Source organism: Hemicordylus capensis, chromosome 6, assembly GCF_027244095.1.
Source record: "Hemicordylus capensis ecotype Gifberg chromosome 6, rHemCap1.1.pri, whole genome shotgun sequence".
In the NCBI taxonomy this organism is placed as follows: domain Eukaryota; kingdom Metazoa; phylum Chordata; class Lepidosauria; order Squamata; family Cordylidae; genus Hemicordylus; species Hemicordylus capensis.
In genome coordinates this window covers 28,552,027-28,624,115 of record NC_069662.1, presented here as the reverse complement: position 1 = coordinate 28,624,115, position 72,089 = coordinate 28,552,027, and the positions used below count along the sequence as shown (strand labels likewise).

Here is a 72,089-nt window from a genome sequence, read left to right as displayed (position 1 = left end):
ATTTGATTTCTATACCGCCCTTCCAAAAATGGAATTTTTATTTCTTTCCCCTCTCTCCACTCTGATGTGCAGAGAGTTTTGTCAGCAGTTGCACTCTGCACATGCTCAAGAGCACTTTCATGGATTCTTGCTTCATAAATTCCAAGCCTTGGTTCTGATAAGCTGAAACCACATGCTCAGGGACACTTCATGAATCCCATGGCTGAACCAGTTCTGCTGCCCAAACTGGTGATCCTCGGTCACCACCAGTGTTGCACAGAAGATGCAACTGGATGTAACCCAAGTGCCAGATAGCATGCAGGGAAGCACAATTTGCAGACTGTTCAAACTGATTCAATACTGGGGAAGCCATGGAATTTTAAGCAACAAGTTATAATACATTATAATTGGGCACAAGAGAGGTCAGGGGGAAGGAAGAAGGCTCTTGGAACATTTCCTAAAGCTAGGCAGGGGTGCACTCAATCAATGCCTTGGATGGGAGGCCAATGGGAGAGGGAAAGGCCCCCCTCCCCAAAATAAAGAAGCCATAGAAAAAAGGGTAACCCAACAATAGCAGACTACAGAAGGAGAAGGAGGAGGAAGAGAAACTGAGTACATTTTATACATATGCTAAAAGAGAACAATATATTACTTGCACTGCAAACAGATAATAATGGAAAGGACCGAACTCCAGAAGTCCTTAAACAGCAGAATACAAAAGCTCCTCTGTGACCAATAGGTAATATTATCCTCTAGCATACATCTAATACCTTGGAGTATATTGGGGAGTGTTGGACTACGACCAGGAAGACCCAAGTTCAAATCTCCATTCAGCCATGAAACTCACTGGGCTCCTATATTCTCTCTCAACCCAACCCCCCTGACAGGGCTTCTGGAATTCATTTATGTTTTAATTCATTCAAGTTTTAATGTCTGTTATAATCACAACATGGTAGTAGAATATAGATTATATTATGTGTACCGAGTTCAGTGCAAATTGGTTTGGTGGTTCACAAGTTAGCCCAAGACCAACTTAAAAGTTCACACGTCCACCATCTTGAATTGGGGTGGATGACATCATTACAAAATAGGTTGTTGAGATGCCCCTATGCAGCACAACAACTGTGCTAAATTTAGTCCAAATTGGTCTAGGTGTTGTGAAGTTGTTAAGGACGCACACCCACACACACACACAGGTGATCTCATCAGACTACTTTTCTATTAGGAAAGTAGGGTAAAAGCCGTATACAAAATAATAAAATGAAATGAGCAATACGTTGGGTGGTTATCATTCTATTTGACTAGCTGATAATAGTAAAACATGTGCCAAAGAATCCTGGGGTTTACTGAGGTGCAAAGAAGTTTGAAAAAAGTTCTCTAAGTGCCCGCTGTCACCAAACTATAATTTCCAGAGGTCTGTAAGAAGAGGGGGTAACTATTAAACCAATTTAAGTCTAATGCATAGCCCTGTTGAGTCATTGTGGAATCTGAGTTTCTGGACTTGCACAAAGCCTCCCTGAGATGGTACTCATAAGCTGTGTGCTGACACACTCTGAAACCCTGCTTCTGCTCTCCACAGTTACAGCATTTATTTGCAAAGAGAAACACCATATCTGGCAGGGAACAGAGCCAAGGCATGCAAACATAGCATAGCACTGAATAACACACTGAAGAAGTGTGCATCATGCCCAGCCTAGTCTTTCCAGTCAGGCTGCAGAGAGAATGGCCTTCCAAAATAGCAATGTGGTTGCCTGTACCTGCTCAACCTGTCACGGGGCTAGGAACCACAGCACATACACTGAGAACTCCACAGACCACAATTTCTTTAAATAAGCCCATACCTCCACAACAGGTTTCGCTGTAAGAGACAATCATGAAATGGAAGCTTCACTGAAGCACAAGTGCTGGTAGAAAATTTAGTTTCTGCTAACAGTATGTGTTTGCATCTGGACTGAGAATATGGGAGTGTAGCTGTATCTTGGTTCACATAAGACCATAAAACCATTGCACCTAGCATTAGAGTTGAAAATGCTGGCCCGTTTTTCTGCTATGATTTTTTATTTCATAGAGGTGAGCATTATTGCCGGCTGCTATTAAAAGCACAGCCCCAAGAGCTGATTAAGATGTTGGTAGCCCTCAGTGGTATTCTCACAGGGAGCTGGACTGAGAAGGACTGTGGAGACACAAGTTCAAGCTCACTAGGTAACTTTGGGCCAGCAACTTCTCTTTCAGCATAACTGACCTCACAGGATTGCTGTGAGGCTAAAAAGAAAGGCATCTATTACCCTGAGCTCCTGGGAGGAAGAGCAGGATATAAATGCAATCAATCAATCAACAAACCAAGCAACAAACACAGGTGCCAGCTGCTTTGGCAAGCAAGAATGTTCCATTCACAGCCATGAATGTTCCATTCACAGCCAAATGTTAAGGCAGAGTCCAGATTTGAGTAACTCGTGGCTCATTCAAAGGAGTAAGGCAGTGTAGGGGTGTGTGGGCTGAAAGGACAAAGGCAAGGGCTGTGATTGCAGTAAAATGGGCATCACTAGACCCATTTCAAACTGGCTATGGGGTGGAGACTGCCTTGGTTGGCCTGATGGATGATCTCCAACTGGGAATTGACAGAGGGAGTGTGACTCTGTTGGGATCTCTTTTGGATCTCTCAGCAGTTTTCAATACTATTCACCATAGTATTCTTCTGGAATGTCTGAGGGGATTGGGAGTGTGAGGTACTGCTTTGCAGTGGTTCCGCTCCTACCTCACAGGCAGATTCCAGATGGTGTCTCTTGGAGACTGTTGTTCTTCAAAAGCTGATCTTTTGTATGGTGTCCCTCAGGGCTCCATATTGTCTCCGATGTTGACTAAATATAACTGAAATTAATGTTCCTTTTTGTTTTATTAATTTCAGTGGCACTTTGTCAGCATTCACTTTCTTTGGATGTGAACTGCAGGGAAGGTGGCATCCACAGTTTCCCTTACTCTGGTACAAAGTAACTCTGGAACAAGAAGTCTTCCTCCTCCTGTACTACTTTGCAAGGCAATATGGTAGCTCATAAAGTTTTCAGTTCCCAGGCATCATTATGGTCTCTTTAACACTACTAACAGTGGCTGATCTACAAAGCAAGGAAGGAAGCACTGATACAGCAAGAGGAGAAGGCTAACAGCACTTCCCAGCTAAGTCCACTGGTGCATCAGAGAAAGGGCCATTTTTAGCCTACTTTCCAGTAGGCTTATGAGATTACCCGGCATTCTGTATGTGTGTCTGTGTGTCCCCCCCCCCCCATCAACTTTGCAACGCCTAGACCAATATGAACCAAATCAGGTACAGTTGTAGGGATACATAGAGACACTTCAGTGGTGTAGTCTGTGATGATATCATCCACCCCGATCCAAAATGGCAGACACATAAACTTTTGAGGCGCAAGTGGGCTAACTTGTGAACAGCCTAACCAATCTGAACCAAATTTGCTACAAATGTAGGGACAGAGGGTTGCCCAAAGGGTGTGGTGTGTGATGATATCATCCACTCCAATTCAAGATGGTGGCCGCATGAACATCTGATGCGCAAGCGAGCTAATGTGTGGACTATCTAACCAATTTAAACCAAATTAGTTACAGTTGCAGTGAGTGACACATAGGGACACCTCAATGGCACAGTTTGTGATGATGTCATCTACCCCGATCCAAGATGGCAGACACAAAAACTTTTAAGGCTCAAGTGGGCTAACTTGTGAACCACTTAACTGATTTGAACCAAATTTTCGGCAGCTGTAGGGACACCTCAATGATAAAGATTGGGATGATTTCATCCACCTCAATTCAAGATGGTGTACACAGAAACTTTGGAGGCGCAAGTGCAGTAACTTGTGGACAGTCTAACCGATTTGAACCACATTTGCTACAGCTGAATGGACACACAGGGATGCCCCAATGGTGTATTTTGTGATGATGTCACCCACCCCGATCCAAGATGGCAGATGCATAAACATTTGAGGCACAAGTGCACTAACTTGAGGACTGTCTAACCAATTTGAATTAAATTGGGAACAGCTGTAGTGAATGACACACAGGGACACCTCAATGGTGAAGTTTGTAACGATGACATTCACCCTGATCCAAGATGAGGGACACATGAACATTTGAGGCACAAGAGATCTAACTCGTGGACCTCAATTTGCACCAAATTTAGTCCAGATGTAGAGACAGTGAAAGGAAAGTAGGCTGATTAGTTCTTACTAGAACAACTTGTTACAATCTCCCCTTCTCCAAGAAGCCCTCTGGGCCACCTAAAAATATATCTCTGAGGGCTTCACAGTCTGAAATTCTGGAGAGTCATTGTGCTAGTCAAAGTAGACAGCTCAATACTGCCAAAAATACATGCCAAAATACATGCCTAATACATGCCGAAAGAAGTAGCAATATGCTCAGGTGTGGTCTAGACATCAAATGAGACCTGGGACAGTCAATGGGAGCTGGAAAATCTCTGGTAAAAAATTTGTTTTTAAATAACAACATTGCCATATTTTTTTGCATTGATCAAGGGAGGAAGGGCTGACAGCATTGTCTCTATCCACTGATTCACTCCTGTGTAAACAGAGACCAAGACAATGGAATCCTTAACTGTTCTCTCCACAGTATGAATAGCAAGAGAGGCTATTAGAAACTTCGACTTCTTATACATGTAGGTGATCACTCCATGCTGCAAGCACTTGAATTCTTTTCCTGTTGCAAGGTGAACTGCAACAGGGGATCTAACAGAGTTGTCCTTTTATATTCTGCAGCTACTCACACACAGACCCATTTGTCTTGTTTCACACACAGCAGTGAGTTGTTGTTGAGCATAACTGCAGACTGGGAGCTATTATGGGGGACATTAGGGTAGCCATCAGAGGCTGGATTGAAGCTTTGAGCTGCCAGTTGACAAATTCTAACATAAGTAAATGGGTAGATGAGCAAGAAAGAGATTAAATGGAGGGCTGGAGCCAGGTTTTATTTCCAGTGGAGGTTTCAGTTCAGAACAAGCAGCAGCTCTATTGCTCCGAGAAACAGTTGAAGATTGGTGCTGAAGCCAGGAGGAGAAACACCAATGTGGAGTGAAGAATCCAAATGTAGAGTGGCATTGTAGGATGGCTGTCTGGATCAGAGTGAAAGAGAAAGAAAAATGTGTCTTTTTTCCTTCTACCATTCCTTAAATTTCACCCCCCCCACCCACCCCACACACACACAAGCATACACACACACACACACGCACTGCAAGTGCTGAAGGAAGACCAAAAATAAAGTAATACTTTTTGCCTACTCTGGGGACTCTCCAAGCACACAGTAACGCAACATAAAAAGAAACGTTTAAAACACAAAGAAACGACCCCAAACCAGCCTATGATCCTTGTCTTCCAGGACCAGAAGAATGTTGATGATTTTTTTTTTTTTTTTTAAGGAATGGGGTAGAAAGAAATGGTTCTGCTTGGGCACTGTGAGCTTTTACTTGTTTTTGAAGCATTTACACTCCTTCACAAAAATATTTTTGAAAAATCAAAGCAATGAACATTTCTTCCAGGAATATGGTGCCTTTTCACATTTGAAAACATTCCAAAAAATTCCTTTCTTGCAGGGAAGTCAAAGGCATAATCAGACTGGTACTTGCCTTTGACTTCCCTGCATTTTACCTAGAGATGTGTGGGTTTCCTGAGTTCTATGTGGTTCTTCTTGAAGTATCCCTGCAAGAAAGGAATTTTTTGGAACTCAGGAAACCCACACATCTCTAGGTAAAATGTGCATATAAGATCAGAGACATTCATGGATGGGCAAATATTTTTACTCACCAGCTCTGCTGCAGAGATCATGATGGCCTGGATAGGGAAAAAGCAGTGGTGGTATCAGAACAACTATCACTGACCTACAAATATCAGAGGAATAAGCAATTCCATAAATTATGTCCCACCAGATGAGATCTCAGAATCTCATTTGACTTATGGACTCATTTGAGAACTGTGGGTGTTCCAGGGTCCTAAATCTGAGGAAGAAAGCTTTCCCCGGGAACAGCACTGACCTCCTCAGAAAAGTGTTGAGCCTGTGGACTACTGTGGTGTTTTTGGTTATTCCATTCCTTGGTCTAGGCCAGCTTTTGAATGGTGCTTTAGAGAATTTTACTCCAATCCTGGACTAGAGGCAAGGCTAACAAACAACAAGCAGCAAGAGCATAGAAAGCAGTCTGCACTTGCCTCTCAGTAAACAATGGCCTCATTCACATGTAACATGAAACTGTAGTTCAATGGGGCAGAGATTTGAATGTGTGGACGTGCATGCATGCAAACACAGTTTCGCAGCAAAAGGGATCTGCAGTTTGCATTGCCAAACTACAATTTGTACAAACTTCATTTTGTAGTGAGTTTTGCCGCCACAGCCTGAGGTTTTTCAGCAGCAGCGTTACGTCCGAATGCAGACGCCGACATAACCATGGTTTCGGGCAATTTATGAAACCATAATCATAGAAAGGGTGGCCCAGACTTACGTGCAAATGTGGCCAATATCTATTTCATTCAACTATTAATATTCCGGATTCTGCTCCACTGCCTGGTCCTTGTGTGCCACAACTCTTTTCTCTGGATTCTACAGACTCCAGGGGACATGACTGAGGAATATAGAACCTTTGGTCTTCAGGGCAAGTTGGCATACCCTGATTCCCTCTTTACCTAGTTTTCAAACGCTTGAATAGGGTGGCCATTGGCAAGAAAGATCAAGCATTCGAAACAGGAGAAGATGGACCCACACTAACCATGTCAAAAGGAATTGGTTTGCATTTCTTTCTCTTTTTTTCCAATTGATGTAGTTAAAATAAATAAATCCTCCCCTCCCTGCAATCTCAGACACGAGTAGAATACTCCTGGTTCAGGCTAGATGGAGCTCTGGACAGCCCACTCCTGTTAGGGGCTAAGGGTGCCCTGCAACATTTTGTTAACTTTAATGCTTTCCAGTTATTTATTTTAATGGGGGAGCAGCTTTCTCTCTATACATGCCATTCACAGAAAATAACTTTTGGCTTGCGTATCAGTGCCACGGAGAAGTATTTGGCCACTTTTTGGACCAAGAACATGGCCACTATTAGGATGGTGCTATTTTGCAGTAAAGAATTCCTTCGGAGAAAAACAGCAGCTTTTGGTGGGCAGTTGGGGCTTCAAACCTCCATTTTAACTGCAGTAGCAATGCAAACTAGAGAAACCTGCTGCTCCTTTTTGTAAAAAGAGAGATCCAACTAGTAGCAGAGTCAAGCCAGCGGCGGCCTGTGTCTGGCAGCTGCAGTGGCCCCGCTCGCCCTGCCCCCGATGCCTGATGTCAGACGCAGGGGTTAGCCACACCCCTGCATCTGATGTCAGACATAGGGCACATGGTCTGGCTCCTGAATGGGGCCGTGCAGCCCCATTCGGGAATTAGATCCAGGCCAGTGCTGTGTTCACAGTGCAGCCAAGAGCAGCTTTCCCCTGCCTTAAAGGCAGGGAGAGCCTCTCCTGGCCGGGCTGCAAACACAGCGCTGGCCATCTAACTCCCAAGTGGGGCTGAGCAACCCTGTTCGGGAGCTAAATTGGGGCCAGCACTCATTTGTAGCACGGCCAGAAGCGGCTGGGGAGAGCCGCTCTTGGCCATGCTGTGAATGCAGCACTGGCCATTTAATTCCCAAAGGGGGCCGTGTGGTCCTGCTCAGGAGCTAAACCAGTCCCCCTCCTGTGTCTGATGTCAGACGCGGTGTGTGGGGCTGTTTGTGGCTGTGAGGTGTGGCCCCTGAGGGGTGGCAACCCAGGTTCTTTGAACCCAGTAGCCCATTGGTGGCTACGCCCCTGTATCCAATATAGTTTCAAAACTATTTTAAAAAACACTGTTTTTTCCCATCAGTGTTTCTTCAAAAACAGTGTTGGAGTAATGTGCGCTTTGGCCTTTGTTTATCTCTTATGACACTGAATTCCATACATGAATTGTGCTTTGAATGAAGAAGCACTGTTGTTGCTTCTGCTGCTGCTTCAGTCAGCCAGAATGTGCATCTGCTCATTCCAGGAGATACCACTAATAATCACTTCCTTTGCAGAAACAATAGTCTATAAACACTCTACAATGCCCAGTTCTAGGAAATAGCTGCTCGTGATCCCCTTCCCCTCTAACAATTTCTGCAGACTTACTTGGCAAGACAATCAGCTTCTGAGCATAACTGAGGGCAGATGTCTTCTCTTGATTATTTCTGTCCTTTAGTTGGTACCCACAGGAATAATGGCCTGCAGTCTCCTGTGAGATGTGGAGTGTGTGCACAAGAGTATTGGATGCTGCTTTGAGGGATGTGATGGCAAGTCCATCTTTACAAATAAGAAATTTGGTCACTGGCACATCCAGGGGGGCAATACATATCAATGAGACTGAGGTTCCCTCTTGAACAGAAGTTCTATTCAGGACAATTGTAGGGGCAGCAAGTTCACCTAGAAAAATAAAGGGGTGGGGCAGTATGTGAAAATAGAGTGAGAGCAAATATTTACCCAAAAATGGACAATTACAAGGAATTATGGTCTAAATCAGGGGTAGGCAACCTTAGTTCCCCAGATGTTGTTGAACTACAACTCCCATCATCCCCAGCCACATTTTTCCCTACCCCAACCCAAAATTTAAAATTCTCGAAATCAAGATTGATTGAACCCTGCTTGAGAAGGGGAAAAAATCATGCAAAAGCCAGTGTTCTGCAGCTCCATCTTTCATGTCAGTATCAACCTTGATGAGGTTAAGTGCCCTGTGCTGCATTAAAAGTGCCCTTCATACTAATTCATTACTGGGGTAATGACACTGCACATAAACTGAAAGTACTATGCACTATGCACTAGGGGTCAGAGAAACCCCACAGAGACTCCACAGAATGCCCTCGTAATTATGGAAACATACTCTATGTCCATAGCTGCTAAGACCAGAACCTGTTCCTTCCATGTCTTGAGTGAAAAGAGCATCGCGGCTGAACACACAAGATCTTTCAGAGATTTGTAATGGAATAAATGGTCATTCTTCTCAATGTCTCCACAAATGGTTTGCAGGTAAATAGTACTGCAAGGAGATTACAAATCTCTGGCCCTCCATCTGTTTTTGGACTACAACTCCCATCATTCACAGCCACAGTGGCCAGTAAATGGGATTATGGGAGTTGTAGTCCAGCATCTGCAGGAGGGTCTAAGCTGTACAGCCCTGCCCTACAGTGTTATTGGTATTACTAGAAGAGAAACAGTTTGGGGCCATAAGGTAAACCAGCATTTAATTAATTTTATCTCATGGCTTTGTTTTAGTTCTGCTTCTTTAAATGCTTTTTACACTACATTTTATCGCTGTTGGTTATTTAAGCTGTGCATCAGAAGCTCTGATCCTGATGGATTTTTGGCAGACATACCCCTAGTGCTTCAATCATTCCCAGCACAAACACATCTGCACAGTTCCACATATTTCTGGTGCTGGGGTACCTCTTCTGCTGGAACCAGAGGCCACGAGACAGTTGGGAAGATGCACAGGCACATAAGGAAGGTGCACAGGGATGTTTGGGAAGATGGGATCAGCCAGCTTCGTGTGGCACCATGAGGGTGCTGTACTTCTGCCTCAGCATACAATGCACAGATCTTTTGAGTTATATGATTTAGGAAAGCACTGGTGTAAGTGGCATTTAGGGGATGTTAATTATAATTAATATTTAATGTTTCCATCAAACCCATGTAGTTCTTCACACTGATGACACCTACACCCTGTTGAAAATCAGCCTGAAAATCAACTAACACCTGGTAGATATGAGCCATTGGAAGTTCTATCATAAAACAGAAGTCTTTAGAATGGCCTTTGACTCCCGTATCACTAATATATAGTGACTATTTGCTACTGGTTCATCTGGTGGCAATGCAGAACTGGGCGTTCTCTGTGGCTGCCCCAGGACTTTGGAATACACTCCATGTCAAAAGAGGAGCTTCTTAATCTCTGATTGCTTTTTTAGAAGGCCCTTAAGTTTTCTCAATTTTCAAGCCTGTTTTCTCAAGCCTGTGACTAATTTTAAAGTGTTTAATTGGTTCCCCCCCCCTCTGAAATTGTTTTAACCATTTTATCCTGTGAAGTTGTTTTGGATTGATTGATTGATTGATTGACTGATTGATTAAGTGCTGTCAAGTCAGTGTCGACTCTTAGTGGCCACATAGATAGATTCTCTCCAGAATGATCTGTCTTCAACTGGGTCTTCGAGGTCTCTTAGTGGTGCATTCATTGTTGTTGCAATCGAGTCCATCCACTTCGTTGCTGGTCGTCCTCTTCTTCTCTTTCCTTCAACTTTTCCCAGAATTATGGACTTCTCAAGGGAGCTGGGTTTTTGCATAATGTGTCCCAAGTATGATAGTTTGAGCCTAGTCATTTGTGCCTTGAGTGAAAATTCTGGATAGATTTGTTCTATGATCCATTTGTTTGTTTTGGCTGTTTTTATTCTGTTAAAGTGTTTTAATAGTTTTTATTCTGTCTTTATATTGTACAACTAATTTTTAGCCCGTTGAATAAAGGGCGCTAGGAAGGGAAGGGGCCGAAAACCGCCCTCCCACCCTCCCAGCTGCCCGACTTCCCCCCACCCCACCCCAAAGGAATAAGGGCCGCCGCCACCACCGAAAACCGCCCTCCCGCCCTCCCAGCTGCCCGAGCCCTACTCACCCGAGTCAGCCCGCAAGAGCCGGGCGAAGTGCAAGCATGCTTTCAAAAGGTACAGAGACGCACCAGTTTGGGAAGAGGCTTAGCACAGCTCTGTTCGCGAGCTCCTCTCTGTACCTTTTGAAAGCATGCTTGCACTTCACCCGACTCTAGCGGGCTGACTCGGGTGAGTAGGGCTCGGGCAGCTGGGAGGGCAGGAGGGCGGTTTTTGGCGGCGGCGGCGGCCCTTATTCCTTTGGGGGGGTGGGGGGAAGTCAGGCAGCTGGGAGGGCGGGAGGGCGGTTATTGGCTGTGGCGGCGCTGCCGCCAGCCTCTATGCCGCGGCCGGTCTCCCCGGCCGGGCAAGGGCCCCAAGCCGGCCGGCTTCGGCGGCAGCGCCAGGCCTCGGCGGCGGCTCCGCTGCCACCTCGGCCAGCTTCCCCCACCGCCTCCTCCCCCCGCCCGGCTTCGGAGGGGCGGCCATGGCTCCGCCGCCGCCTTGGCCACGCCTTGGCCTGTGTCCCCCGCCACAGCTTACCCGGCTTCTTCGGGCGGCCACTTCTGGCCGCCCAAGATGGCCGCCGGGTGCTGGCGGTCGTGTCTCCCTGGCTCTGTTCTGGGCATGCGCTTCGCGCATGCCCAGAACCGCTGAGGAAGGCACGAACACACGCTTGGTGTCCGTCCACGGACGGACACCAAGCGTTTTATTAGAGAGGATTTTGGATTAGGTACACTGCCTAGAGATACAGAAATCAAGTGGTATAGAAATATGATAAATTATTCTTACTCTGAATTAGATCTCTTAGAGCATATTAATTACAGTCCAGCTGATTAATACATATAAATGGGTCTTCAAAATTAGGGGTGGGGAGATACGGTTAGATAGGATTGGTCTGGCTAAAATGTATGTACATCCTAAATTTCTTTGCCTCCTCCAAACTCAACCAATATATTTAACTGAGCAAAATTAGGAAAATGGGAAAAAATAATGGTTAGATTTTTGTTCTGATGGGAAACAGAAAAAAGTTGCATATGGGAAATAAAGTTTGGATCATTGCTGATCTATGAGACCTATATTTGGTAAACTAAAATGTAATGGCTTACTGTATGTCCTTAGAAAGTTAGAAATGACTAAGTCGTATTGAAATCTACGAGATAAGTTAGGAGTGACTGACTTAGGTCCTATTAATTTCAACAGGATCGGGGAGTCCAAACTTCCTTAGGATACAACCCAATAAATAAAAGTGACTCCAGGGGGACAAGGGGGCAAATACCACCCGCCAAACTACCCTCCCATTTTTTTTGTTTCAGAAATCTACCATGTGGGACACAGTTAGTCCATCCAGAAATGTGCTTTATCCTTCTGTGCCACCCTTCAAAACATTTTCTGGTGTCACCACTGTCAATAAACATGGAAAGAAAATAACTTTGGCCTGCTTTGACATTGAACACTGAACATTTAGATGCATACATTAATGAAGGGGTCCCCAACTTGTGGTACTCCAGATGTTACTGAACTATAACTCCCATCATCTCCCACTACAATTTATTGGAAATGATGGGAGTTGTAGCTCAGCAACATCTAGAGTACCACAGGTTGGAAACATCTGCATTAGTGCATGTTTAAAAAAAAAAAAAAAAAAAACACCGCATGGACAAACTTTATGTCAGGTCTCAGACTCACCAGTAGAGTTGCAGAACCCTAAATCAGTGCCATCAACAGCTTTGCCCAAAGACCAAGGAGTTGCAAACAGAGCATCTGCAATGATATGCATATATCAGTCCAGTTAATAAAATATATGCAAGGGGAGATATAATCACAAAGGAGCATTTATACACCCGCTAACCCATTTTATTTTTGTCTGGGCACTTATAATTATCCCTGGAAATCCTCAATCATGCAACAAAATGTATGCAGGAGTCAGTTTTATACTACACAGATATGCTTGGAAGTATTCTACATGCCAGAATGTTGTGTGAATCGCCCACAGTCAGAAATTCAAGTCTGTTCTGTAGCAGAGAAGGTTCTGTTTGTGTTTGCATAAATGTGTAGAAATGAAAAAGAGGAACTGATCAAATCCCTCTTTCTAAGACGTTTCATGCTATACCTTCCATCTGCACGTCTTTGTATATTCTGGATTCTGTTCTGTAAATTGGCAATTTTAGATTGATCCTTGCTGTGCTTGCATATGATCTTCAAGATAGCAGAGAAAATAAAAGCAGTGGCAGCCCCACCCCCCACCCCAAAAAGCTGAGGGGGCAAAGTGCATTTACGGTATGGGTGGGTGAGCTGTGTCCCACATATTAGATTTTTGAAACAGAAAAGGGGTGGGGGAAGCTTTTGGCGGTGGGGAGCACTTGCCCACTCATGTCCCCCCTCTGGAGCCATGCTTGAATAAGGGAGGGAGGGAAATGCTGCAGAGTCAAAGTTTTCTTTGGTTTCCACAACATGCTGAAGAGACAATCCATTTTTAAGTTCACACTTGGAAATGTTTGTGAAAAGGAGCTTGCCTCTTCACCAGTGCAAGCAGCTGCAGTGGATCCTCCAGCTGTGTACACAATTGTCGCCATGTTTATATATAGCCCTTGTTGGCTCCCTTTCTGAGATAGAATGAAACCAGTTGAGATTTTATTCGCAGTCCCTTTCAAATCTTTTCCTACGTAGGTAAGTGAAGATGGGCATCTAACAAACAACAAGCACGTCAGAATAATGGTCTTCAGTAATGAAGACCAGCATAATGGTTGTGTGTGTGTGTGTGCGCGCGCGCTTGTACATAGGTATGGGTTTTTAAAAATACACCTGCCTATTATTTCTGCAATCCATTGTATACCCCCTTGAAGACAATTTAATTAAAAGGATGAATCCTCTAAATGAATTCTCTTTTAGTGTGGACAAAGGCTGTTAGTAGCTAAAATAAGAAAAGGATTCCAGGAAGTATCCCTCACTCATTCAGTACTCTTTCCCATCTATTCAACACTTCATGGCATCATCATTAACTGAAACAACATGCAATGGCTTTCTGAACATATATATCCAACCAACTTTTAAACTCTGTTTATACTATTGTTATTTACCCCTGTTCCCCTGCTTAGGGCAATATTGACACACCTGCTTTCTCACAGTAAATTTCTGAACAGGATAACAGTGTTGGTCTACACAGATCTTCCTAGAGTCAGATCATCTCCATAAGAAAACCCCTCTCAATGCTTTTCCCAACTCACAGAGAAGCCAGAACAGGTTCATCGTGAAAGAGTAGTTGGCTGTCAATCGAACGTTTCTGCAGAAGCAGTGGGTCCTCTCTTCTAGCCACTCGCTATCAGGTCCTTCAGATACTTCACTCACAGACGAGCCGGAAATCATAAGAACTCTTGTAGCATGCATGTCTCTATCCACTCCCCCAACTCATACCATGTGGCTGTAGTTTGGTGCCTAAAATGTAAAATGTTCAAAAGAGCCCTTCTAGTCAGCTGTTCTCTGTATCTTTGACAGACAGAACCAGAAAGAACCAGGCAAGAGTCAGAGCCCACTGTCTCTACCACGCCACTGAAGAAGAAAAACTGGAATGTTTTTCAGTTCATATCGTGGAAAGAACAAACACAAATTTTGGTGGAGAGTTCCTCTGAGTTTATCAAGGTGCTCTTGCTAGAGCTACAGTTCCATTTTAAAAAATAGAGCACATTATTCGGCTATAGCAATAATTCAAACTCTGTTTGTGGCCCATGCTCTAAGGGTTGCTTATAAGGAAGAAACTAAGCCCAACAGGAGTTGTATTGTTGATATGACAGGGGAAACCCATGTTATTTATGTGGCTGGGAATGGGAAAGTCTGCACGGTTTTGATCAAGATGTCTAGATCATGTCCTAATACCTGCCTCTTCAGATACAGTGACCACATGACAGAAAAATGCTGCTGCAAAAACGTAACGGATTTATTCAGCTAAAATATCAGAAGCATATGAAGAAAACCTCAAAGGAAGATAGATTAAAACTACTGGATACTGAAGCTGCATTTGACTGAATCAGTCTAACATCCATTTTGGGATAGTCACAAGTGTACCTCTGCCCTCCTCTGAGTCTTTTTGATAATGCAATTTGAACAATGTAATTTCCTCTAAAAGCAAACTTCAATGGCTGGTATCTTGATTAAGGAAGTGTTTCTATTTTGCAGTGCCGGCTGGATTGTACAGAGTACTAAAGTCTAAAAAGTATTGTACTGAAGTCTAAGGGCACCATTGTAGGGGAACTGGGATTGTTGTGTGAGGACTCCACTCTTTACCCCACAGTTCATGTTTAGGCGCATGCTTCATTAGTCAGTTTAGAATCCAAGAGAAAGAGTTGTGGTATGCAAGGACAAGGCAGTGGAGTGGAATCAGGAATATTAATAGTTTAAAGAAATAGATATTATGTACTTAGAGGAAAGTGCAGACCACTTTTCCGTGCCTTCTGACTGTTTGTTAGCCCTGCCTCTGCTCCAGGACTGGAATACAAGCAACTAAAGCCCCATTCAAAAGCCGGCCTGGATCAAGGAATGGGTTAACCAAAAACACCAGAGTCAGGATGTCTGCTACTGTTTGTGCTCCTACCAGTTTGGAAGCAAAATAGGCCCACCCAAAAAGTTGTGGGACTCTAAGTGTGCAGAAGTATATTACTTTGTAAATTTGTTTGCTTATCAAATTTGTATACCGCCCCAAACTTCCATCTCTTGTAAAAACAACAACACACATACACGTTTTTTAAACTCTCCAAAAACAGCCTGACAAAGACCTGAGGTTCCAGTACCTATACAATGTTGAGAGTAAGAAGGAAACATGGAGGGAAGAAAGACTGGAAATTGGCCTGATCCCCAACACTTACACTAGATGTTGTATAGACACTACATGATGTATAAAGGGATTGTCTCCTGCCCCCTCATTTCACACAACCCTGACCATTTGGGCAGTATTTGGAGTAAGATGTATATTCTACTGCACCTGACGTCGTGCCATTTGAAACAAGGTTGGAGTTCCTAATAGCTTTTGTCATTCCTGATAAACCAGGTGACATTTGGATGACACTGGCAAGGTTAGAATTTCTAGATGCACCCAGACTAAACCAGATGCCTTGACCTGTGGCCTTCCCAGAAGCATCCCACTGTCCACCCTGGGAAACAGGATGCTGGACTAGAGAAGCCTTGGCTTGATCCAGCAGGGCTCTTTTTATGTAAACATATCTGTAGAGTCCCAGGAAGAAGAAAAGACTATGATGCACCAGCAGTACAGTATATATAGAAGAGTCCATTACCAGGTGTTGTTTCCTGTCTTAGATTGTTTAGGATGTATGGGGAATTCAGAGTCTATTCCCTTATTACAATAAAATTCATCTTATTTCAAAATATTAGGTCTGAAAGATCCAGCTAATGGCAGTAGTATCTATGCGTCCTCAAAAACCTTTAAAGTGCTACACAAATGAATTGTCTCTAGTTCTCTCTCCTGTCACAAATGCCATGTGGAACAACGGACACTTTTAAACAGGAAGGATTTTGCTAGTGCAATCTTATTCTCATTGGAAAGTATATCTGAGCTATGCTAGAGGGTTTGACACTGCACAAGCACAGAAATCCTTGGTCTTGTTCACTCACAGCTATATGGTTGCATGGAACCACAGGATGAGGCTACCAGTCTCATTCTGAAAAAAGCCTGATCAAACCTCTCTAGGGAACTCTTGCCACATTTAGGCCAGTGTCTTCCAACGAGACTCCCATCAAGTCCCTTCTGCATCTGAAAATATCACACTGCATCCTGAATTTCTCAAAGAGACATGCAACTGCTCACATAACCTTGTAAAAGTGGTGTGGTAAAGGAACATGGGATCTGAAGTGCTCTCAAAGGGCATTGTGCCATGAGGCTCTATTCCATGTGTGACATGCATATGAGTGCATTTTCATTTAACATCTACCTCATTTTGATTAAAACTGTAGAAAGAAGTAATAGACCATTGTGTTTATAAATATGGTGTGTATTCCTGTATTGTGTCATGCAAAAGGCCATGTGTCAGGCTGTGTGTTTTTATCTGTTTGTTTGTTTGACACATTTCTGTTGGTTGGTTGGTTGGTTGGTTGGTTGGTTTAACACAGTCTGATGCTGCCCATAGTGGGTGGGCAGCAACTACTTGAAGCATGCCCCAGTAGTGAGGGGAGAGACTATGGACCACAAGGACAGGAGGGTCAACATAAAGCATGCCCTGAGAAGGGAGGAGAGAGAAAATGAAAAAGGAAGTGTGCTCCAATAGGAGGGCAGGGCAGCATTTGACACCATTCCTCAGGCACTCAAAAACCTTGGGACACCCCTGGTTAACTGCACACACAGACTTACTTCTTCACTGAATAGCACCTCACCTCATTTTGGTTTATCATTTTATTTCCAGTATTATCAGAACAACATAGATTGTCAGACATACCCAAACAGGTAATTCTTAGAAATATGCTTACGTGAGCTCCATGCATCAACTGAGAACTTGGACAGACAATGGAAGCTTGTAAATGTGGTAGCAATCTTGTTTTTAAAAGTGGCATACTTGCTATTGAGCAAAGGAGGCAGGGCTTTCAGAACTGGCTCCATCCATTGATCCACTCCTGTGTAAACAGAGACCAAGAAATTGGACTACTCAATCCTTCTCTCCACAGAATGAACAGCAAGAGAGGCCATTAGAATCTTCCACTTCTTATACACATCAGTGATCACTCTGTGCTGCAGGCACTTGAGTCCTTTTCCTGCCAAGGTGAACTGCAACAGGGGATCTAACAGAATTTCCCCATTATTGTGCCCTTCAGCTACTCACTCCCATTTGCCTTGGTCCACACACAGCTGCGAGTTGCTGCTGGGTGTAATTATGGACTGGGAGCTCTTCTGGGGGGCCATAATAGAAGCCATAGAGGCTGGATTGAGGTTCCAAGCTGCAACCAGTTGCCAGTCTCCACCATAAGTCAATGGGTGGGCGAATGAGTATAACAAATGCAGAACTGAAGCCAAGTCGTGGAGGTCTCTGGTTCAGACCAAGAAGCCGCTCTGTTTCTTTGAGAAGAAATTGAAAACTGGTGCCGAGGACAGGAGGAGAAGCAGCATTGCAGAGCGGAAAATCCAAATGTAGAGTGGCATCCTACTATGGTTGTCTGCATCAGAAAAAAAGAGAAAGAAAAAGGTATCTTTTTGTCTTCTCTCATTCCTGGAATCAATCTTCCTTCCTTCCAGTTTGTCAGTCCTTTCAATCTCTCTCTCTCTCTCTCTCTCTCTCTCTCACACACACACACCCAAGTGCTGAACAGCACTGTAAGACTTTTGTTCCAATATAAATGTCCTTATCTTTGGTCCAAGATAAATGAGTCCTGTATGTTTCTTTTTTATGCTGTAGTATTATAACACAGAATAGTGGCTGACTTCCAGAGCAACCTAATATTCCAAATATCCCTCCCTTGATTCCACCAACATTGATAACTATCAGCCTGTTTCAAATCTTCCCCTTTTAAGCAAGGTAATGCCGCATGTGGTGTCTGTCACCTTGGATGATATGGATCATCTAGACCCTTTTCAATTTGGCTTCCATCCTGGGTTTGGGACTGAAACTGCCTTGGTCGCCCTGGTGGTTTACCTAAATTGGGAACTAGACAGGGGGAGCGTGTCCCTGTTGTTTCTACTGGACCTCTCAGCAACTTTCGATAGCATCAACCAAATCTCAGGTATAGGAATATACCTGCTCCCAAGGGTTTTTGTCCGCACAAAAGGTTTGTCAGAGGGGCCTTTGCTCCATGTGCCAACATTGAGGGAGGCTAATTTGCTGTGCTTGCAGGACAGGGCCTTCTCTGTTGTTGCCCCCAGATTCCGGAATGCTCTCCCAGTGAAGGTCAGCTTTTTGACATCTGTGACAACTTTTAAAAACAACTAAAGACCTTTTTATCTTTTTCAGGCTTTTACCACTTAGGAGCTGCCAGGTATCTCAGCTTTCCTGCTTCTGTTTGTCTTTTTAATGGGTTTTTCTCCTTTTGTTTTTGTTTGGGGTTTTTTTTGTGTTCATGGTTTTTATTCTTTAACAGGTTGTAAGATTTTAAATGTGATTTTTAAAGGAATTTTACTATATTTTAACTTATGTAAACCACCTTGGGATGTCTTATGAAAAGTGGTATAAAAACTGAATGAATGAATGAATGAATGAATGAATGAACGAATGATCCCTACACTGCTATAAGATCACTGTGAAGTGCTGGCATTCTTCAACTTCTGTGCAAGAGCACAAATACTTTTGAGAATTTGCTTGAGCATTAACAACCATCACCTCACTTTCATGATTGTTTTTAATGCCTTGGAGTTGTTGTTATTGTTGTTCACATGATTAAACATGTTTTATTCTAGAGAATCATAGAAATCTTGCTGTTGATTTTAAAAAGTATACTATGTATACAATTTTTAGGTTATAATAAAAATGTTTTTTTAAAAAAATAAGAAAAGCTTTAAATTATAATAAAAGGTTTGGGATTAAGCTATAATCCCAACACCAAAGTTGGCTGATAGGCATTTACCAATTCTGCTTTATGCGAATGATGCCATTCGGCTTTCCCCAGACATAGATTGGTTTAAAGCGAGTCTTGCAGGCTCTTTCTTTGTGTTGTGATTGGAAGGCATTAGAAATAAATTACAATAAAACTAAAATAATGGCATTTGGGGAAAGACATAAAATAAGAAAATGGCTGTTGAATAATCATAGATTGGAGCAGGTTATCTGCTTCAAATATCTTGGTGTATTTGTGCATAGAAGCTCTCTTCCCCTTGGACTTCTGGGATGAAGTCCAGGGCCTCCACACACCCTGGGGGGCCCCAAATCCTCTTTAGTGTGTCTTAGGTGGTGTGGTCACCACACCACACTGCTGGCCTGCACTCTGCTAGGCAGCCAAGCTTGACTGTAACCTGAGTCAGGTGGCTGAGCGGGACCTCTTCTTCAGAGACAGAGGGGTTGCAGGTGGGGAAAGAAATATGTGGGATGGGAATATGTTACATTGTGTGTTGAAATGTTTCTGTTAATGCATATCTGCATAAATATACCTGTTTTATATTCTCACATTCTTGTGAGTTCAGTTGCTATTTGTGCCCTCAAGAAGCCACGTGTTAATAATACTGTGTGTCTTGGTTTGCGTGTGTAGGGGGATGAAGCTTAACTTGCAACCGGCGGGGGGGGGGGGAGGTTCCAAAGGCCTTACGGTCCAGCCTCCAAAATTACCTAGGTGCACCTCTGTTTGTGCAAGCATCGGACAGTAGAACAACGCATGTAAGTTATATTCTTCAAAATGTCCAGAGTTCTACAGGGGCTATTCCAATGCTCTATCGATTCAAGGGTGTTCAATTTGTCCCTGATACAGTTAAATTATATTTAGCCAAGTCCCGTACAGCTTCTATACTGGGAAGTGGTGGGGTGGGGGGGTTGGTCCATACACAAGTCCTGCAAAACTTGAAGCTCAACAGTCAGAGTTCTTCTGGAACTTCTTGCAGATACCACATTGTATTACAAATACAAGTCTCTGCTTGAAAGTGGATGTCACAAAAGTAGAAGTGGGGCAGTGGCTTTTTCCAGGAATATGGAGTCTTTTCCTCCTGTTTTAACACTCTGAAACCCTCCCTTCTGGCTGGAAGAGAGCCAAAACAAAACCCAGGGAATAACAATGGAATGGAAATGTGGATGGGACTCTACTCATGCCATATCCCTAGTTAAGAGGGAAATGGAAAAACTGGATTAAAATTAAGAATAGACATAATCGGTGCCTTCAAGGTCAAAGTCACCCATTCAATGAGTGAATATTTTTACTCACCAGTTTTGTGGCTGCTCTCACCACTGGACTGATTGAACTGGTTCATAGGGAGTGCACAAAATGATTTTTGTGTTTCAATTCATAGCCAAATCAAAACACCCCCATTTTTTGTCGGGTCAGAATCTGACACATCCCCCCCAAAAAAACCCACCCCTGTTTTGATTTGTACCCTAATTTTTCTGAATCTGAATCCAAATAGATTCAGACCCAAAAAAAGGATCCCAGGGCAAAAAGGGGGGATGGCAGAGCCCAATGGGTGGAAGCTACCACCCATATTTCAAAGGAATTTGGCAAAGGGCTGATTTTTTGTGCTTTTTTTTTGAAGTTTATGCATCTTTAAAAAATTTCCCATAGTGAATAATAGAGATTCCAGGAAATGTATCGCTTCATGTCAAGGGGAAGGGGGGTGGCCCAGAGCAGAGTGTGGTGGGTGGAAGTGCCCAATGGGGGCAAGGAAGCTACCACAATCATTTCAAAGTAATTGGGCAAAAGGCTTATTTCTAAAGAATTAATGGTTTACGCATCTTTAAGATTTTCCACCATAGGGAATAATGGAGATTCCAGAAAATGTATCGCTTCCAGAAGGATACCATGGTTGATGGTATCGAACGCTGCCGAGAGATCCAAAAGAACCAACAGAGTTACACTCCCTCTCTCGATTCCCCAGTAAAGGTCATCCATCAGGCCGACCAAGGCAGGCTCAGCCCCATAGCCTGCTCTAAAGCCAGTCTGAAATGGGTCTAGATAATCAGTTTCCTCCAAAACCACCTGGAGCTGGTTAGCCACCACTCTCTCAATCACCTTGCCCAACCATGGGAGATTGGAGACCAGCCTATAACTATCCATCACTGAGGGATCTAGGGAAGGCTTCTTAAGAAGTGGTCTAATCATTGCCTCCTTCAAACAAGGAGGCATCCTACCCTCCCTCAGTGATGAGTTAATGATATTAATTAAGCCACCCCCAACAATCTCCCTGCTAGATAAAAGCAGCCAAGTTAGGCAAGATCCAGAGAACAAGTGGTAGGCCACACCGCCCGACACAGCTTGTCCACGTCATCAGGCATCACAGATTGAAACTGATCCAATCTAATACTGCAAGAGGGATTGCTGGACACCACCTTAGTAGACTCTGCAGAAAAAGTGGAGTCCAAGTAGCCTCAAATACAGGAGATTTTGTCCACAAAGAACCCATTAAAAGCATCACAGCAGAACAAAGTCCCCGGGGATTGGTTTGAATTGGAAGGAGCCTGAATCAAACTCCTCGCAACCTGGGACAGCTCTGACAGACGCAAACCCACAGAAGCGGGAGACAGAAATAGAAAAGGGAAGCATGCCCCAGTAGGAGAGCAGGGCAGCATTTGACACTTTACCTCAGGCATCCCAAACATTTAGGATACCCTCGGTTAACTGAGCACAAAATCTTTTTCAAAGAATCACACCTCACCTTATGTTGGTTTATCATTTTATTTCTAGTATTATCAAAGCAATATTGGTTTCCAAACATACCATAAGAGGTAATTCTTACAAAGATGCTTGAGTGAGTGCCAGGCAGCAAATGAGAACTGAGACAGTCAATGGAAAAGTGCCATATTTTGTACTGAGCAAGGGAGGAAGAGCTGGCAGTTTGGGCTCCATCCACTGACTCACCCCTAAAAGGGGGCCTTTCTGCTTCCAACCCCATCAGAACCCAGATGGGAATGGGGGAAGCACAGGTGCCGTGTGTCTGCATGTGCACCCTCCATTCTTGCCTCCATTTCCATCCCACTCTCATTGGGGTCAGAAGAAGCGAGATGGTGGGGGAAGGTTCTGGAGTTGTCGCAACAACAGCAGCGGGGAAGCCAGGAGCAATAGCAGAAGTGGGGAGAGGAGCAATGGCAGCTGTGGGGCCAAGACCGAGGGTGGCAATGGCAGGGCAACAGCAGCAGTGAGTGGTAGGAGCTGTGCCAAGGTGGTGCCATGGAGAGTACATCAGTGTTCAGCCATGGGACATGGGCCCTCCCTGCCCTTGCTAGGCCACTGTTCCCTCCACATTATGAACAGCAAGAGAGGCTGTTCCTATCTTCCATTTATTATACACATCAGCAATCACTCTGCGATGCAGGCACCTAAACCCTTTTCCTGCCAAAGGGAACTGCAACAAGAGATATAAGAATATTTATATACTGCTTTCCAACAAAAGTTCCCAAAGAGGTTTACATTAATATGAATAAACAAACAAAATGACTCCCTGTCCCCAAAGGGCTCACAATCTAAAAAAGAGACATGAGACAGACACCAGCAACAACCACTGGAGGGATGCTGTGCTGGGTTGGATGAGACTAGTTGCTCCCTACACAGCTAAATAAGGAGAATCGCCATTTTTAAAAGGTGCTACTTTGCTCTCACACAGTAGTAAGCTGAAGCTGAGCATAATTAGGGACTGGGAGTTATTCTGGGGGCTATAACGAAAGCCATCAGAGGTTGGATTGAGTCATGGGGCTGTGATTTGCCAGACTCTAGTGGTTTAATTAACCCAAAAACATAGTCCGGTTCGAATCTGAACCAAACCATGTTCCTCTGGACCATTTTGGTCCAAGAGACTAGCTGGTCTGGTCCATTTGCCCAAACTGGTTTGGTTCTTACCACCCAACCCAGTGTGTTGCTGCTCGCTGCCCCAAGTACTGTCCAGTCACTGCTGCTTCCCTCTTTAAGCAAGCAGCCTGGTACCTGTGGAGGCCAGAACAACATCGCCATGTGGACAGCCTGCTTAGAAACAGAGGCAGCAGCGACTGGGCAGTACTAGGGGGTGGAACTTTAGACTACCTTTCTCGCCACTCCCACTGCACTGCTGGCCCACCACTTCTCAGAATCAAACCAGTCTGTTCAAACTGGGCTTGGTTCAGTTAGATCATGGACCAAACCAGCCCTGGTTCAACAATCAAGCCACCGGACCAGCCCAGTTCAATGCGAAACAGTTCATCTTTGAATGGTCAAAGCACACCCCTACCAAACTCTGAAGAAGTTTGAGTGAAGAAGAAGCAAAATAAATGCAGGATTGGAGCCAAGTTCTACTTCCAGTGGAGGTTTCTGGTTCAGACCATGAAGCAGCAGCTCTACTTCTCCAAGAATACATTGAAAATTGGTGCTGAGAACAGGAGGAGAAGCACCACTGCAAAACGAATAATCCAAATATAGAGTTGCATCATCCGATCACTGTCTGGATCAGAGAGAAAGAAAAATGTATTTATTTATTTATTGTGTTCTATTCCTGATATTTCTCTCTCGCACAAGCACAATGCCAGTGCTGGAAAGCACTGTAAGGCTTTTGTTCCAGGCTGAGTTCTGAACTCAAAACGTAGCTATTGAATTATAGCTTCCCAGGACATAGCTATAATTCAACAATTTAGGACAAATATCTCTGGATCCCTTAAGGAGGGAGGGGCGACCTAGTGGCTGGGCAACAGCTTGCTCTTCCCTTTTGTGCATGGGAACTATGTGATAATGTTTGTGTTAGAGAGCACAAAAGGGAAGATTTCTTCATCTGCCCCAGCTACAGTGGAAGTGCACAGGTAAAAGAGCACTGCTAATTAATATTGAGGCGGTTCCCACGATCAGTGGGAGCCGCCTGGAGAGGGTTAGCGGGGAGAGTGCACACGAGCATGCAGTCTGCTCCAGGCGGCCGCAATGGCTGCCCACAAAACTGCCGGCTCCATCACGGAGCTGGCGGGGGCTGGGGAGTTCGCAGGGCATGCGGGAGAGACCCCTGAGCCGGGAGGCTGCATTTGAGCCTCCCGGTTGGCAGTCTACTCATGAGTCTACTCATGAGCGGAGCCGCACCATGGCAACACACGATTAGAATAACTGGGTTTGCGGAGTGCTCACTCGGCAAACCCAGTTTAAGGGCAGGGCTGCTTAAGCGGGTGACCTGCTTAAGGACCACTGGGCTCGCAGCCGAGCCCGGTGGTTCTTACGGTGGGATAAAACCGGGCTAGCCTCCGCTAGCCCAATTCTCTTCCATTGTGAGAATAGCCTCATTGTCTGGAGACATGGGACAAATTGGGATGTACTGGGAAACTGAAGGTCTCTTCACCTCCAGTTTCCCAAACCACACATCCAAAATTCAGGAAACCGGAGTTAAGGGCAAGAAGGGACCCGCAGTTTCCCTTTCCAAACTCCGCTTTGGTGAGAGTGGAGTTTTGGTGCCCTACTTCCAGTTCTACGGCACCAGCATTACATCTGAACACTGGCACCACAGTTTGGCCCCAATAGAACCAGAGTTGAGGGAGGAAGCTTCTCCCTCACTCTGGCCCGATTGGCTGTGCAGGCTGTGCTTCTGTCAAGAAAGAAGCCCACAGAGCCAGCTCCCCCACCTCTCTGCAGTCTCAGTGACTGCAGAGGCAGTTCTCCCAAATTCAGAAAGGATAGCGGGGGGGGGCAGGGGTTCATTGGACCCGTGGTTTTGTGTTACATCTGAACCAGGCGATTAAGTTAATATTCCAAATAAAGTAGTTTATTTAGGAAATCCTTCAGGGAGATAGACTTAGACTTACATGCCTCATTGCTAGCTAAATACAAGAAGCAGGAAGGGAGAAGAAGGAAATCTCTCCAAGTGAGAGAATGAAACCTGAGACTATCATTCTAACAAAGGGGAATCAGAGTAGAGAAAGCATGGTCAGAGGGGGGATGCCTTTACTCGCTATCTCTACCTCTAATGCCCCAATGGTCAATAGGGTTGCTGGTGCTCAGAGTCTATGCCATCAGGAGCTGCATCTCCTACAGTTTGCACAAGAGCTAGAGAAAAGGCATGCAGAGAACATTTTGTTTTTCATCATGTCCTTGCCATTCTTCTGCAGCAATGACATGAGGAGAGGAGAAGTTGGCAGGGGGTTCATGGGCCCATTTCATTATTAGTCCCAGAGCCCACTCCAACATTGCTAGGCTATGCCTGAGCCCTATCAGTTTGGAAGCAAAACCAAATATAAAGTAGTACTTTCTGCATACACCCCATGGACTCCCCATGTACACAGAAGTATATTTGTTTGTCAACATAAGAAAGGTTTAAAACCAAAGAAACATTTTTTTAAAAAACCCCATGATCATTGTCATCCAGGACCTATAGAAGGCTGATTATATCAATTTTAAAGGAGTGTGGAGGGAGGAAGCTGTCCTACTTGAGCTCTGTAAGCTTTTACTGTTAGAGGTTGTTGATTTTTACCGACAATAGGTAAAACAGCAGAGCACTAAGGAATGGGCACACACTCCAGATACAGAGTAGGTAGCAGAGGATGGTTTGGATATTGAAGCTATTTAGAGAAAACTCATGGAGATCCTCGTATGACTAAACACTAAATATTGATTGGTTAAATACACTTAGATAGGAAAGACCTATATCTAATCTAAAGGACTACATAATGGATAGGTAAGGAGGGAGAGAGAGAGAGAGAGAGAGGGGGGGGGTTTCCATCTGCTCTCTAGGAGGAAAGGAAGGATTGTGACTCAGCACAGGAAGTGCTGCGGAGTCAGTTCAGGGGTCATAGAGTAGGGACAGATAGGGAGACCCTGACTCACTGTCTCTACTCCCAATGCCCCTAGTGGTCATTAGGACAGTTGGTGCAAAAGGTCGATGCACTGGAAGTCCATCTCCAACGTTAACTCCTTTTTGGAGATCTTCAAAAAAGATGTTTTAGAAAAATCAAAGCAATCAGACACTTTGAAGCTATTCCCTCGATCAACGGAAAGTGGGCTAAGCTCCCTTAGCCTGCTTTTTGTCGATCGTAGGAACCACCAGGCTCAAGTGTGAGCCCGGTGCTCCCAAGGCAGCTAGCCTGCCTAGAACACCCTCCCCTTAAGTGAGGTTAACGGACCGAGCACTCCATTAACCTCATTTCTTTGCTCGTGTGTCACCACAGCGTGCAGTGACACACAAGTAGACCCCTGGGCTCGAGGGTCTCTCCAGGATGCCCTGCAAACTGGAACGTCCAGGGACTGTGCAGCCCCTGACCCCCCGCAGCTGCAACCGGCTCCATGATGCAACCAGCTCCATGCGGCTGCTCAGCTGCGGGGAGAGAGGGCTAAGCCCGCTATCCCCACAGAACCCGTCAGGCACTTCACACATGTCATGTGAAGCGCCTCATTATCTTCCAGCAATACTGTGCCATTCCACATTTTTCTTTCCTGTAGGAAAGATATAATAGAGCCATTTTTACCCACCAGCGCTTCTACAGTTTGCAGTGCACAGGTCATGATTGCCCAAATATGGAATAAAACAGTGGCAGTATCAGATATTGTTAGATCTTTCCCATTGGAATTTTAACAACTTGTATTTCAGAAGAACAAACAGAAATAACAAAACAATTAAACCTGACGAAATGTGCAACAAATGTGATGCTTTCAAGATCAAAGACCTTCATGAATGGATAAATATTTGTACTTACCAGGTCTGCTGAGCTCATCATGATTGCCTGGATAGGGAAGAAGCAGTGGTGTTATCAGAATAACCTGGCTTATCTCTGAGTTACAAATATCAGAGCAATAAGCAATTCCACAAACTATGTCCCACCAGAGAAAAGCAATCATGCAGCTGTGGACCCATTTGAGAACCTTGGGTGTTTCCGGGTTCTAAATCATGACAAGAGCATTCCCCATATTTAGCACTGGCATTACCTGGATGCAGTTTACTTAGTTTTCAAACACCTTCTGTAAATAGAGCTAAAGTTCCCTGTGAAATTGTCAATGTACTGCAGCTGGATCGTGGCATGTATGTCCAGCTTTTACCTGCACTGTCTGCGGGAGGAGACCACCACACTGCCTGCTGAAGTCCACTGACGGGCCCATTGTGTGGAGGCCAAGGGGGTGGCTAGTTTGTGACAGTGCGGCGGCAGCATTAAAATGTGGTAGTACCACAGAGGCCAGGTGAATGAGCAACAGGCGGTGGTGGCAGGAAGAGGTGAGTGGAGGTCTGTGGCAGTGGAGCTGTGGCAGCAAACACCCATTGGGGCAATACCACCTGACCCACTCTTCTGCCCCTGAAACTCCCTTTCTGCCACGAATCTGCACCAAAGACATGCCAACTTCAATACTCTTTTAAAAAACAGCCCTTTGCCCAATTCCTTTGAAATCTGGGTGGTAGCTCCCTTGCACCTATTGGGCTTTACCACCCACTACAACCCTCTCTGAGCCCCCCTGGTGCCACCCCCCCACCTGTCTGAGATCGAGGGCGTGACACTGTGGGGGAGGTCTCATGATGCTGCACTCCCCCCACCAGCCTCCCCTCAGTTGTGTTTTGCCTGTTACGAGCCATTTTGGGCTGGTTTGAGCCCATATCAAGCAGTTTGGGGCCTGTTATGGGTCTGCCTGCGGTGGCTGTGACTATTTTGGAGGCTGCCACACATGCCCAATGGGCATCTCATAGTTGGGTTATGACTGCCACCACCGCAGAGAGGTCTGTAATGGGCTGAAAATGGCCTGAAATGGGCCAGAAATACAACTGGGGGAGGCCAGAGGGGAAGGGGGTAAATCTGGAGATCCTTCCATGGCCACTACAGCACCCACCAGAGCCTGACAATGGTGTTAAGTCCACCATTTATTTTCCACACAAAAAATGTTGTCCCCTACCAAGCCGAGCCCGAACTGGTTCAGACTAGAGCTGAACCAGCTGTGGCTATAGTGTGCACAGAATCAGACCAGACCCGGTTTGGTTCACATCTGGTTCCACTCAAATCGAACCAGGTTTTCCGGTTTTGTGCACACCCCTATATAGTTATTTTGTGCCTCTTCAAAAATGTGAGCCATCTTGAATGTGGCTTGAACAGAGTACTAATCCTTTTTATAAATAGGAAATAGCACTCAGAAGTAGCAGGAAAAACTTGACTTATTCTGCAGAAATCTGAATTAATTATTGGCCTTCAGGAGAGTCCTCAAAACCAGCTGTTTGGCCTGGCCTTCCAGGGCTTTTTAATTGTTGTAAATGTTTTTAATCTGCTGTAACCTGTGAATGGTTACACCAAACTGTAACCTGGTTTTCCAGGGTTTTTAAACTGTCTTGAATGTTTTAACTGTTAATTGTTTTATGGTGGTTTATAGTCTTTGCTTTTAACTGTTAATTGATTTTAATTGTTTTGTTTTAATGTATACCACCCTGAGCCATTTTTTGGAAGGGCGTTATAGAAATCGGATGAATGAATGAATGTAAATACAGAACAAAAATAAGGAATAAGGCCAGAAGCACGGGGGAAGATTGGAAAACTGCAACATTTCATCACTCAGTTGTAGACCTTCTAAAAGTTCACACATCTCCTCTGATAACTTAGAAATTCAACACCATGAGATACCACCACAGCTCCAAGCGGTCACTCTCCCTTCCTTTGCAAAAACAATAATCTTTATACATCCTAAAATTGCCCAGTTCCAGGAAATGGCAGCTCATGATCCTTTCCCACTCTGATAATTTCTACAGACTTACTTGGCAAAACAATCAGTTTCTGAGCAGCACTGAGGGTAGATGTCTTCTCTCTGTTTCTGTCCTTTTGTTGATATCCACAGGAATATTGGCCTGCACTCTCCTGTGAGGTATTGAGTGTGAGCAGAAGCATATTGTATGTTGCTTTGTGAGATGAGATGGGAAGTCCATCTTTACAAATAAGAAATTTGGTCACTAGCAAATCTGGAGGACCAATACATATCAAGAGGACTGAGCTTCCCTCTTGAACAGAAGTTTCATTCAAGAAAATCATAGGGGCAGGAAGTTCACCTAGAACAATAAGCAGAGAATATGTGAAGATAAAATATTTAAGTGTTATGGAGCATTACATGTAATTATAGCCAATTCTCATGTTCTTGCTAGTTAATCCTGTGGGTGCAGGATAATTTGTCACTGCTAATTTTGTCTCACTGAGCCCTGCAAAGAGGTCAGAACTAGCTGCAGTTCTTTATCATTCTGCAGTTCAGCTGCAGCAGAGGAGCAAGTTTCGCTGCTCTCTCCTTCATCCTAAAGAGCTTAATAGTGCAACAATGCCAGAAATGGTTTCAAGTCGTTCCACAGCTGCCCTGCCATGCTTCACCATCGGGGCTGCTTTCAGGTTTCCCTGTAGGCCTGGCAGGTCCCTAATGTTGACATTCCGCTGTGCATAATGTCAGCCACTATCTTTGTGTTCTGATAGGGAAAGACAAGAGCCAATATTAAAAACTGTAAGGGCCAAACTATTTTTGGAGGGGAGGGGTTTGACTAACCCCAATTATAACAGAGTTACCATGAGCAAAGTTGAACCTATTAACCCTCATCCGGAGTAATGGATTTTCTACTTCCTACTCCCGAGTAATTCTATTGGTTACATTAGATGCCCCCGAACCTTTGCAGGCCACAGAACCACTGTTCCCTCTAAGGTGTGCGCATGTGCACGTACTCACACGTTTTTGGATGTCTGCTCAGTTCATTTTAGATCCTGCTCAGGTTGAATCAGGAAGGCCCCATTCTGAATGCACGTGTACACACACTGCCTTGATATTGCCACCCAGAACAAAACTCAGTCCGCACAGAGATGAAAAAAATTAGAGGGACCACTGCACAGAACCCACAATAATTTAACATTTCACTCCAGAGGACTGCACTGAGTCATGATTTTTTACACATGAGTACCACCTAATGGTGCAGCCGGGAAGTAACTTGCCTAGAGAGCAAGAGGTTGCTGATTTGAATTCCTGCTGGTATGTTCCCCGGACTATGGGAAACACCTATATCAGGCAGCAGCAATGTAGGAAGATGCTAAAAGGCATAATCTCATACTGCATGGGAGATGGCAATGGTAAACCCCTCCTGTATTCTACCAGGCTCTGTGGTTGCCAGGAGTGGACATCAACTCGATGGCACAATTTTACTTTACTTTAGGACTTCCTACTCCCAAGTAATCCTATTGGTTACATAGGATGACCCCCAACCTTTGCAGGCCACAGAACCCACAATAATTTAACATTTTACTCCAGAAGATTGTAGCAGTGACCACCACATCCCAAGCATGGAGCCATGCACAGCTCACTGAGGATGTGAGTTCTCACCTAAGAAAAATGAATACTTCAAACCCCACACTAATGAAAATCCATACTTCAGCAGCTCTGTTCTTAGCATTTCAGCTGAAAGGACACACTGTGACTGATCTGAAGGTAGTTTGGGAGCTGGTCAAGCGCATTCTACAGGCCAGTCACCCACAATCATCACATCTTTTACTTGGTTTCTTGTCAGCTGTCCTGGGCACAGACTTCCTGAATACACAGAATACCAATTTCTTCTGTCCATCCAAAGCCAATACAGACGACCATGCTTTCCTTTGTGAATGTGGTTGCATCTCTGGGGCAGAGGGGGCCAGTTAGAAAGGGACTGGTGGGGCAGTGAGAGGTACCTTACAAAAGTTATTACTGGTGGTACCACCAGTACCTGCAAGCTGCTGTAAGCCGCAGTGCCCTGCACAATATCCTGCCTGGTGGCTGGCAAAGCTTTTGCACTTACCTGGCCTCTGCACCTGCAAAGGCTAAGTGAGTGCCAGAGCCATGGCAGCCACCACACAGGATGCTGGGTGCACCCTTAGGATTAAAATACCCTTAGGATTAAAATAAGGCATCTAAGAAAAGGGAATTTTAGTTAGTGTAAATGGGTCCAAATAAGGACCTATTGAATATTGAATTTATTGAATATTGATTAAATCATTGAATATTGATTAAATTAACCAGCTCTAAGAAAAATAATTATTGTGATAACTATCTGCTATACATTTTGAAGGGTTGGTTGGTTGGTTGGCTGGCTGATTTGTGCAAAATAAAGTCATACTTTCCAATGACCTACATATACCAAAGTTTGCATACACTATCCTGCCATTGAAATTAGCAGAATGCACCAATTTTTACACTGGAATATCACTTTTTAAAAGTGAGAAATTTTCAAAATGTTTTTTTTTTTTGAAGAAATTCTGAACATCATATTTCCTGATTACCTATAGATAACAAAATTTGCATGAACAATCCTGTCACTTAAATTAGCTGAATGCACTCCGGCAAAATGGTATAATTTTTAATGTATTTTTAGAAGAAATTATTAGTATAATCATATTTTAACTGTTATTGTTCTCAACAGATTTTTAGCACTTTATAATCACATCAATAATTCCAAAATGACATCATGCCCAAAAGAAGATGTTTCTCAGATTCACATTTACCAGATGTAGTAATTATTCAATAAAATGAATAAAATTTGAAATTGAAATTCTACAAATTTCAAAGTGTTGTTTTACTTCTCTTTTGCATTAATAAAAGAAATTCTATGACATATACAGGTGGCTCTCGAATAGCAATTTCACCCATTCATGAGCCACCTCCCTGTATACTAATTTAATTATTGCAGGGGTAGTTTCAGTTATTCATGGTTTTCTAACCCGACCAACTAAATTGGTATACAGTTTAAATACCCACTCTCTCCACTTTTCAGCTGGTATGTAGAGAGTTTTTAAGTTTAAATAGCCACTTTCCCTGCACAGGCTGCTCCACCCACACTCACTGCACAAGTGGATTGTTTAGGTAAGGAACCAAACTCCATTTTGGGGATTAGGTCAAGTATGCCCATATTGTGGTTTCCATGTCACCCCCCAAAATATTAGAGGGCCTCCTGGATCTCATTTCTTGAACTTTCCTAGTAATGTAATCTACACAGAATGACTTTTTCTGGTCAAAGATGGGTCTCACCTACTAGGATCACAATAATTGAATCACAACCTAAATAAAAAAAATATAACTGAGGAGATACTTTCTTGTGGGGGGCGGTGTTGAAATGATCATTAAATCTGTCAGAAAAACAATGCATATGTAGTGGAAGTGCCATATATGTGAAAATATAATTTTCTACTGAAATTACATGTAAGTTACTTTCAACTAAATTGTCCCATTAATTTCAGTTGAACCTTAACATCCTTAGGTTACAACAAAATAGAAGAATAGAAAGAAAAATGGAAAGAAAATAGCCTTGGCCTTCTTTGATACTGAGCATTTGGAGGTAATAATTATTGCATACTAAAAACAATTATATGGACCATGAATGGTATGTTGGAACTGGCATTCCTCTATCCCATCTTTTGGTCTCAGATTCACCTGTAGAGTTGTAGAATCTTAAGTCTGTGCTGCCAACAGCTTTACCCAAACACCAGTGAGTTGCAAACAGAGCACCTGCAATGACATGCATACAGCAAGGGGGCAGACAATTGTTAATAAAGTAGATGCAAAGTTATCACAAAGGGAGGTTTATAAGCCCCCTAAATCACTTTATTTTTGCTTGGGCCTATTCAGACTCTCTCAAGTGGTTTATAATTATCACTGAAAGTCCCCAATCATGCAACTAAAGGGCCCTGTCCACCCCCAGCACAGTACCTCAAGTGACTGTTGTTGGTGTCTATCGTATGTTTCTTTTTAGATTGTGAGCCCTTTGAGGACAGGAAGCCATCTTATTTATTTATTATTTTTCTGTGTAAACCGCCCCGAGCCATTTTTGGAAGGGCGGTATAGAAATTGAATAAATAAATAATAAATGCATGTATCCAGTTTTATATCATAAAAATTTGCTGGCAAGTATCTTTTATATGCCAGAGTATTGTGTAAATCAGCCCTCAGTCTAAAGCTCAGAGGAGTTTCTGTGTGTGTTTCATGTGTCTCTTTATGCATGTGCAGAGAGGAGAAGAAGGAGCTGATCAAATCTTCCTTTTAAATATGTGTTATTCCGCACCTTTCATTTGCATAATTCCATCACAGAATTATGTGGTGGCAATCAGAGGCGTCCTTACCCCCAGATCTTGGGCCCCAGTCCGTGGCCTCCAAAGTCCAGGGGGGCCTCCAGAGGGGCCTCAGGCCACCACCCCGTGCCCACCCCACCACGCCAAACTGCCAAAATTTACCTTAATTTTAGCTGCCAATGTGCGTGCCCAGGGGCGAGGTGGGGGTGAGCCGAGCAGCCTTCCCCCTGCACCATGGCGGCACTGGGTGGAGCGGCCACTGGGCCTGCCTGTCAGGACCAGAGGTCCTTGAAAACTGTGAGGCGCTGGAACACCTCACAGTTTTCAAGGGCTGCTGGGCCAGATGAGCACCCAGGACACCCAGACACCTCTATTCGGGGGGGGGAGAGGATAAAGGGGAGAACACCTGGAGTGGGAAATGGAGAGATCTCCTGCAATCAGCCTGCTTCAGACAGACAAACAAAACAAGCAGGTGGCGGTAGGAGGCCTTCCAAAAAACCATGCAGGGGGGCCTTGCAGTGGGGGGAGGTTCGGGCAACATAATTATCTAGATGTGCCACTGGTGGCAGTTTTTGGACTCATCCCTGAAGTTCTTCTATATATTCCTCAAGGTGACAGTGAGACTGAGAGGAGAAAATGGTCCAGAGCCAAAGGTTCACAACATGCTGAAGGGACAACCAACTCATCGCTGCTGCAAGCCCAAGCAGTGAAGACCCACCACCTGTGTGCACAATCATCACCATGTATATAATATAGTTTTTTGAAAGGGAATTGCTTTTTCAAGTGTTCTCCCTTATAGTGTGTGTAGATCAGCAAAAATGGTGGTCTGCAAAGAAAGAGCTCAGTACTAAAGAGGTGAAGAGGATCTTTAATTCAAAGGGAAGATGCTTGTTTTCCCTTCTCTTCCAAGAATAATATTCTGCCCCAGCTATCATTTGCTCAAGAACTACAGAAGCAAGGAGAATGACCTAGGGATGGTAAGGTAGGGATGTGTGTGTGTGTGTGTGTGTGTGTGTGTGTGTGTGTGTGTGTGTTCACATTGTTAATGGAACTGCTCCAGGGTGATTGGTGAACACCCCTAAATGCGTCCGGGCTTTGTGTCGGGAATTAGCGAGCTGGAGTGGAGCAAACCCATGTCAGAATAATTTTTGTGCAAAGTTCTGGTCCCGGGAAATGAACTAAGGTTTTATTTGGGGTTCAGAAGTACAGCGGAATAAGAAAGTTGATTAAACAGTATTGCTACTAAAAATACATTACAAAGATTAACCAGATAACTGCAAAGAGGATGTATCTCTCTCCTCAGGAACCAAGCAACAAAGAGCCAAAAGCAGCTCAGGGGTTAGGCAGCAAAGGTAAATCCAAATGTGTTTGTTTTCATACAGCCAGCTTCTCATAGCAGCAAAGTGAGCTAGATAGATCTGGCCAGCAAGGAAAGCCAATCTGGAGGCAAAAGTGTGAATGGCGTGATGAGGAAGACATGGCCAGATGTTATGGTGGTTGCCCGTGCCCATACAGTACCTGACTCCACGGTGTAAAGACCAAATGAAGCACACTGGTTCAAGAAACCAGGGCCAGTTATAGCACAAAATGGGCCCTGAGACAAAATACCAGCTACTCCTTCTTCCTGAGGAGGAAAATTCTGGTGAATCTCAAAAGAATCCATTGTCTGCACTTGCTTGCTGGAGTACAACACAATGCTTTGAATGGGTCAAGAATAACCTTTATGGACTAAATGGACATGCAAGGATGGTATCTCCCAAGTCAGAAGGACTTGATAAACCAATCAGTATTTTTGATGAGTGCACCTCTGAGTTCCTATTGCCCACTTAGTTCTTTTGTGATGGGGAAGGGACTTGCGTTCGCAGTGCCTTATCTGACTTTTCCTGCTGAGGTGATTAGCATTAGCCGGTTTGAGGAAACTGCAGAGGAGGGAAAGCAAAGGGTCAATCTTTGGACTGAAAGACTTTGAGCATGGAGCTAACTCGAAAGTTAACTCAAGTCTACTTAGACATTCCCTAATACAAGGAAAGGCACAAGTCAAATCCCCTTTCAATTTGGATGGCAGCTGTTTGAATTTGAGGGCGACTGTCCCACTGCCTGCTAAGTGACCTGTCCCCAATATAGAAACAAACCCACAATCCCATGAGACTGCTGAGCATGTTAAGAGTGGAAACCACAAGCCTGTAGTCCCAAGCATAACCAGAGAGACTTCTGGGAGCCCTTAGAATAGCAGTGTTGGCAATAGCATGAACACACTAGGGATGTCCATGGAACAGGTTGGGAGGCCCTTTATGGGCCTCCCAACTGGTTCGATCAACCACTGGTTCCACTGGTTCGAAGGCGGGGGCATAGCTTTAAGGGTGGGGGAGGATGCATTTACCCCTCCCTCCGCCTTTCCCCCACTGGCACTCCATTTGTAAAGTCCCTATCTGGGCGGCAGCATACCTCCCTGCCACCCCATGCCCTCTTTGGCCAGAAGTGGCCAGAAGTGCCAGGTGCACATGTGCACACCATGCTCACTCGTGCACATGTAATCAAACAAGCGCAGTGTGTGCATGCGCACCCAGCACTTCCAGCCAGAGACAGCACAGGGCAGCAGAGAGGTACGCTGCCACCCCAACAGGGACTTTACAAACAGAGCACCAGTGGGGGGGAGTGGAGGGAGGGGTAAGTGTACCCTCCCTCGCCCTTAAATCTATGCCCCTTCGAACTGCCCCTGATGGTTCCATGGACATCCCTAACGCGCACACAAATGTATGTACATGTGGATGGTTTTTAAAAAATACATCTGTTAATATTACTGCAATCTGCCGTAAACTGCTTTAAAAAGGATTTAGGATGAATCCTCTAAATAAACACACACATGTTTTTAATGCAGAGTGTTAGTAATACACAGAGAAAAAGAGATTCCATGAAGTGCCACACACTCATTCAGTACTCTTCCCTATCTTCTTCAAAAATGTCTTACCATCATCATTTGTTGAAATGCCATGCAGTAAATGCCTGAACTTATCTCGCTTTCACATACTGTTTAAATTATTTATTCCCATTCTCTTGTTTAGGGCAATAGTCACACACATACTTTCACATAGCAAAACTCTGAAAGGGGTGGAAGTTGTGGAGTCCCCAAACCTTCCCATAATCTCTCATTTTAAACACACACACACACACAAATGTCTCTTGCAGGTTTTCCAAACTCACAGAAAGCCCAGAACAGGTTCATCATGAAGGAGTAGTTAGTTGTCAGTCTGATGTTCCTGCAGAAGCAGCAGGTCCTCTCTTCTCAGCCTCTCTCGCGCTTTACTCACAGAACATCCGGATATCCACAGGACCTTTTTAGCATTCATGGCTCTATCCCCTCCCACCACACATTCCAAGTGGCTGCAGTTAGATGTAAAGCTGTAAAGCTGTTAAAGATGTAAAGCTGTTACAAGAGTAGTGATCCCTTCTCTGTATCTTTGAGTGACAGATGCATTCAGTTTTTAAGGGTTCCCTGGCTAGAACTACATTTCCACTAAGTACATGGAGCAAGTCTTTTCTGCTGTCCTCTCTGTCTTTCATTGTATGACAGCACAGCAGATGTGAAGGATTTAAGCAACAGTGGGATATGTGCTGTCCAAAAACTCTTTAGGGTGATGTATATATGAACAGTCTCCAGTTCTGCCTCTTACCATATCCCACCCCTACCCACACTCATGCCTTCATCATCCTCACCATCATCATCATTATGAGTCATGCATGCCACCTTTCCATAAATTGCTATGTCAAAAACAACTTATCATAGCAATAAGTAGTCAAAATTTGTTCAGTCCCACTGCTCCATGGGCTGCCCTAAAACTAAACCTGATGGGACTTCCATTAATGATATGACAAGGACAAGGGACCTCATATAATTTATGTGCTGGAATTTTAAAAGTTTGCATTGTTTTGACCCAGATGTCTAGCTTATCTTCTGATACCTGTCTCGGCAGATGCAGTGATCGCAATGAGAGAAAGATAAATATGTTGAAATGTGAAGGTGCAGATTTAACGTATGTAAAATATAGCTAAAATATCAGAAGCACATGAAGAAAAACCTCAGAGGAAGAATAAAACTAGGGGACACTTCAAAGTAATGTTAGACTCAACTAGCAATAGTTTGAACTCGCTGAACATCTATTTTGGGATAGCTACTGTTTTTTCTCTCCCTGTCACTGAGTTCATGCAATTTGAAGATCCTCAGTCACTCTAGTAGCAATCTTGAATGTCCCTGTACCTTCTGCTTTGAAATCTAAACAGGGCTACTAAAAAACAAGGTAGCAGTTTCTACGAATTTCAATGACTCCCTAGGTAGGCAAAACTATATTTGGTTGGAAATTAAAATACTTATTTTAAAAAAAAAACATATATAACTCCAAAACACTCTGACAAGGAGCTGAGCTTTTAATACTTACAGAATATTGAGAATATCAGCTTAGGGTAAAAAGGGGAAATGAAGGCAGGGAGCAAGAGAGGAAATTGGTCTCCTCAAGTCCCTTAGGCTGCCTTTGCACATAACATAATTCCAGAGTTGAATGGGTCAGAGGTTGGATTTCATGGTTGTCCAAATATGTTCAACTGTAGTTCCATCTCAAAAGCAACCCACGTTTTCCCTCCCCAAACTCCAGTTTGAACTTTTTGTTTGTAATCAGTTTCGCTGCTCCTAAGGCAGTGGCATGTCATCTGAAAGCTGAATTGAAGGCTGCACTTGCTGTAACCAGAATTGAGGGGAGGATGCTCCTCCCTCTTGCCTTCTCTGATTGACTGCCAGGGCTCTTCGTCATGCCTGAAGGAAGCCTGCACAACCAGTTCCTCTGCCCACACGGCCAGTTTCCCCTCGTTTTTGTAGTCTCCCAGATTTTGATTGCTTGGGAGGCGTGTGGGGGTAAGGGTGGAAACTGTGGGTCCGTTGGACCTGCAGTTTTGTGTTATATGCAAAGGCAGCCATTGAGTATAAATTGTGAAGATTAGGAAAAACTCCCCTCCTTGCATTACCCCATTCATCATTTAAAACACATGCAGCTGTGATTTGTGTTTTATTTCAAGCCAATATTTGCACTGAAGATGTGGAAAGGGTTAGGTATACCCACCTACCAAGTCTTTCCTAAAAACACCTGTCACTTGTTTGAAAACTCATATTTGCTTAGATATGTATCATTCATCGTTTAGGTATTATTGTTGTGGTTGCCTCCTGGGATCAGAAAAACAATTGTTGTGATCTTTGTATTGTATCCAGGCACTGTGGATTAACTGTTACCAGAGTGTGTAAAAGTCAGAACAGAATGGAACAGGCAGGAATGGAATGTTAAAAATCGAACTTGATCCCAAAAATGGTGGGAAATGTTTGAGACACCAGAGAACAATCTTTTAGCTCTGAAAGGTTTCCAATATTACATTTCTATTAACCTCTTCACAGTCAAAAATAGAATGGAACAGTCCAGAACAGGTCGGAACAGCCCCCTAACAGTCAAACTGGACCCCCGAAAGAGTGGGATGTGTTGGAGACGCTGGAGAATAATATTTTAGCATTGAAATATTTACAATATTAAACTTTTATTATACTTATACTTTATTATACCATAGTATATTGTAATAGTACCTTAATGCAATCTATTACATTAGGGTAATATAAGTGTAATATTGGAAATAATTCAGTATAGTTCAGCTGTATGATTCTGAGGAATTCTGCTGCTACTCACAGGCTGCATGCCACAGACTAAGAGCCAAAGAGCAAGAGCCCTTTGGCTTTTGCCCTTCAGCTCACACCTTTGGCAAGCCAAGCCCTTAAGTAGGTACTTTGGAGAAAGAGGAAGCAAACACAGGCTCTCCAATCTTCCCTCCCTCCCGGCAGCCAGAATGATATACAAGACTACAAAATCTTTACCTCTTCCTTGGCACAGATGTTAAGATGGGCACCTTAAACTGGAATTCCCATGATTTTTAGAACACGACTGAAAATGAAAACCATCTTAATTCTCATCTTAAACTGGAGGTTGTTTATTACCAAATATAGAATATGCTCCATGGGGGCAGACAGAAGAGAAGGTGCATCCTGACAGGGGGACAGAAAGGGAGATACATGAATGCACGGCAAAATGTGCCTGGGGGTGGTGGAAGGAAGAGAAATTACTGTATGTACCTTGAGGGGAGGGGAGACAAGATAAGATATGCCCTTGAGCAGGGGTTCCCAACCTGCGGCCCTCCAGATGTTGCCAAGCTACAATTCCCATCACCCCCAGCTGTGGCTCAGATGATGGGAATTGTAGTTCAGCAATGTCTGGAGGGCCGCAGTTGGGGAACCCCTACCCTAGAGGTTAGGTCGGAAGGAGGGCAGAAGAAGGGAGAAGAGCTCTTCGATGGGAAGGCAGGACAGCATTTGATATCAGCTGCTCAGGCCCAGAAACCTTGGGCTGCCCCTGAGTATCTGAGCACCCAGCGTTTCTTATTCGCTGAATGACAATTCCCTTAACATTGACAAATGAATTTATTTCCAGCATTATCAAACCAAGATTCTTTTCCAGACATACTAAAGGAGGTTATTCTTGTAAGTATGATCAGGTGAACTCCATACATCAAACAAGATCTGAGACAGATGTAAATTGATGGTCAACATTTTGATTCGCAGAGGGAGCATATTCTGATCTGAGCATCTGGGGACATAACAGAGTTTCCCCCTTCATCTCCATTTGCTTCTGCCTTGGTTAACACATAGTAGTGAGTAGCTCTTGAGCATATTTAGGGACTTGGAGCTATTTTGGGGACCAAAGAGGAAGCCATCAGAGGCAAGAGACTGAGGCTGCAGACCACCAGTTGACAAACTGTGCCATTGGTGAATGAGTAGGTAAGCAAGAAGCATGATCAATCCAGGACAGGAGCCAAGTTGTACTTTCAGGGCAGGTCTGTTGTTCAGACTAAGAAGCAGCTTCCTTTCTTCAAGAAGAAATTGAAGATTGGTGCTGAGAACAGCAGGAGAAGCACCACTGCAGAGCGAAGAATCCAAATGTAGAGTGGCATCATATGGTTGCCTGGATAAGAGAGAAAGAGTAGGATGCATACTGTATGTACGTGGCAATGCATAGCCACCTCCTGTTGAACACTATCTTACATGCCCACAAGATGCCGCACTGTCCCAGAGCAGTGTGAATTCTTTTTTAAAAGGCCACTGTCACACTGGCTGATAATTTTGGAGGTGATGATTAATTATAGATATGAGGAGGTAAGGGTTAAGGATGCATGCCATCATGCTGGAAAATATTCAAGTTGGAAAAAAGCATACTATAGGTTAGGTTTCACAACTGGGGGAAAGGAAAAAAGACAACTTTTCCCTTTACCATTCTTCAGAAACCTACCCCTGGGGTACAGAGGATTACATCACTCTAGGTCCCAGCAGACAGCCAGTCCCAAGCATAATTTCAGCAGCACGGAAGTAGGTTTCAGCAGGATGGGAAAGAGAAATTGAATCTTTTACCCAAATCTCTCTCTCTCTCCCCCCTGCCCATCCCATATCTATCAGATTGGAAGCGAAACCAAACACAAAGTAGTCCCTGCATACCCAAGGAATTCCTCATGCACACAGAAGTATATTAGTTTGTAGCGCAAAAGAAAATATTTTTAAATGCTAAGAAATGGCAGCAAAACAACTGAGGATAATTGACTTCTACCGAATGCTGATGATATCAGTTTTAAAAAGATTAGCGGGGGGGGGGGGGTGCTGTTCTGCTTGATTTCTGTCTTTGCTCATTTTTGGAGTGTCCATACACTCTTGCAGAAAGGCAACACTAAAAGCAATCCATATGTTTACTTCCAATAACGTTATGCTTCCCCCACCCCCACCCCACTTCACCAGCATTCCAAAAATTCTTTTTTCGTGCTGGAAAGCAAAAAGCTTCAGGCATAATGTAAACCACCCTGAACCACTTTAGGAAAGCTGGTATATAATTTGAATGGCCAAATGAATATCAGAAACATTGAAAAATAACAGATTAGAACTCAGGCGATCCACTCATCCCTAGTACATGGGAAAACAGAATTAAAACTGAGCATACATAGAATTGGCATCTCAGCAATCAAAACCACTCGATGCCAGGTAACATTTTCACTCACCAGTACTGGTGATGCTCTAACTGAACAAGTCATGATTGCCTGGACATTGAAAAAAACAGTGGCACTATCCAATACTATTAGAAGACCTTTATAATTACAGGCTTAAATACTTGTCTCTCAGAAGAATGAACTGAAATGGCAAAACAATTACATCTATCTGACCATATGTGCTGCAACAGATCAAGGTTACTTGGCTACTCATGGATGGACAAATATTTTTACTCACCAGTACTGCTGATGCTATCATTGGGCAGTTCTTTATTATCTGGATAGGAAATAAGCATTGAGAGTATGAGAACAACCTGGCTTAACAGTAGGCTATAAACAACAGAGGAATAAGCATTTCCACAAAAACTCTGTCTCATCAGATAAGCTCTCAAAATTTTATTGTGGACTTAGTTGAGAACCTTGGGTGATCCATCACATTTTCTACATCACATGAAGACTCTCTCCCTTGGTTTATCCCTGCTTCCTCAGACAAGTGATGAACTGCAGGATACCTGAGGATGTGGCCAAGGAGCATGTTAGTCAAGGGGACGTGGCTAGCCAGCATGCTCCCATTCCGCCTCTGCCTGGGTGGACTCAGTGTACCTAGTTTTGAAACACCTGGAAAGGATTACAGTCCCCTGTGACATTGGCAAGAAAAGGCATTCAGCAAGAGATGAGCCAGCACTAACCATTCCAAATATTTAATTGGAGTATTTAACTCTGTATAAGGCTCCTTCCTTCCTTCCTTCCTTCCTTCCTTCCTTCCTTCCTTCCTTCCTTCCATGCTCAATTAATTTATTTAAAATATGTATAGTATTTGTGGAAATGAAAAGGGCTTTTGCAGGGAGGGAAAATAAGCAAAAATCTCTTCCCAATCCCTATCCCCACACACTGGGCTGTGTGGCAACCCTACAGAATAGTTACTGTCCTGGCTCCCCACAATGACTGAGCCGTTCTTACTTCCTCATATTGCTGGGCAGCACATGGGCAACTTTTACAGAAAACAGCTGATTTTGCTTGTAGGAAGGTTAAACCTCATCTTCTACTAGGCTGCAGTCTCAGTGCAGACTGGGAGAATCCACAAGTCCTTTCAGTAAAGAGATATTGCTGGTCTTAAACATGCAGTGCAAAAATGCTATTCACATAATGAGTGGCTTGGCCCTAACCTAGTGGTCATCACTAGGGGTGTGCACAAAACCAGGTTGCCTGGTTCAGTTCAAGTCCAAACCAAACTTGAACTGGACTGGGCATGTTCGGTTTTGGCACCCCCATAAACACCCCCCCCAGTTTGGTTTGGTCCAGGTGGGTTGAGATTTAAAAACAAAACAAAACGGGTGATAGGGGCATATACAGAGGCTGGCAGGGGGCTCTGGAGGTTCCCCCTCCCCTCACCAGCCTCCATATATGCCCGAATCACCCAGTTCGGGTGGTCTTCAGCCCTTTCTGGGCCTGCCCTGAGTTACAGTGGCCATTTTGGAAGCCGCCACACATGCCCAATGGGCCTCTGCAAGGCCTGGCATGATCCAGTCATTCAGAGGCCCAATGAATATGTGCGGTGGCCTCCAAAATGGCCACCGCAATGCAGGGCAGTCCTGGAACAGGCCAAAGACCACCTGAATTAGGTGATTGGGACATATATGGAAGCTGTGGGGGGGGGGGGCGTCCAGAGACTCACTGCAGCTGCAGCAGTGCCCCCTGGAGTGGGTGAGTACATTTAAAAAAAATTAACTTAGAACCCCCCGAACAGGCCAGGCGGGTTGGTTCAATATCAGCCCGAATTGGGGCGAGGGGTTTGGTCTGATTTCGAGCCATCAAACCGAACCGGTTTGAAGTCAAACAGGTTCAGTTCCAAACCTGTCCACACTTCCCTAGTCATCACTCCTTATGGTACTGAATGGAATGACTCCCATGGGGGTCATGGAGATTCCTCAGATGAAGACCCAGAGCAGGGGGAGCAAGCTGAAACTCTGGTCAACTCAGCAGAGCCAGAGCTGACAGGCCTGTAGGCCCCTCTGCCTCCTTCCCTCCCTCCTCCTGATGAAGCCTCCGAGGCCACTGAAGTCGAGGTCCCTGCCCCAGATCCCCAAGAGCAACGTTTGGCCAGAATACAGGCTCAGAGGGAGGAACACCACAGGTCATAGAGGCTGGCCAGAAGGAACAAGTGTTCCAGCTCTGATCCAGCTGCATCTCTCTGACAAGGTCCAGCTGCAGTGATGGGGCGCGACTCTCAGCACACTGCCTATTTAGAGCGGCCTGAAAGCTGGGTCTGTGCTGGAAACAATGTCCATGGTGACTAGCCCTTACTGTGGAGCAACCTTGACCTGGAAATCCAGACCTGTTTGTTGTGACTGACGACGGTTCGTGTTCACCCCTGATCCTGATGACTGTGGAATCCCTGGTACTGACTTCTTGCAACATTTTGTGAATACGCTTTGTCTCTGTTCCTGTCTGTTGGCTCTCCCTTCCCCTCTGAAAAGAGTGGCTTTGCAGCTGCTGGGCAGTCGGCCAACGCAGTTCATTACACTGAATTCCATATACTAATTGTACATTGTACGAAGAAGAACTTCCATTACTGTTTCAGTAAGCAAGAAGTCAATTTCCCTGCCATGTGCCAGAATTAGCTTGCAGGGAGGTGGGGTTGTTCCTGGGGGCCTGGGAAGTGAAGACAGAGTGGCACACCACCTGTTGTAGCCACATGTTTAGTGGCTACCAATCAGGAGCAGGCTGGAAGCTACCTGTAAATGCTTCCCCGTCCGCTCTCTTCCTTCAGTCCAGGCAGTTTTGGCATGGAGCGAGGAGCTGTGGTTTCACTCGCTTTGCTCAGTGTGGGCCTTAGCCTGTGGTTTTGGCTGCTGTCCCTTCGGGCATGGGCCCAGTCTTAGGAAGCTGCTTTCTGTGAGTGCTCACAAGCACCGTAGTTTCGGCTGCTTCTTCAAAGGTGGCATTCCCTGTTCTGCAGAGGCAGTGCTCCATGTGGCTCATCAGCCAGTGTTATCCCCCCTGCACTTCATAGTTTCACTGGTGCATACACTTGTGATGCCTCCTGTGTTTCTGGAGGGGGTGTCAGCGACTTTCCTTTGCTCCCCCCGCCCATTTTCTTCTTACTGTGTTCTTTCAGCACTGCAGGGGAGGGGTGTTACAATGTGCTGGGCTTGTGATAACTTCCCTTAGCCTGGTCAGTACCTTGAGTAGTGATTAGAATGTTGGACTAAGACCAAGATAGTCTGGTTCTGGGGCACTTTCACTTCTTGGGTGCCAGTGTCTGTTCTTTGTTTGGAGTTCTTTGCTAGTATGCCTCCTAAGAAAGGTTCTGGCAAGGGAAAGGGTAAAGGGAAACCCCCTGCATCCAAGCACCCACCCAAGCGGCCACAACCTGAGCTCTCATCTTCTTCATCTGAGGATGAGTAGGATTTGGCTATAACATGTATTTTGTCATCTAAATAATATCTATTTTGTCACACCTCCCTGCTTTGCAAAAGTGCAAGAGGCTTCAAGGGGCAGGACGGCCTGGGTGCAAGCGGCATGGCACTCGGGGTAATACTAAATCACAATTATTGCAGGAGTTGCTGGGTCTTTTGGATGTGCTGGGAAAGCATGACGACTCACAGGACCTTCCTCAGCATCCTGTGGAGCGGCCACAATGTCTGATTGCACCAGCAGGAACAGCTCCACCAAACGTAGCTGATGAGGACATGGGCCCAGCAGCAGATGAGTTTGATTGGTCTTCTTCTTTGCCATGGAGACCAGTAACTAGTGTGTGTGTGTGTGGTGGGGTCCTTTCCATGCCCCTTTATCCAGCTTATCCTTTTCCCATGTGGTCCACTCCCCAGAATCAGCCTGCTGCAACTGCTGTGCTTCCACAACTTAGCCCATGTGAAAAGAAGTAGCAGCCTGCTTCTTCAGCAGGGCAGGAGCCATCAACTAATGAAGTTACTACACCCACTTATTCAGAGCACATTGAACACCAGCTTTATGGGGACGTGTCCATGCCATTGGGGGATCATCTGTAATTGTCAACTAAGGACAATTTTTTGAAAAATGAAAATATTGAACTTTTTTCTCTTTTGTTTGCTGATTGTTTTTGTTGATAAGGGGGATGACAAAGACAAAGACAAAATGAAAAATAAAACTGTTGATAGGAACTGGTCTAATTGGTTGGTTGGGTTTTTAATATATATGAGAGTTGTTTTACAGAAACAACCTGGCCAGGGCCTTCCATGGTGAAGTACCTAGACATCATTTATCATGCATTCTCTTAATTTAGAGGCCCAGCTTGGGCATGCAATGATGAGACTTTCCACATATGTGTGGCATTAAACCACATCTGGTTCAAGGCGACTATTGTGAGACTGATAATCTTTTGATCAAATCTAGGGTTGTGCATTTTGTATTTTCTGTGTTTCAATTTGGGCTGAATCTGAAACACCCCCAATTCAGATTTTGTCTAAAAATAAACCTTCCAAAACACCCCAATTTCAATTTGGATCCAAATTAATCTGAATCTGAATTAATTTGGATTAAAAAAATTGTTCAAGTAGCCAGAAGAGTGGGTGGGGGTTGTAGTGCCCAATGAGTGAAAGCTACCACAAACATTTCAAAGGAACTGGGCAAAAGGCTGATTTTTGGTGAATTTTGGAAGTTTGCACATCTTTGCACATCTTTCAGATTTTCCCCATAGGGAATTCATTCATTCATTCTAATGAATGAATAATGGAGGTTTCAGCAAAAGTATAGCTTCATGCGGCAGGGTAGGGAAGGGGTGGCCCAGAGCAGAGTGTGGTTGGTTGTAGTGCTCAATGGGGGCAAGGAAGCTACCACAATTATTTCAAGGGAATTGGGCAAAGGACTGATTTTTAAGGAATTAATGAAGTTTAAGTTTTTTTTTCCCATAGGGAATAATGGAAGTTTCAGCAGCCCCATAACTGCACTTGGGGGGCACTGGGGTAGCCCAGAGCGAGTGATGGTGTAGTGCACATAGGGTGCCAACCACCCCCATGGGTTGCCAACCCATGAAGTATAGGGTTTTGTTGTTCTAGAGTTGTTCTGAGTGTAGATTCTCTGGTAGCATATGAGAGTGGATTCATGGTTTGTCATTGAAAATCTCATATGCTACCCGAGAATCTACACTCAACACCTTAGAAACAACAAAACCCAGTACCCCAATGGGTTAGCAACCCATGGGGGCAGTAGGCACCCTGTGTGCACTACACCACCACTTGCTCTGGGACACCCCAGCACCCCCCAAGTACAATTATGGGGCTGCTGAAACCACCATTATTCCCTATGGGGAAAAAGCTTAAAGACACCCAAACTTCAACAAATCCCAAAAATGAGCCCTTTGCCAAATGCCTTTGAAATCTGGGTGGTGACAGGCATCCATGGGGACACTACCACCTGACCCACTCTTCCAGCCCTGAAGCCCCCTTTCTGCTCTGAATCTGCCCAAAAGGACCTAACATCACACATCATCAACAACAACAGAGCTTTGCTGGAAACCAGGTTTCCAAAGCAAGATCACACAGATGCAGCAGACTAGGCCCTAGGGCCAAAACCAGTGCTCTGCCCTCCCTCCCACAAGCATTTGTGTGTGTGTGTGTCCACAAGCAACAGAGACACAGCTACATCTGTGGCACCTGGCCATAAAAGGGGGTTAAGTAAGGAAGGGTGCAAGCAACAGCAACATTCTGCCAGTGGAACAGCCAGGTTTGGCCCTCCTCCCACCTACCCAAGTAGAAGAGTGATTATCCTGACAATTGCATACAACATTTGGTGCATTCTTTGACTTTTCTGCAACAGATTGGAGCTTGTGGCACCACACAACCTATTTGATCAAGTTTGAATAAAAATGATGATGCTAGAAGTCACAATATGACCCAATTTTCATTGCAAAGAAGTCCAGAGAGAGAGTGAGAAAGAACCACCAGGATGCCCATCCATGAGGTCCCAAAATACAGCACAACAGCAACCATCCAAGGCAGGCATTTGAATTGCATAATATATATACATTGTAACTAAATAGGGAGCAGTAAGGGAACAGAGAGTCACAATAGCAGACACAATATAACTATGGATTGAACAGAATAGATACAATTATCTGGGGGGGAGACAGATATTTTTTTAAAAAACAAATCACAAAGCTACACTACCTTTAACCACCTACTAGTACGGGGAAGGGGATCCCTCCCACACAGAATCCCTGTTTAAACGTCTTCTAAACTAAACACCACCACACAACTTTTTAAATGCAATTGCAACCCCAAACCTCCTTAAACCTCCCCACTCACTCAGTCTATGGCACTGGTGGCTGGTACAGACAGACACGGCAGGCACAGACAGACACAGCAGGCACAGTCAGGCAGAGATTCTCTCAAGGGGGTGAAAAAAAATTCTCCTGGGGGGAAAAAGCAATGCAGCAGATAAATCCATTCCCAGGCTGGCATGCAGTAGACATAGCAGGCTAAGTTGTAGCCTGGGCTCTGGCTGGCAACAAGGCAGGCTAGGCAGGCATGGCATCATCATGGCAGCTATTCTCTCAAGGGGGTTAAAAAAATTCTTTCTGGAACATAAAAGCAATGCAGCAGATAAATCCATTTTCCCAGGCTAGCATAGCCAACCATAGCAGGCTGGCAGGCTGGGCTCATGCTGGCAGCCTGGCAACAAGGCAGCATGGCATCATGAAAACATTAGTTGAGACATACAATGCAAACTAGTTCTCTCTCTCTCTCTCTCTCTCTCTCTCTCTCTCTCATGAGGCAGAAAGGCAGAGAATGGCGACTGAGTAACTAACTAACTTGTTGAATGAATTGAACCAAACTCTCTCCTTCAACTTCACCCCACCCTTACAACTCCTTCGACATTATCAAAGCAAGCAGCACAAAGTGGAAGCTTAAGTTGGCAATGGCTACTCTTCAGGTTAATCAGAATTTCTTAGTACACAATTGCATTACAATACAACACACTCTTAACTAAATCATTCATGCCAATGGAAATGTCTGGCCTAAGGGAAGCTGTGTGAGCTTTTTGCATATCTTATCTTCTGCTAATCCTTTTGACAAACAGTTTCTGGAGTGGAGAGACCAAAAGAACAATTCTCATGCAATGCTGAAATGGAGGTCCAAAGTTTTTCTGAAGAACAAAACATTCGGGTCTGAAATAGGGTCATTTCAATTTGATTACAAAAACTTTCATTTTTAAATATCTCATTTTGATTTGCGTACAAACTGTCCCAAAATGCCATTTTTGGACACAAAACATTTTGTGGCCGAATCAAAATGCACAAGACTAATCAAATCTCCAGGCATACCAGCATATAACCATGCAGCTGGGCAGGGGGTTCAACCCCGCCTGCTTTGTTGGGAATTTGGTTCCTTTGGGACTTGCTCCCTGGTTCCGCCATGCCTGTTCCCTCTGAGGTGGCCCCCATTCTTTTGGTATTTGTTCAAGGGAGTGTGGGTTCAAAGAGGAGTTCCCGGGAGCAACAGAGTGATAAGAAGGGGGGCAACAGTCAAACTCTGCCATCCGTTAAAGTGTCTAAGCCTAATTGATCAGTACAATATGTGGAATCTTTTGCATAGCTATCCTAACTGCTGTGATGCAGCATATATTTTGAGTGGTATCACTGCAGATTTTCATATTCTTTTTGAAGGTGACAGGGTACCTTGTCATGCAAATAACCTCAAATCAGTACAGGGATGACAGTATATTGTCCAAGCTAAAATTCAGAATGAGCTTGACGAACAAAGGGTCCTGGTCCAATTGCCACACCCCCATTAACTCATTTACAGTTATCCCCACTTGGAATTTTGCCCGAGAAGCCTCCTGGGGAACATCACCTCATCCATCATTTGTCCTTTCCCAAAGTCAGCTCTGTTAATGATTCTACTCCACACCAACTGTGCACCATTAGGTACCCATCTTTTGATACCACTATTGAGACGGCGTATAGTCAAAGAAATGGGATTTTGAAGGTTAAGTGCAATATTAAGTCAACTTTCTGGCTACTCTCAGTTCACCCTGATGACTTTGACCTCCTGGGTGTTGCTTTTGAGGAGGCCTGGTATATGGACCGTGGTCTTCCTATGGGCTGCTCAATTTCTCATGTGGCATTTGCGTGCACTATGCTCAAATGGGCTGTTCAGGCATGCTCTGGTACAGTTGTTCATTTTTTAGATGACTTTTTTTTTCACGGGCCTAGGGGATTCCAACCAATGTACACAGTTGATGCACATATTTCAGGCTTTGGCAGCAGCACTGAACATTCCTTTGACGCATGAGAAAACCAAGAGTCCAACATGGTGTCTTTCCTTGTTTGGCATTGAAATTGACACTGTAACTCAGCTGTGCCACCTACCTTGCCATCCATCTTAGAGCTTTTCATTCAGCAAGAAAGGTTACATTGTACAAGCTGCAGGTAATCATCAGCCATCTAGATTTTGCATGCAAGGTGATTGCACTTGGGGGGACCTTTTTTAGTGCCTTTATGATGCTACAAGGGGCATCAGGGCTCCTCATCACCATCTGCAGGTTACCAGGAAGATCAGGGAGGACATTGCAGTTTGGCTACAGTTTTTGACTAGATTCAATGGTTCTTCTTTTTGGAGGACCAAACTTTTGCTTGAGGCTGAGCTCCAGGTCTTCTCTGATACTTCTGGTGCCCTACGTGTTTGCCTTCTTTTTCCACGGTCATTGGTGTCCTGAACCTAGGCTGGCAGCCCAGTTTGACCAGGGTGTGTACTGTGATTTGACCTTTTTGGCAGCCTTGTTGGCTGACGGAGGGAGTTGGTTGGCGGGGGGGGAGCCGCCACCACCACCACTGCCTCCTGTTCTCCTCTGGCTGCTCCATCCTGCAGCTGGAACTGGAGGAGGTCCGGCCAGCATGGGGTGGGGAGGAGGCATGGTGCGGCACGGTGGCAACCCAGCCAGGGAGAGGGGGAAAGCGTGGCAATGCTTCCCAGGAGAGCAAATGGGGTGCTGGGCAGTTGGGTGGCAGTGCTGGGAGCAGCAGAGACTGTGCACACACCAGAAACTGCTGCCTAGGGCATGGAGGTTGGTGCGCACTCACATGCACACCTTAGAGGGAACAGTGGTGGTGACCCAGACAATCCTTCCTCAACACTGCCCTTGTGTGGTATGATATGTCAGATGCTTGATGGCAACTAGCAACCTCCGAGACTCACTGCTTTGCCCTTTGGTGGGATTGTCACTGTCACTAGGCAGCTGGATTTCATAGAAGGAATTGCTCACACTCAGTATAGGAGTTAATTGTTTGCCTTGCTGCAATTATTATAAGTTATTAAAGTGGCCCTAGTTTAATCTATCACTTGTATTTTGTTGAGCATTGCTTGAACCATATAGAAATGCTTTTGATAGATAAATTCTATGTGGCAATGGAAAGTAGCAGTAGCCTTTAAAAAATTCAGCCATTCCAACCACACGACACAATCCTAAACCTAAAATCAGAAGATTAAATCTAAAACCACAAGCATGGGAAAGAGTGTGAAACTGCCAAATTTCATTGCCCAGTTGTGCACTCTACAGATTTTCTCACAAATGTTCTAACTTGTTTGAAATTCAGCACTGAGATACCAACAGAGTGCTAAGAAGTCACCCTTCCTTTATGAAACAATAACCTGTTTAAATCCTAAAATGCCCAATTCCAGGAAATGGCAGCTCATGATCCCTTCCCACACTGATAATTCATACAGACTTACTTGGCAGGACCATCAGTTTTTGAGCAACACTGAGGGCAGATGTCTTCTCTTGGTTATTTCCATACTTGTTTTGATACCCACAGGAATATTGGCCTGCACTCTCCTGTGAGATATGGAGTATGTACGTATGAGTATTGGATGTTGCTTTGCGAGATGAGATGGGATGTCCATTTTTACAGATAAAAAATCTGGTCACCAACAAGTTTTGAGGAGCTATACATAGCAGTGAGACCGATTCTTCCTCTTGAACAGAAGCTTTATTCAGGAAAATTGAAGGAGCAGGAAGTTCACCTAGAAATTTACATGGAAAGAATGTTAAGACATAGCGAAAGCGAGTACTTTAATATTGTGAAGGATTACAAGGAATTATGGCCTGAACTCTCATGTTTTTGTCCTGTGCAATGCAACTATCAGTCAAAACGTGGCTTGATTTACCCAACTGAGAAGGAAAAAATAATAAAACTTCATGTTCAGTTTTCTACAACTCAGTCTTACAATTAAGAATATTAAAGAAGCTATGGGCCCTGTGATGTTTCAGTCACTATCCCATCAAAGTATTGTCTAAAAGTGCACTTTTTACTAACACAGATATTGGGATATGGACAATTCCTATTGCATTGCATGAGAAAATGAAAGTACTGAGCAATTACAGTGCTAGGGATCAAAGAGACAGCACAAAATGCTCCTGGAATACTGTAAATGCACTTTATGTCTATAGATGCTTAGACCAGAATCTCTTGCTTCCATATCTTGTAGAGGGGAAGTATAGAGGCTGCAGTGCACACACAAGACCTTTCCTAGATTTCTAACAGAATGCATGTTCACTCTTCTCAAACATGTCTGCAAATTATTTTGTGGGGGGGGGTAATAGTACCCCAAGGATTAACCAACTGTTCCTCAAGTCTGAGCTGTAGATGAAGTTGCAGTACAATGAACACAAAGTTTTATGGCAGGGGGAGGGGGGCTCCTTTTCAAAAGGGGTACAATCCACCCCAATGTCAATCAAGGGTAAATTATGGGGTAGTAGGATAGGTTATCTCTATTAACTTTATCTCACTGGTTTGTTTTAATTCTGCTTCTTTTAATGGTATATTATTATTATATTATATTATATTATATTATATTATATTATATTATATTATATTATATTATATTATATTATTGTTCATAATGAATCCCTTTGAATGACGTGTTTGGAAAAGTGTTATTGTAAGTGGTAAACTGCTGATATGAATTATAATTAATACTAATTCTTCCATTCAAACTTAATCCAAATCAATGTAGCTATTTACACTGCTTAAAAAAATCTGCCTTCAAGGTAGGTCTCTGAGCCATGGGTATGTTCTGTCATCAAACAGGAGCATTTGAAAGAACCTTTCCCTTCCATTTCACTAAGATTTCTAAGTCATTCTTCATCCTCCCACATTGGCCCAGCTGCAGTGCCAGGACCATCATCATTATCAGGAGCATTTATATACCACTTCTCAACAACAAATGTTCACAAGTATTTTACATAGCAAAAGAAATAAAAGAATGGTTCCTCTCTCTCAAAGGACTCACAATCTAAAATTAAAACAAAAAGACACAAGGGAGACATTAGCGAACAGTCACTAGAAAAGATACTACTCGGATAAATGGGGATAATTGCTCTCCTCCTGCTAAATATAAGAGAACAGCCGCTTAAATGGTGCCTATTTGCCCAACTGGCAGTGCTAAATTAGCAGCTCCCAATCAGGAAGGGCTAGTCAAAATCAGGCTATACATGTGTAATGAAATAGGCATTCCCACAGAGAGAAAAACAGAGAAAGAACAGCAGACGATATAAACATTGCGGATGAGGCGCTTATGCATCTGATAACTTAAGTTTGGGGTGCGGGGACGTACCAACCTTTGACTTGCAATATTACTTTCATTTTGACAGAACAGAAAGATCCCTCAAATGTTAAATTCTATCATCCATTAGCTTTATTCAACCAAAACTTTAAGATAATGATGGCAAAGGGGTTATGTTCTATACTGCCAGATGCGACCATCCTGATCGTGCTAGTCCATTAAGGAATAGGAATGGATGCTGAAGAAGAAATATTAACCTAACAAATTAAGAAAATATGGACTAACAAACAGAGGGGTTTTCTTTTTTCTTTTCTTTCTTTCTTTCTTTTTTTGCCTGTTTGGATGCTAAAAGGCATTTGATAGGATAGACCACTTCTTTTTTTTTGATGTTATTCTAAAAATTATGGCTATTATGGAAGAATTCATTATTGCATTGCTATGTGATAAGAATGAGAAAGTCAGTTGACATAGAAATGATGCTATATCCAATAATATTCATGTTGAAAGAAGCACAAAGGAAAGCTGTCCCCTAGCATAGGCATGTCATGCTATTTTTATGGAGAGTCGGATAATAATTCATAACAACTTCCACAAAAGAAATGTGGAAGTAAATTGTGAAGAGGTAAAAAATGACAACAGCCTACATTCAGACTATCGAAATGTGGAGTATGATGACTTCCAGATATCGCACAGCACCATCACACATTCAGGGAGATTATTTGTGACCATTACGTTTCCCTCTGAAACCATCTGTGCCACCCAAAAATATGTCCCTCTGGGTTGTGCAGCACTCAAGGACATGTTTTCAGGTGGCACAGAGGGAAGGGGAGATCACTGAAAATCGCCTCTCCTCAGTACTGGTTTAATCTGGAAATCTTCACATTCCATGGAAATGTCCATAGTCTGGCTTTCAGCTAGCATATGTACAGGTAGATGATATTAAATTAGACATACTTTAGTTTCACTTACAATGGTTAAGGATTTTATTCAGGAACAGATGGAGGAGAGACTGCTTATAAAATTAACAAGGGGCAGACTAAATCTGTAAGGTTTCACTTATAAGAATAACAAAAATTAGATATAAAAGAACTATTTGGGGATCAGTGGAGTTCCAAGCCAGTAAGATATCTTATAATTGTATTAACCCTTAGTTGGAATCAAGGTCAATTGTAAACCATTTGGGAAGGGGGGGAAACATAAATTAATCTGTCCCATCTCTTGGTCTCAGACTCACCTGTAGAGTTGCAGAGCCCAAGGTCTGTGTCATCAACAGCTTTCCCCAAACACCAGTGAGTTGCAAACAAAGCACCTGCAATAACATGCACGCAGCACATTTCACTCAGTTGTTAATAAAGTAGATGCAAGGGTAGCAGTTATCACAAAGGAAGGTTTATAAGCTCCCTAAATCACTTTATTTTGCTTGGGCATATCCAGACTGTGTCAAGTGGTGTATAATTACCATGATAGTCCCAAATGTGGAACATAATGAATTCAGGAGCCAGTTCTATACTATACAGATATGCTTGCAAGAATTCTCTGTGCCAGAATATAGTATGGTCAGCCCTTACACAAAAATTCAGGTGGTTGCAGAAAAGGTTCTGTGTGCATTTTGTGTCTGAGCCATTTTGCTTTATGAATAGAGGATTCTGGTGTGTAAAACAGCAGTTTCTAGGCTGATCCTTGATGCATAATATTTTATTTATTTATTTATTTATTTATTTATTCATTCATTCATTCATTCATTCGATTTCTATACCACCCTTCCAAAAATGGCTCAGGGCGGTTTACACAGATAAATAATAAATAAATAAGATGGGTGCCTGTCCCCAAACGGCTCACAATCTAAAAGAAACATAAGATAGACACCAGCAACAGTCACTGGAGTTACTGTGCTGGGCGTGAATAGGGCCAATTACTCTCCCCCTGCTAAATAAAGAGAATCACCACGTTAAAAGGTGCCTCTTTGCCAAGTTAGCAGGGGTGACTTGGCAAATATAGATCCCAGGTTAACAATAAAATTGGGAAGGAAATGCTGCAGAATCCAGTGTTCCTTTGACATTTTCACAGAATGCTGTAGAGGTAACTCACTTCTTAGTTCAGATTTTGAAATGTATATTGAAAACCAGCTTGCCTCTTCACAGGGGCAAACACCTGAAATAGAAACTTTCAAGAACCCTCTAGCTGAGTTCACAGTTGTCACCCTCTCTCTCCATGTCTTTGTTGGATCCCTTTCTGAAATGGATTTGCAGCACATGAGTTGTAATTCAGAACCCTTTTCAAGTGTCCACCCACATTGTGTCTTTAGATAAGTGAAGATGACCACCTATAGACAACAAGCACAGCAGAACAACAGTCCTCAGATCTGCAAAGGGAAAGATTGTCTTTCACTTCAATGGAGGGTGTATGCTTTCCCTTTATTCCTGGGAATGATACTCTACTTCAGACTGCCGGCTGCCCAGAAACTACAGACCCATAGAAAAGGGTCTGATATTTAAGTCTGTCTGTCTATATACATGAGTGGGTTTTTAAAAAAAGTTGTTGATAGTATTACTGCCAGCTGTTAAATCTCACCATGAAGACCATTTAATCAAAATGGCAAGTTATCTAAACCAGTAAACAAACTTTGATGTAGGCGGAGAGTGTTAGTACCTAAAAGAAGTGAACAGATTCCAGGAAGTGTCCCTTGCTCATTCAGAAATTTCCAGAAATTCCAAAAATTGCATGTCATCATCATTGTTGAAACAGCATGAAATAAGTTCCTAAACATATCAAGCTTTCACACGCTAAACAATTCACCCATGTTTAAGGCAATATTTACTCACACAAGTTCTCACAGGAAATCTCCCAGAAACAGATCATGATCATCATTTAAAACACACACACAACAAAAGGCCTCATTGCTTTTCCCAACTCACAGAGAAGTCGGAACATGCTCATTGCGGAGGAGTAATTGGATGTCAGTCAGATATTTGTGCAGAAGCCCTGGGTCCTCTTTTCCCAGCCACTCTCTGTCAGGTCCTTGTATTTCACTCACAGAACATCCGGAAGTCATCAAGAACTTTGTAGCATGCATTTCTCTGTCCCCTCCCCCAGCACATACCATGTATCTGTGGCTGTAGTCAAACACATAAAATCTTAAAGTAGGGTCTTTCTAGTGAACCATTCTCTGTATCTTTGACTGACAGACACATTCCCTTAAAGAGGCCAATTGAGAGACAGCCAAATTCCCCACCCCTGACACAAACACAGCTAGTTCCTACTGTGTACATAAGAATCAGACACAAATGATGGTGGAAATATCCTTCTAAGAGTCTTTTCAGAGTGTGCTGGCTAGACCCACAATTCCATTCAATAAATGCAGCACTTTTCTTTCTGCTATCCTCCCCATGTGTTTCACTGTATGACAGGATGAACCCACAGCAGTGGGTTCACTCCACTATGCTGCCCAAGAACTCTTTAGGGTGATTTATAAAGAAATGGTCTCCAGTTCTGCCTTATACCATTTCTCACCCCTACACCACATGCTCCCTCCCCATCATGAGTGATGCATGTCATCTTCACATGTAGCCCAAAACAATTTAAAATAGCAATAAGAATTCAAACTCTGCTCAGTACCATTCCTATAAGATCTGTCCTCATAAGGAAGAAAAGAAACTTGACAAAACAGAGACTCTGTGTAATGTGGGTGGCTGGGATTTGAAAAACATGCTTTTTTTTAATCAAGATGTCTAGGTCATTTTCTGATACTTGTCTCTGCAGATGCAGTGACCATATGACAGAGAGAAAAGCAACTAGAGAAAATGCATCTGCAAAAGCTACATGGATTTTGTCAAGCATTCCTGCTGGCTGCGTGGGGAGCAGGGAGGCCTGAGTACTCACCCGGTCGTGGGGCCAAGAAGACAGAGGCAGTACAGCTCCTGGGTACAGGCAAAGCCAGCTGGGACCTTACATGGTTTCCAGGGAGAGTCAGGACACCCAGGAACCCACAGACCAGGATGGGCCAGCATGGCCCAGCAGGTTGCCTCCTGGTGGTGAAGAGTAGAAGGCAGGGCCTCCACAGCTGGCAAGACAGGCAACTGCTGAAGGAAGGAAGATGCAGGCAGCTACATTGGAGAGGGTGGAGTCAGGAGAGGGTGGTTGGGATTGCCCTGATTGCAGAGCTTTATTTAAGGTTTGGATGGCCAGGGATGAGAAGGTTTGGACAGGAGCAGTCTAACCCCTCTCCCTGACAGCTGGTAGTAGTAGTAGTAAGTAGTAGTAGTAGTAAGTAGTAGTAGTAGGTTTATTACAGTCCTTAGACCAGCTTAACATTTAAAATAATACATTTATAATTTACATAATATTCAAGTTGCTAATACAAGCTCTACGAAGTTTGGATGCAACAAAACAAAACTTGGCCACATTAATAGAGGTAACAGATTTAAAATTTGACAGCAAAAAATCCAAGTAAAATTGAACTGTATGGCCAGGATGATTCTTCAAGAAAGGAGCAATGAACTTAATACGAGCTTCCAAATAAAATGACAATACACAATAACATGAACAACTTACTCTATATCTCCTGAGCCACAAGGGCGACGACACAATGCATATGGAACTCGTTTATATTTCCCGTCTAGGAGTGCAGAGGGAAGGGCATTCAAACGTGCAAGGGTCAATGCTCTCCTAAACTTAGGTAAAAACACATGATCTAAATATTTAGCCAGTTTGTGACTGAAATTTTGGGAGCCTATATACATTCCCCTTGGTAGACGTGCACACTCCTCCTGCAAATTTATGTCCAATAGTCATTGCCTGACAAAACATATCGCCTGATCTAAACCCCTCCCTATAAGGTTTTCTTGGGACGTGCCCAGATGATGCAATTTCGTTTTCAGAGCTGTTTCCCATTTAGATGTAAAGCTGTCCAACTGGGAAGAAAACCAAATGCAGCCAGAATTTGATTATACAAAACCAGATTTTCATTTTCAAGGTGGTAACCGCAACCTCTCTACGAAGAGCCACGTTAGCTGTGCCTCTGGGCCTGACAGCTGGTGGAGGAACAGGGTGACAATTAACCCCCTCCCCAGCAGTGTTCCCTCTAAGGTGTGTGCATGTGCACGCGCTCACATGTTTTTTGATGTCTGCTCAGTCAATTTTAGATCCCGCTCAGGTTATGGCTCTCCATTCCACCCGAAGGCTCCATTCTGAATACATGTGTGCACACACTGCCTTGATACTGCCTCCCAGAACAAAATTCATTCTGCACACAGATGAAAAAAATTAGAGAGAACACTGCTCCCCAGCCCTTCTGAGGCCAATTCCACAGCCTGTGAACAGGAGCAGAGGAAGGGAGGCAGTTGGAGAATGTGATCCCAGGCAAATGTGTGACAAATTTATTAAGCTAAAATATCAGAAACACATGAAGAAAAACTAGTGGATACCTTAGAGCACATTTTAGACTATACCAGCATCAAAATGTTACTGAACCAGCCTAATTTTTATTTGGGGGTAGCTACTAGTTTTCGTCTCTGCTCCTGTTAATCTTGTTTGAAAATAATCATAATTACAGACTTGACTGTTTCTGTTCCTACTAGTTTTGATACAAATTCGGGACACCCAAAACTAAGGTAGCCATTTCTACGTACTTGGGCAGTTGCCTGAAAAGGACCTGAGTTTTCAGTTCCAACAGAAATGGAGGAGGTAGAAAGGGAAAACTGATCTGCACAAACATATCACAGGAATCATGGAGATGAGGATTAAGTATGGGGAGATATGTGCTGGAAGTTTAAAATCTTCTCTTCCTGAACTATCCCACACATCACTTGTGTCTCTTGCAGCTGGGAACTGTATGTTATTTCTTGTCAATATTTGAACTGAACATGTGGAAAGGGTTAAGCACATATAAACATATCTCCTTGCAAATGCCCTTGTCCTCCCCTATATGGGAATTCGGGTTTTTGGAAGGATGTGCAATTCAACTTCTAACATCATTGCAATGGTTGACCCCTGGGATCAGAGAGCCAATCTTAAAAGTCTGTGTATTGTATGCAGGCACCGTGAATTAACTGTTCCCAGTACTTCCCAGAACTTCACAGAGCTTGGAATGAAAAGGACTTCCTTGGAAGAGGAAGGGGAACCCAACGGCACACCCAAGTAATACTGGACAAGAAATTGACTTCTTTAGTTGTGACAGCTACTACAAAGGATACAAAACCCTTGGACTTGGCTCCCCTTATGTCATAGGACTAACCCCAGTTACCTTCTACAGGTAGACATCAGGAACATATCAAATTCAACAGAGAATCCATATGGAAGTTGTCATTAGAGGTCAGACCACTTACCTGGCAGCATGAGGCCCCCCTCAGCAAGCTGTGCTTCTGAAGCTGGGTCCTCTGAAGTGTTTCTATCATCAGACCCTCCACTGATGGATCCAGAAGGGCCAGGCACTGCAAGGCCTACTATAAAACCCACAGTTGCGGCTCGGAAGACGTCAATGCAACACCCATCTTTGCCTAGTTCCTTGTAGCCTTATCTACCTATGGACAGTTCCTTTCCTTTTTAAGCAGTTGTGGACCAAGACCAAACAGGGTCTGGTCCTGACTCATACCAACAACAAAACAGATAAAGTCAGGACAAAAACAATTTTCCTAAAGTGATGTCAAAAAACATATGCATTTTATTTCTCATATTTGGTCTAAATGTTGACATACCTCTATTCTGTCACATATAGCCTATATCACAATATAGAATTTAAAACAGCAACCCATATATAAACAATAATAAAGCAGGAAGATGTGCATCATTAAACCCTCAAAACATATGGGGATAAGAGTAAAGGAGTGAAAGACCTGCCCTTCAGAAGCAGGAGCCTTTTAAAAAAAACAGGAAGTAGGAATCCTGCCAAACACATTTCCACTTTAACCACATCATCCTCAGTGGCAAGATATGTTGTGTCAATGACTCTCCAGTTCAAACACATGTAGGCCTAGGACACTCTGATGGTAAAAATTCAAATAATATGCCATAACAAAACATCCGAACTAATACGGACGTATTACCTTAATTTTTATGCAGTTGAAGTAAGCCCACAAAAAAGTGAAATAAAAACTAACTTTCCAGAACTGATGCTAAATAATAAATACAACATTTCAGAACGTCCTATAAGAGCAACTATTCTAAATTACACATACACACACATACAATACGCCCCTAGCTTAAACAGCCATGTGGGCACGTGGCTTGCACACCACAGGGGCTGACAGCGGATATCTGGGGGAAGGTAGGCTGATTTCTGCCTTCCCCTGTGCCCATCCAACTGCACACGTGCATAGTCGTGTGAATGACTCCAACGTAAAATAAAACAGAAATTTCACTCGGCACTTGAGTTTCCTACAGCCCTTTCACATGACCAAAGATTCTGAGCTTTTTCTGTGTTCAAGGCTGTCCACCTATATTGACTTTTCATCAATACATTTTTCCCAAATTAGTTTGCTAAAAAACAAGAGAAATATTATACCTCTTTCCTGCTACAAGAGGTGGTGATGGCCACTAGCATGGATGGTTTTGAAGGGACTGAACAATGCCATGAATATATTCTACCTCCAGTTTAAAAGGCAGTATGCCTCAAAATACCAGTTGCAAGCGAGCAACGGTAGAAGAAGAGGGATGCCTTCAGCATGTGCGCTTCCCAGAGGCAGCTGGGACTGGAGCCAGATTTGACTTCTGGTGGAGTTTTCTGGGACTGACCAAGAAGCAGCTTCTTTTCTTCAAGAAGTAGTTGAAGATGGGTACTGAGATCAAGAGGAACAGCACCATTGCAGAGCGGAGAATCCAGACACAGAGTGGCATCATACAGCTGCCTGGATCTGAGAGAAAGTATAGGATGCTTTTGGTGCATTTAGTATAGGCAGGCAGGCAGGCAGACAGACAATCAGAGTTGAACACATTCAAATATGGAGTAAAAATTAATTTCTTTACAAATTGGTTCTCACCAAGAGAGCATAATAGGCTCTCCAGCTCTGGTTATTCTGGAAATAATAACAGTGAACAATCAGTTCAATTTTCAACCATAATTCTTCTCTGCACACATACTCATTGTGTGAAGTGCTTTAGAGGAGTGGCAATTTCTTCTGGGATGTCATGACCCAAGAATCTGAACATTTTCATATTTATGAATGAATGTATGTATATATGTGTCACATCATAGGAGGTTACCTATGGCCCCTTATGAAGAAAATTCTATGAGTTTTCTATGAGTTGAAAATTCTATGAGAAAATTCTTATGAAGAAAATTCTATTCTATGACTGAGTCTCTGCATCTAGTTCTGTTCATACATTTCACATTTATTACTGACTATATAATTCTATATTTAGATGCCATGACATGTCTATACCTACAAAGATTAGAATTGTTCAGACAATGGTTTTTCCATGACACTCTATGGATGAGAAAGCTGGACTTTGAAGAATAAGATAGAAAAAGTATTTTGAACAAAATTCAAAGCTTTTGAACTTTGGTGCTGGAGAAGACTTTTGAGGATACCATGGACATCCAGGAAAACAAACAAATGGATCATAGAACAAATCAATCCAGAATTTTCACTTGAGGCACAAATGACCAGGCTCAAACTATCATACTTCGGACACATTATGCAAAAACCCAGCTGCCTTGAGAAGTCCATAATGCTAGGGAAAGGTGAAGAAAAGTGAAGAGGACGGCCAGCAGCAAAGTGGACGAACTCAATTACGACAGCAATGAATGCACCACTGAGAGACCTTAAAGGCCAAGTTGAAGACAGAACATCCTGGAGAGAATCTATCTATGTGGTTGCTAAGAGTCGACACTGACTTGACAGCACTTAATCAACCAATCACTACAGTTCTCCTATTTGATTCATTGTTCTGTGCCTTTATGTTTTGTTAGCATTTTTCATCATATGGTTTATATATATTATCATGTTCAAATGAGTTCATAAGCTCCAATATAATTTATATTTACATTCATTTCTTGTTCCTTGTTTTGTTATGTTTATTGGATCTGCTAGATTATTTTTGTATTACTTATCAAGGGAACAGCCTGTGAGGTCCCCATCTGGTCCTCCATACCAGAATTGCTGACAGTCCACATGGCCAACTCCCAGGTGCATCTTCCAGAGGCTCTGACTTACCTCAGAAAGGCAAAATATTGCACCACCTCTTATTCTCACAGCCTCCTACTCTTTCTCCTGCAGCCCCTCCTTTTAGGTCCCACTCACCCTTGAGGAGGTAATGGCCCCACCCCACAACCATCACATACTCACCAGTGCTGCTTACGAAATCATCAGGCTGTTCTTCTGGATAGGGAATAAGAAGTGAAGATATCAGAACAAACAGGCTTACTGGTGGGCCATAAACAACAAAAGGATAAGCATTTCCACAAACTCTATGTCCCATCAGATGAGCTCTCAAAATGTTCTTGTGGACTTGGTAGAGAAACTTGGATAATCCAGGTTTCTATGTCACAGGAAGGATCCTTGCCTTGGTTTAGCCAAGCCCTCCTCAGAAAAGTGGGGTGTTTCTAAGGAGCATGTCAGTATGTTCCCATCTCCCCCACCATGGGTAAAGTGTAGGGTGTGCACAAATGGTTCATTCTGAACCAGTTCACCTCAAACTAGGACTGGTTTGGAGGTCTGAACCAAAACGGGCCCAGTTTGAGCAAACTGGTTCGAAACAGTGGGGAGCCACCGAGTAGGGGGCAACAAGAGAGTCCTTAACTGGCCGGTGCACCTGCTGGTGCCACTACTCTCTACCTCTCACCCCCTGGCATGGACCCAAGCACACTCCCCCTTCTTTACCCAGCTGCTTGCTCTATGGATTCCACTTTACAGGGAGGAATGGTTGTTTATCTATACGACTGCCAGAGAGCTCTTAGACTGCCCTTATCAGGCACCTATTCAAGGGGGTTCTGTTCTGAGCTAGTGTTGTGGATACCAAAACTGTGAATACCAAGACATTAAGTCAATGGGATCACGGGTGTTATGTTCCAAAGGGCACAGGAAATTGAAAAGAGTCACTCACTAGAAATTGCCAGGACTTGCCCTCCCAACTTTGGCTTCAGAATTCTCAGTGGGCAGACTCAGTTATTCATTCATTTGATTTCTATACCACCCTTCCAAAAATGGCTCAGGGCGGTTTACACAGAGAAATAATAAATAAATAAGATGGATCCCTGTCCCCAAAGGGCTCACAGTCTAAAAAGAAACATAAGATATACACCAGCAACAGTCACTGGAGGTACTGTGCTGGGGGTAGATAGGGCCTTATGCTCTTAGATAATTTTCCCTTAGTTGTTTTCCCTCTTATTGTGGAGACTTCAAAAAGTAATTACTCGAAAATCACTAGATTGATGTTCTGCAAACCAACAAAAGGCACCAGTCCCTTATGGACCTGAATTTTTAGGGGGATGTTAAAAAGTCATCAAGCATTTACAAATATACATTGAGGCTGTTCTCATGTGCAGCCTAACGCAGGCTAGAGATGCCCAGACCAGGTTAGGCCACCCTTTTTAGAGAACAGCCACAGTTTCTCCCCCTAGTTTTTTGTACTTTCTGTACCTTTTCAGTTTCCAGCTTCATACGTGGAGGAAAGTTTCAGCCTTGTAGCAGAGCCATGTGATGGTTGAGAGGAAATGGTTAATTAGTTTGCCCTGCCAAAGACAGATGCCAGATGGTTGCTGGCTGAGTGACTGTCACCATGCCCATAGTCTGCCAATGTAAGCAGTGCCATGAATGCTGGGATTCAGCCTGAGAGGACTACAAGGACAACTTTAGCTAGTGGGTGGAGGTAACAAAACTTCTCTACTGGGTCGTATGTGATGCAGTTCTCAGCTTCAGTGGTTAACCTCAGGCATGTCTACCCACGGTGTGGCATTATGTCTGAACTGGGCCAATATCAGATAATGTTTTCACTTACCAGTGCTGCTGAGGTTCTCATTGCCCAAATCATGAGTGCCTGGACATGGAATAAACAGTGAGAGTATCAGATATTTTTAGAAATCTTTATCATTAGATCCTTAGTTGCTTGTTTTAGCAGAATGAACTGAAAAATTACAAAGACCTAAATCTGACCATATCTGCAACAGAACCCTTCAAGCTCAAGGACACTCATGGATGGACAAATATTTTTACTCACCATTGCTGCTGATGCTATCATTGGGCTGTGCTTTATTATCTAGAGAAGGAATAAGTAATGATGATATCAGAAAATCTGTTTTACCAGTGGGCCATAAACAGAAGGATAAGTATTTCCACAAACTTTATATGAGGACTTTGTTTTTGTTTTTGTTTTTTACAAAAAACAGAGTGGGGTGGAGGAACTTGCTTGCTTCAACACCTAACAATTTATAATATAGGATGGGATTAGGTTTGGCGGGTTGTATATTATGAGATTTAAAAATTCATACACACACACACACCTGTTATGAGGTGGTTTCAAAAGGGGAAACAAAAAATGACATTTTCCCCTTTCTCATTCTCCAGAAGCCTCCTGCCCACTAATAGACAGTGATTAGCAGCCAGATTCAAACCTGAGTCTTAAGGACTAGACAGCACAGCATGCAAAAGTTTCAGGAAGGTGAGAAAGTGGAGAATGGAAACCTCCCTGCAAGCCACACACACCACCACCACAAGATTCCTGTTTCAGGCTGGCAGGAGCACTGAACTTTAATACTCCTGTTAGAGACTAGGGATGCACTGCAACATTTTGTTTACTGTAATGGCCTCTGCTTTTGTCTTTGAAAGCAGTTGTCCATCAATACATGCCATTGATAATGGAGAAGAAATGTCTGTGGTTTGAGTATCCGTGGAGAATTTGGCCTCTTTACATCCACTTCTCAGGATGGTGCTATTGGCAGCAAGTGATACTTGCCAAAGTGCTACACAGCAATGCAAGGGAGGAAGAAGGGCTCTTCCCTTGCAGAGAGTCAGGAGTTGCATGTCCCTCAAGGACATCTTTGTGGAGGTGAAAAGGGCTTTTGCAGGGAGGGGAGAAAAGCAATAATCTCTTCCCCATCCCTATCCCCACATATTGGGCTGTGTGGCAACCCAATATTTCACTGGCTAGTTGTGCACTCTACAAATTGTCACACACCTGTTCTGACTAGTTAGAATTTTAGTACTGTGAGATACCACCACAGCTCCAAGAGGTCACTCTCCCTTACACTACAAAAACAATAATCCTTATACATCCTAAAATTGCCCAGTTCCAGGAAATGGCAGCTCATGATCCCTTCCCAGTCTGATAATTTCTACAGACTTACTTGGCAAGACAATCAGTTTCTGAGCAGCACTGAGGGCAGATGTCTTCTCTCGGCTGTTTTTGTACTTCTGTTGGTACCCACAAGAATATTGGCCTGCACTCTCCTGTGAGGTATTGAATGTGTGCGAAAGAATATTGCATGTTGCTTTGTGAGATGAGATGTGATGTCCATCTTTCCAAATAAGAAATTTGATCACTAGCAAATCTGGGGGACCCATACATATCAATAAGACTGAGCTTCCCTCCTGAACAGAAGTTTCATTCTGAAAATCATAGGGGCAGGAAGTTCACCTAGAAAAGTAAAAGGAGAATATGAAGATGAACCAACAGATTCTGTACTTTCACTTTGGATGGTTGAGCATGTTATTCATGAATGGTAGGGGTAGACAGACTATAAAGGCTGACACCCAGACTAATGTTGTACTGGTATAGTGAACAAAGATGTACCAACACAAGAAAGTCATGTGGCTGAAAGTGGATGCTCAACGTTACTCAGTCTCTTCCGCTGTTGTTCCACTTGTTCAGGTGTTGCAGTTGTGCAACAGGGATAGTGAATAGCTTTGCACCATTCCTTGCAACGTATATGGATTGAGGAACACTAGTATGGAAAATTTCTCTGGAACGCAAGCTTCTGATTTAGTGGAACTAGCCAGCACAACAATCTTGTACTAGTACAACATTAGTCTGGATGTTAGCCAAAATAAATGGACAAGCTGAATCTTCACTTAAATAATCAACAACAACTGGATAACCAAAAGCTGCTTTGGAACCAGTGGTCTTCCAAGTCAATAAGATATCTTGCACTTGTATTGGATTTTAATTTAGATATTTTAGTGAATATTAATTATTTTCCAGTTTTTACCACATGCAAAGAGATTTTCAAAGTCATATTTTAAAAAAACAAATATAATTATGTCAGTATGTTCTGGTTAAAATGTGCTTGTGTCAAAGGTGTGATACAGAACCCAGATTATGGTTATTTTGTGGCTCTTCAATGATGTGAGCCAACTTGAGTGTGGCTTGAACAGGGTATTAATCCTTTTGATAAATAAATGAATTTTCCATGGTGCTGTCAGGAAATAGCACTCAGAAGCAGCAGGAAGAGATGGACTCATTCAAACAATGGGAAATAAATACAAAACAAAAAAATTGAGGAATAAGGCCATGGGGGAAGACTGGAAAACTGCAACATTTCATCACCCAGTTGTGGATCTTCTAAAGTTTCACACATCTCCTGGTAATTTACAATTTCAGTACTGTGAGATACCACCACAGCTCCAAGAGGTCACTCTCCCTTACGCTACAAAAACAATAATCCTTATACATCCTAAAATTGCCCAGTTCCAGGAAATGGCATCTCATGATCCCTTCCCATTCTGATAATTTCTACAGACTTACTTGGCAAGACAATCAGTTTCTGAGCAGCACTGAGGGCAGATGTTTTCTCTCCGTTGTTTCTGTCCTTTTGTTGGTACCCACAAGAATATTGGCCTGCACTCTCCTGTGAGGTATTGAGTGTGAGCATAAGAGTACTGCATGTTGCTTTGTGAGTTGAGATGAGAAGTCCATCTTTACAAATAAGAAATTTGGTCACTAGCAAATCTGGGGGACCAATACATATCATTAAGACCGAGCCTCCCTCTTGAACAGAAGTTTCATTCAAGAAAATCGTAGGGGCAGGAAGTTCACCTAGAACAATAAACGGGGAGTATGTGAAGATAAAGTACTTAAATTCTATGGAGGATTACATGTAATTACTGTATGTTCCTGCTGGTAAATCCTCTGGATGCCGATAATTTGTCACTATTAATTGGTCGCACTGGTTGTTTTTTTGTTTCTGCTTGTTATACCGTATAAGGCGCACTTTTTTCCTTGAAAAATATCCCCCCAAATTCAGGTGCGTCTTATTGGCTGGGGAGAAGTTGAAAGTTTAGGGCTTGTCAGGAAAGAGAGGGGGAGGGGGAGGAAGGGTTTGGAAGGATTGGGGTGGGGGGTTCCATTAAGGGTGGGGGAGGGTTTACTTACCCCTCCCGCGCTTTCCCCACTCCGTCACCGTATTTCCTTTACAAATCAGGCGGCAGGATACCTCCCTGCCGCCCCTTTCTCCTTGTTCTGTTCAAATCGGGCGGCAGGATACTTCTGACCTCTTTGTATTCCTGCAGGACTTTCCCTGCAGGGCTTCTCCTAGCATTGTGGGAAGTGTCAGCCAATATAGGAAATATTTACCGTATTTTACAGACTATAAGATGCTACAGACTATAAGACGCACCTTAAATTTTCTTCCAGCTTTTGAGTTTTCGAGCTTTCCTTCTCCTCTCGCCTCCATCTCCCCTCCAAGCCCTCCCACCGAGCCCCGCTCTGTCCTTTCTCTCCTGCCAGCAGCAGCGAGCCCACGTTGGTGACCTGCGGCGGCGGCAGCTGCTGCTGCTAGTTGTTGCTCGGGACCTCCTTCACCTTGTGCCTCCGGCGGCTCCTGCGCGCTGGCGCTCGCCTGCATGGGCTCATGCCGCCCCTTTCCAGGCTTGGCTGCAAAAGGTTTTAAGAAGCCTTTTGCAGCCAAGCAGGGAAAGGGGCGGCAGGGAGGTATCCTGCCGCCCGATTTTGGAAAGGAACCCAATGGAAAATGGGCGGCAGGGACCTCCCTACTCCCCCCTTCCCCACTGGGCTCCTTTTAGAAATCGGGCAGTAGGATACCTCACTGCCGCCCCTTTCCAGGCTTGGCTGCAAAAGGTGAAGCCTGAAATTAGCAGAATGCACTCCTTTTAATCACTTTTTAAAAATGAAAATTTTTCAAAATGTAGTTTTTTGAAGAAATTCTGAATATCATACTTCCTAATTACCTACAGATAACAAAATTTGCATGAACAATCCTGCCACTTAAATTAGCTGTATGCACTTTTTTTTACAGTGAAATATGCCCGTGAATGGCATAATTTTTTTTTTGTATTTTTAGAAGGAATTCTGAATATAATCATATAATTTCACACTTAATAATCAGATCAATAATTCTAAAATGACATTACCAATAGAAGATGTTTCTCACATAGGCTTTTATCAGCTATGGTAATTATTCAATAAAACGAATAATGTTTGAAGTTGAAATTCTACAAATTTCAGACTGTTCTTTTACTTCCCTTTTGCAAGCACATTAATAAAAAAAAATTCTATGACATAGACAAGTGGCCCTTGAATAGTGATTTCACCCATTCTGGAGCCACTTCCCTATATGAATTTAGTTGTCACAGTTTCAGTTATTTGTTGTTATCTAACCCCCACCAACTAAATTGGTATATAGTTTAGATAGCCATTCTTTCCACTTCTCGGGTAGCACATAGAGAGATTTAAAGAAGCAGAAGCAGCACGTGAGAGGCAGGCTGCTCCAAAACAAGATATTTAATTAGTATATTATTCATTGCTGGCTGCCAGGATTATCTTGGCACAAAGCTGGGGGGGAAATACTGCCTGTCTCATAACTGTAAATGAAATGTTGCTCCCTCCTGAAAAGCTCCAAGCTTATTTATTTTTGTGTATTGGAACAAGTAAATGAAAATTATTGAAAATATATGCTCAATTTATAATTTTGTTCAATTTTTGGAAAAATCTAATCATCTTAAATTTAACAACTGGACTGAGCTTTTGATAAATGAAGAATGCTTTGAGGCTTTGGAAATTGTGTGGATGTACCTTAGTAATTGAAACAATAAATTATAATGGCTATCCGAGAGTCAGAACGACTGAATGGATAGAGAGAATGTTAGTCATGTCTAGGCACCACTGAAATCCATGAGACAAGTTAATTGCAACTTGTCTCATTAATTTCAGTTGAATCCTAACTTCCTTTAGGTACAACACAATAAATATGGAAAGAAAATAGCCTTGGCCTGCTTTGATACTGAGCATTTGGAGGTAATATTTAGTGCATAATAAAATAATTATATGGACCATGGATGGCATGTTGGAACTGGCATTCCTCTATCCCATCTTTTGGTCTCAGATTCACCTGTAGAGCTGCAGAATCCTAAGTCTGTGTCACCAACAGCTTTGCCCAAACACCAGTGAGTTGCAAACAGAGCACCTGCAATGACAAGCATACAGCAAAGATCAGACAATTGTTACTAAAGCAGATGCAAAGGTTTAAGTTATCAGAGTGCTAAACTAGTACCAGGGAGACCCGAGTTCAAATCCCCTTTCAGCCATAATATTTGCTGGGTGACTCTGGGCCAGTCACTTCTCTCTCAGCCTAACCTACTTCACAGGGTTGTTGTGAGCAAAAACTTAAGTATGTAGTACACCGCTCTGGACTTCTTGGAGGAAGAGCGGGATATAAAATGTAAATAACAACAACAACATTGATAATAAAATTCAGCCATCCCAGGTCCTTGGGAAGGACTCGATGTCTGGATAAAACAAACCAATCAATGACACCTATCTGACTGTGTAAATAAATAAAGAAATAATAAACCCACTTTATTTTTGCTTAGGCCTTTTCATACTCCCTCAAGTGGTTTATAATTATCACTGTAAGTCCTCAACCTTGCAACTAAATGTATCCATGTATCTAGTTTCATACCATAAAAATGTGCTGGTAAGTATCTTCTATATGCCAGAATATTGTGCAAATCAGCCGTTAGTCAAAAACTCAGAGGAGTTTCTCTGTGTGTTTCATGTGTCTCTGCCTGTATGTGTGGAGAGGAGAACAAAAAGCTAATCCGCCTTTCAGATATGTGTTATGATGCACCTTCCATCTACAGAATTCAATCACAAACTGGTCGCAATTTTTGGACTGATCCCTGAAGTTCTTGTATATGTTCCTCAAGGTGACTGTGAAACTGAGAGAGCAAAATGCTCCAGAGCCAAAGGTTCACATCATGCTGTAGAGACAACCAGCTCATCACTGCTGCAAACCCCTGCAGATAAGACCCTCCAGCTGTGTGCACGATCTGTTGGAGCTTGGACCCTGGCAGCATCAGCTCTCAGCTGCAATGTCTCATAGTGGCCATGACATGGGGGTGATGGATAAAAGTGCTGGACAACTCTTTTTGTTCTTCGAGTGTTAGTCTCCATTTTGTCTCTCCAGAGATGGCTGTTTGTTTTGGTCTCTCTCGTTAGCCATGGGCTACAGCTGAAACAAGCTGCAGGCCTTTTCAGATATGTTTGTAACCTTTTCTTTAAATAAATCCCTGTAGTTCCTTAGTACTAAAGAACTGTCTCAAGACCTCTTGCTTTGCTGCTTTCTCAACAAACTGGTTTTGCTTTGCTGTTTGGGGACTGAACTGCCATTCTTCCCCTACACAATCATCACCATGTATATAATATAGCTTTTTGAAATGGAATTGCCTTTTCAAGTGTCCTCCCATGTAGTGTGTGTAGATCAGCAAAAATGGTTGTCTGCGAAGAATGAGCACAGTACTACAGAGGTGAAGATGACCTTTAATTTTTAAAAGGGAACAGTGCTTGTTTTTCCTTCTCTTCCAAGAATAATATTCTGTCCCAGCTGTCATTTGCCCAATAAATGCAGAAGGAAGAAAATGACCTAGGGACGCTAAGATGTGTGGGGTGTGTGTGTGCATGTGCGCATGCACATGTGTGTACATGAGGGTTTTTAAAATATATTTGTTAATATTATTACTGCAATATATTGTAAGCTGCTTTAAAAATCATTTAGGATGAATCCTCTAAATAAACACACATACAGCCATGTTTTTGATGCAGAGTGTTAGTACTACACAAAGAAAAAGAGATTCCATGATGTATCACACGCTTATTCAGTACTCTTCTCTATCTTCTTCAAAAATGTTTTACCATCACCATTTGTTGAAACAAATGCAGTGGGTGCCTGAACATATCTCGCTTTCACACTCTGTTTCAATTATTTATCCCCATTCTCTTTGTTAGGGCAATAGTCACACAAATGCTTTCACACAGCAAAACTGTGAAAGGAGTGGAAGTTCTACAAACCCTCCCAGAGACAGATAATCACCCATTTTAAAAAAAAATAATTAAAAAAACCTTCTTGAAGGTTTTCCAAACTCACAGAAAGCCCAGAACGGGTTCATCATGAAGGAGCAGTTCGTTGCCAGTCTGGTATTTCTGCAGAAGCAGGAGGTCTTCTCAGTCTCTCTCACACTTTACTCACAGAACATCCAGATATCCACAGGACATTTGTAACATTCATGGCTCTGTCCCCTCCCACAACACTTACCAAGTGGCTGCAGTTAGCAGTCAGATATGTAAAGCTGTTACAAGAGTAGTGAACCCTTCTCTGTATTGTTGACTGACAGACACATTCAGTTTGTTAAGGTGCCCTAGCTAGAACTACAATTCTACTAAGTACATGGACCAAGTCTTTTCTGCTCTCCTGTCTATGTCTTTCATTGTATGACAGCATAGCAGATATGAACAATTTAAGCAACAGTGGGATATGTGCTGTCCAAAAAATCTTTAGGGTGATATATAAAAGAATTGTCTCTAATTCTGCCTCTGACCATATCCCACCCTGACCACATACATGTCTTCATTATGAGTCATGTATGCTACCTTTCCATAAATTTATAGATTCAAAACAACCTATCAGCAATAAATAGTCAAAAATTGCTCAGTCCCTCTGCTCTATGAGCTGTCTTCATTAAAAAGAAACAACCTGATCAGTATTCTCTCCAAAAAAAATTCATTCACGTGCCGAATGAATGGCCCCTTAACCACATAGATAGATTCTCTCCAGGATGATCTGTCTTCAACTTGGCCTTTAAGGTCTCTCAGTGGTGCATTCATTGCTGCCATATTCGAGTCCATCAGACTTACTACTGGTCATCCTCTTCTTCTCTTTCCTTCAACTTTTCCCAGCATTATGGACTTCGGCGGAGCTATCCCATGTAGTGAGGAGTCTAATTTCTACTCTTTCTGTTTCTAATTGGCTCCTGGAGATGCTCTGCTGTGATACTCTCAGTGGGT

The 72,089-nt window shown here is 43.5% G+C and overlaps 1 protein-coding gene across 1 annotated transcript; it reads right to left on the bottom strand.

Annotated features, from left to right (window-relative positions):
* Positions 1-39,668: 39,668 nt before the first annotated feature.
* Positions 39,669-60,741, bottom strand: LOC128331052 (uncharacterized). The gene is made up of 7 exons (XM_053264415.1): positions 60,477-60,741; positions 58,490-58,563; positions 56,742-56,922; positions 54,097-54,171; positions 51,030-51,320; positions 41,558-41,596; positions 39,669-40,253 (listed from the first exon to the last, which is right to left on the bottom strand). Exons 1-7 carry the CDS (start codon positions 60,739-60,741, stop codon positions 40,135-40,137), a joined length of 1,044 nt encoding a protein of 347 aa, XP_053120390.1. The 3' UTR covers positions 39,669-40,134.
* Positions 60,742-72,089: the final 11,348 nt, after the last annotated feature.

What these genes read in the sequence shown, in the direction of transcription:
- LOC128331052 (XM_053264415.1), bottom strand. Translation starts at nt 60,741, where the DNA reads ATGCACCAAAAGCATCCTATACTTTCTCTCAGATCCAGGCAGCTGTAT. An exon ending in CTTTTCAGGCAACTGCCCAA is followed by an intron (nt 56,923 to 58,489) that starts GTACGTAGAAAT and finishes CTGTCTTGCCAG; the next exon opens with CTGTGGAGGCCCTGCCTTCT. An exon ending in CTTCTTGGCCCCACGACCGG is followed by an intron (nt 54,172 to 56,741) that starts GTGAGTACTCAG and finishes ATGTTATTGCAG; the next exon opens with GTGCTTTGTTTGCAACTCAC.